Source organism: Rhinoderma darwinii, chromosome 2 (genome assembly GCF_050947455.1).
Source record: "Rhinoderma darwinii isolate aRhiDar2 chromosome 2, aRhiDar2.hap1, whole genome shotgun sequence".
Classification (NCBI taxonomy): Eukaryota; Metazoa; Chordata; class Amphibia; order Anura; family Rhinodermatidae; genus Rhinoderma; species Rhinoderma darwinii.
In genome coordinates this window covers 390,475,584-390,547,672 of record NC_134688.1, presented here as the reverse complement: position 1 = coordinate 390,547,672, position 72,089 = coordinate 390,475,584, and the positions used below count along the sequence as shown (strand labels likewise).

Here is a 72,089-nt window from a genome sequence, read left to right as displayed (position 1 = left end):
TCAAACTTTTGGGTTTTTTATTAGTCAAACCGCCATGGATTTTTCACCTAAAACCGCAGTAGAAATCCAATGGCTTATTTTCAGCTTTTCCATGAGAAATTTGCGATAATATGGCATCATGCATTTGACCGTTTCCATTTTGAGGAACGCAAAACATGAATCCTAGTGGCTTCTGTGTGCTATCCGTTTCTTTTTGCAGACTCATACACTAGATTAGGTGAGACAGATCGCAAATATGGACAGGAATAGGACCTGTTCTATAATTTGGGGAACGGACACCTGGGTCCGCCAAAAAAAATGGATTTGTGCATGGTCCCATAGAAATGAATGGTTCAGTGTGCTATCTGCAAATACGGATAGGACTCTGAAGAAAACCGTGATTATGCCTCAGACCTAATAAACATGCTGGGAATCTTAAAATCTGCAGCTCGTTCATTATTTTGTACAAATTTGTACCAGAGACTAGAAATGGAGTTAAAAAAAACCATTCACTTGCATTGGAAACAAAATGTCAATGAATGTGGTGCGGATTTAGGCGTGAAATTCATGCCTATATACTTTTAAATCCTCAATCTGTGAACATGGCTTTATCCTATCTGCAAGTTGTGGAATGTTTAACCCCTTTAGAACACAGCCAGTTTTGGCCTTGTGGCACAGCCGATTTTTTCTTATTTGACGTGTCACTTTATGTGGTAATAACTCCAGAATGCTTTTACCTATCCAAGCGATTCTGAGACAGTTTTCTCGTGACATATTGTACTTTATGATAGTGTAAAAATTTGGTCAATAAATTCAATATTTATTCGTGAAAAACACCAAAATTTAGAGAAAATTAGCAAAAATGTGCATTTTTCTAAATGTAAATGTATCTGCTTGTAAAATAGATAGTAATAGCACACAAAATAGTCACTAGTTACCATTTCCCATATGTCTACTTTATGTTTGCATTGTTTTTTGAACATCCTTTTATTTTTCTAGGATGTTACAAGGCTTAGAACTTTAGCAGCAATTTCTCACATTTTCAAGAAAATTTCAAAAGGCTATTTTTACAGGGACCAGTTCAGTTCTGAAGTGGTTTTGAGGGCCTTATATATTCGAATCCCCCAATAAATCACCCCATTTTAAAAACTGCACCTCTCAAAGTATTCAAAACAGCATTCAGAAAGTTCTTTAACCCTTTAGGCGTTTCACAGGAAATAAAGCAAAGTAGAGGCGAAATTTACAAATTTCATTTTTTTTTTGCCGAAACTAATATGTAATAAAAAAAATTCTGTAACACAGAAGGTTTTACCAGAGAAACGTAACTCAATATTTATTGCCCAGGTCCTGTAGTTTTTCGGAATATCCCACATGTGGCCCTAGTGTCCTAATGGACCGAAACGCCGGCCTCAGAAGCAAAAGAGCACCTACTGAATTTTGGGGCCTGCTTATTTTTAGATTATATTTTCTGCACCATGTCGGGTTTGAAGAGGTTTTGTGGTGCCAAAACAGTGGAAACTCCGTAAAAGTGACCCCATTTTGGAAACTAGACCCCTCATGGAATTTATCTAGGGGTTTAGTAAGCATTTATACCACACAGGTTTTTTTGCAGAATTTAGTAGAATTAGGCCGTGAATTTTTTCATTTTCACAAGGGATAAAGGAGAAAAAGTCACCCTAAATTTGTAACGCAATCTCTCCCGAGTATGACAATACCCCACATGTGGTAATAATTAATTTTTTTAATAGAAATTAATTAACCTCTGCAGGACTGATCCTTTTTTGCTTTTCCATTTTAGTTTTTCACTCCACACCTTCCAAACGCCATAACTTTTTTATTTTTCCATGAATTGAGCGGTGTGAGGGCTTATTTTTGTCAGGACAAGCTGTAGTTTTTATTGGTACCATTTTTTGGTACATACAACTTTTTGATCACGTTTTATTACATTTTATAGCTTTGGTGACCAAAAACCAGTGATTTTGGCGTTTTGAATTCTTTATTTCTTACGGCGTTCATAATGCGCTATAAATGACAATTTTACTTTATTTTGCGAGTCCATACGATTACGGCGATACCATATGTATATCGTTTTTTTATGTTTTGCAGTGTTTGCACAATAAAATCACTTATTTATAAAATAATTTATTTTCTGTCACCATATTCTGAGAGCCGTAACTTTTTTATTTTTCAGTCAAAAAAGCTGTTTAAGGGCTTGTTTTTTGCAGGACGGGTTCTAGTTTTTGTTGGTACTATTTTGGGGTACATGCGACCTTTTGATCACTTTTTATTCTATATTTTGGGAGGGGTGGTGACCAAAAAATAGTGATTCTGGCATTGTTTTTAGTTTGGTTTTTTTGCGGCGTTCACTGTGCAGTAAAAATAACATTATAGTTTTATAGATTGGGTCGTTACGAACGCGGTGATACCAAATATGTGTACTGTTTTTTAACGTTTTCATTTTTTTTCCTATAATAAGAGACTTATTATAGGAAAAAAAAATCTTTTATTTTTACACTTTTGTAAAACATTTTTATTAACTTTTTTTTACTTTTTTCTTTACTTTTTACACTTTCTTTTCTTACCTGCAGCTCTGATCGCTGCTAGAATACATTACACTACCTAGGTAGTGTAATGAATTCCAATGCTTTTTTTTTCTTATTCTGTTTAGAATATCATCTTTATACGAAGACACATACAGATGTAGCAAAGTTTATCTTGACTCTGATTACTGGCTGCCGCATATCACATAACAGAAGCACTTGAAAAAGCCAAGTTAAATTTTCTTGCCACAGAGTATCTAATGCGTTAAAGGGTAACTAAACATTTAACAAACTTCTGACATGTCATAATGACATGTCAGAAGTTTAGATTGGTGGGGGTCCGAGCACTGAGACGCCCACCAATCGCTAAAACAAACAAAGCAGCTGAAGTGTATCGGTGTACGGGCTCATAGACTTTCTATTGAGTCCGTACTCCGATACATTAATATCCGGAAAAAGCCAAACAGACACGAAGCGGATGAGCGCTTCAGCTGCTTCGTTTTAGCGATTGATAGGGGTCTCAGTGCTCGGACCCCCACCAATCTAAACTTCTGACATGTCACTATGACATGTTAGAAGTTTGTTAAACGTTTAGTTATACTTTAAGAGTCAGGTTAAAGATTGCTACATCTGTATGCACTCACAAGCAAACAGTGTCAGAGTAAGGTTCCTTGGGCCCACCAGGGAAAATAATTCTAAAGGCCCACCCTTCATCAGTACGATATATGTGCAAGTTCACTTTAAATGGCATCATATAATTAGATTGGCAAGATGTTAGCAGCTTCATGGAAATAAAGTTCGCTGCAATACCCCTTCAATAGATGTCAGGCTGTGTTACAACAGACTTTAACCCAATGACGCTCTATAGTTTGTTCATGAGCTCTATTGGCAACTACAGGGAATTTTATTTTTCTGCAGCTGTTCTTCTGTAGCTTGAAATCTATTCTGTTTATAGCAGGAGTGAGTGAATCTGCATGTGAATTTTTTCCAGTAATAAGTTTAAAGGTTTCTCTAGTAACATTAGTCACATGAGCATCTGTGGGAAACTAGAAGCTTCCACCGATGTACCAAACTTTAACGTGTTAAATACACTGTTGCAGGAAACTTTAAGTAAGGCCTCATGCACACGACCGTAAAAACACCCGTTATTACGGGTCGTAATTACGACCCGAAATAACGGGCCCATAGACTTCTGTTGGCCACATGTACCTTCCCGTTTTCTCACGGGAAGGTGCCCGTGCCGTTGAAAAAGATAGAACATGTTCTATTTTTTTTCTTTTACGGGCCGTGCTACTATACTTTATAATGGGAGCACGGCTCGGAAAAACGGCCGGCTGCCCGTGGCCGGCCGTGCCCGGCCATGCTCGTAATTACGAGTCGTAATTACGAGCACGGTCGTGTGCATGAGGCCTAAACACTTAACACAACAAAAGCTATTAAAAAAAAGTAAAGTTAAAGTTTGCTGCATTTAACGCATTGTCGAGCTAAATATTATAAAGCTTTGGAGGGTGACTCACTAATAGCCTTGTGATAGTTGTGTTCAAAAGGAAATCTAGATTAACTAGGAAAAATGAGAACAGTAAGACCGGCACTCAAGCATTACACAATTTTTATATCAGATATAGGATTGTATTAATGCAAAATAGGTATGAGCAAACAGACCAATAGGTACATACAATATAATAAGCTGAACCAGGTGACCTAAGAAACATAATAGACATCCTAAAAAAAATAGCACTGACTATTTGGAAATCTATCTGGAGTACAAGTCAACAGTTAAAAAATAATGGATCCATTGCAGGGCCCTTGCAGGTTGGACTCAGATTTGACCAACAAAATTTGTATATCGGCTTATCTATAACATATGCCTAACGGGGAGAAATAGCCACAAAGTTACAAGTCACGTGACGTGACGTGTAGAAATAGCCGTCAATCGAAATAGTAAATACAAATGTATCTCAAATGTAATACAGCGCAACAATGCTTCTCACCACTCCCGGTACTATGGATTGCAGTCTGTCTGGGGACTCGTTGGTATATGGCTCCATGGTATACACATATTTTAGCCAATTATAGATCCATACCACAAGAGCCCTGCAATGGACCCACTATTGTTAACTGTTGACTTGTACTACAGATGGATCCTGTCTAGTTAATGCTATTCCTTTTAGGATGTATATTATGTTTCTTTGGTCACCTGGTTCAGATTGATCATCAACTATTGTATTATTTATTTATTTATGTTACTTCTACAGCGCCAACATATTCTGCAGCGCTGTACAGAGGTCCTCACTTACTGCCCACATTGGGACTCACAATCTAATCCTTATTGGTATGTTTTTGGGGTGTGGGAGGAAACGGAGTACCCGGAGAAAACCCACACATACAAACTCCATGCAGATGTAGTCCTCGGTTGGATTGGAACCCAGGACTCCAGCGCTGCAAGGCAATAGTGATAACCACTGAGCAGTCTGCAGAACTTTTGTTTCTGTGAAAAAAACTGAAACTTAGCGAACGGAGACAAACGGAAAGCAACTGAAACAAAAGAATTTCCATTGAAATCAATAGTAATTCTAACGGAACCGTTGCTTTCCGTTTCATCCTTCGATCCTCTCTTCCTCTCATGGAAGAGAGGTAAATGTATACTAATGGTAGTGTAAAAGAAGTTTTAGGGCAAAAAGGTGTTCATATGCAATGATTCTAAATCATCTCTATGAGGGAATGAATAGGCGGCGCTGTAGGAGATATTCCAAAGTTTGGCAATTAAATGTACAGCTGAGAGCAATACATGGCAGACCAATTCTAGTATGTGCTGGGCAGTCACCAATACGAAGAGACAAAATTGCCAACACTGGTTTTCTCCATCCAGGAAAGCCTAAAAGTCTACTTAGATTTTCAAAAACAACTTTCCAAAATATCGTTATAATTGGGCACTCCCAAAATATATGGTATATCGCACCTATGTGACCACATTGTCTCAAGTATAGATTAGAGGTGCCTGAGAACAATCGAGCAAGTCTGAAGGAGCTGTAGTACCACCAGGTCACAAACTTATAATAAACCTCCAATACATTTGCACAAAGGGATGACTTAAAGTGTAGCTAAACGTTCAACAAACTTCTGACATGTCATAGTGACATGTCAGTAGTTTGGATTGGTGGGTGTGCGAGCACGGAGACCCCCACCAATCGCTAGAATGAAGCTTCGTGTCTGTTCGTCTATTTCCGGGAAATAAATGTATCGTGTACGGACTCAACACAAAGTCTATGAGCCCGTACACCGATACATCGGCTTTCCGGAAAAAGCCGAACAGACACAAAGCAGCTGAGCGCTCACACAAGGGTTTCAGCGGCTTCGTTCTAGCAATTGGTGGGGGTCTCAGTGCTCGGACCCCCACCAATCCAAACTTATGACATGTTTCTATGACATGTCAGAAGTTTGTTGAACGTTTAGCTACACTTTAAAGTGGTTGACCACTTTACAAGTATAGACTTTAAATATGTGGCTTGAGTCAAAAGAAGCTACTTAGTAATATAATGTCTTCTGGCTTTCTGCCTCTTTCTCCAGTTGTGGTAAGCCACGTCCCCAGGTGAAGAAAATACTATCCCCCACCATCACACCGCCCTCGTCCATGGTAGCGCGCGACATAGAGAGGTGGAAGACTGAGCTCGTCCATGCCTGAACTTCCGGCCCGTCTTCTGCACTTGCGCTGGTTTCCGACTTGTCCAGGAAGAGCACAAGTTCACTGAATACTCACAGGCACCACCCCCTTTCATGTACATAATTGCACATGTGCGATCTTACTGTCAGTTCAGGACAATCTAACATGCTGTAATAATATTGTCAGTGTGAAAGAAAAATATATATGTTTAATAAAAATGTACCTATAAATGGAATTTATATTGTTATACTGGTGAGAGCAATGTAATACTCATATACTAGTCCTTCTCAATGAATTAGAATATCATCAAAAAGTTAATTTATTTCAGTAATTCAAATCAAAAAGTGAAACTCATATATTATATAGATTACACACAGAGTGATCTATTTCCAGCATTTTTTTCTTTTAATGTTGATGATTATGTCTAACAGTTAATGAAAATTTAGTCCTTCAGAAAATTTGAATATTGGGTAAAAGTTGAAGATTGTAGACTCATGGTGTCACACTCTAATCAGCTAATCAACACACAACACCTGCAAAGGTTTCTTAAACCTTTAAAAGGACTGGTCTGTTGCTCAGTGGTCCAAAGTCCTAATTTCAGATAAAAGTAAATTTTGCATTTCATTGGGAAATCAAGGTCCCAGATTCTGGAGGAAGAGTGGAGAGGCATCAATCCAAGTTGCTTGTGGTCCAGTGTGAAGTTTCCACAGTCAGTGATGGTTTGGGGAGCCATGTCATCTGCTGGTGCTGGTCCACTGTGTTATATCAAGTCTAGAGTCAACGCAGGAAATTTTGGAGCACTTCCTGCTTCCCTCTGCTGACAAGCTTTACGGAGATGCTGATTTTATTTTCCAGTAGAACTTGGCACCTGCCCACACTGCCAAAAGTACCAATACCTGGTTTAATAACCACAGTAGCACCGTGCTTGATTGGCCAGCAAACTCGCCTGACCTATACCCCATAGAGGAAGATGAGAAACACCAGACCCAATAATGCAGACTAGATGAAGGCTATCAAAGCAACCTGGCCTTCCATAACACCTCAGCAGTGCCACAGGCTGATCGTCTCCATGCCACGCCGCATTGATGCGGTAATTCATGCAAAAGGAGCCCGACCAAGTATTGAGTGCATATACTGTACATACTTTTCAGTAGGCCTACATTTCGGTATGAAAAATCATTTTTGAAATTGGGCTAATATAATATTCTAATTTTCTGAGACACAAAATTTGGGGTTTTCATTAACTGCTAGCCATAATCATCAACATTAAAATAAAAAAATGCTGGAAATAGATCACTCTGTGTGTAATGAATTTATATAATATAAGTTTCACTTTTTTAATTGAATTACTTCAATAAATTAACTTATTCGTGATATTCTAATTCATTGAGAAGGACAAGTATTTGGTTTTATTGCATTCGTACCAACCTGTATAATAAAGTTAACATGTTATTTTTACTGCACGGTAAACAGTAAAAAAAAATGCCACAAAAATTAGCGGAATTGCTGTTATTTTTGCCTTCCCTTCCAAAAAAAAAACACAGATGCATCCGTATTTGGTTCATATGTCATCTGTATTTCATCCATTCAATTTCCTCCCTAGAAGGCAGCCCATCAGTGATACGAATCTGTAATACTGATGCAAACCACTTCCCCTTCCAAATTGTTAATTTTGGTATGAATCATTCCAGTATTGTTTCATCCGTGATGCATGAACAGAGTGAATTGTCAAATAAATTATTAGTGTACTTTTGGTGTTTTAGACATGCACCATATATATTTTTAATCTGTAACATGAGCAGAGAATAGTGCCAAATAAAATAGTATAATTTCATTGTTTTTTACATGAGCATTCCAATTTTTTTTTAAAGCTCACAGTATTGCAAAGAAATATGTAATTTCAATGCTTCCACATAGATTCTGGAATGACAGGTCTCTGCTTCCTCATTCTCAGTAGACAGCTGGTCACAAATGAGTGTGAGTGAGCTTGACCACCCTCAGGTTACATAAATACATAGTACAGTTGAAAAAACACTTATGTCCATCAAGTTGAAACAAGGGATGGGAGAAAGGGAAGGGGCATGGGTAAATTTAAACAGTAATTCTCTAGGTGAGGGTATGTTCACACGCAGTGTTTTCAGACGTAATTCGGGCATCGCTGTCAAAATACGGCGTGTAAAAAGACGCCCGCGAAAAAGAAGTGCATGTCACTTCTTGGGACGTTTTTGGAGCCGTTTTTCATTGAAAAACAGCTCCTATAATGTCTGTAAAATATGCCTCGAAAAACGCGAGTTGCTACAAAAACGTCTGAAAATCACGAGCTGTTTTTGCCTGAAAACAGCTCCGTATTTTCAGACGTTTTTGGTCAGTGTGTGTGAACATACTCTCAAGAGCAAGATTTTTTTTAAATCCACACATCCCTGGAGTTCTGATTTGTCACACTTTTTCTCCATAACGCTTTGGGAAAGGCTGTCTTCATTCCACAATATGGGATCATATCTTCTTCTTCTCGCTAAATATGTGGCTTCTGCACAGAAACGTACTGCAGTTGTTTAAATCCAGCCTAAACATTTCTAGAGGATTCTCATTATTATTCGTAAAGTTTTACACTTATTGAAGAATTTTTTAGAAGAAATTCTGAGAATTTTTTAACACGCATTAATTGTAGTTTTCTTGTTTGTTCAAATATCAGTTTTAAACTAAGCATATAGAAGAGAAAAAACATAAAATTATGGACATTAAAGGGCATTGTATATTTTTAATAATGTGCGGAATTTAGCATGGGATATATAAGTGGAAATGAGTAATTATACCAAATCCTAAATTTGCTTCATTCCCAGTTAAAAATACCATCAGTATGTATAAGCAAAGTCTTAAACAAACTTTAGTATAATCCATGATGAAAACTTAAACAGAAGAGACAAAATCTCAAAGTATCAAGACGTCTGGGCCGTCTACTGAAAACATAAGTATAACCATCCATTGAAACATGAACCTTTAACAAAATAAACACACTAAAAATGAGCAACATATTTCAGCTGGAATCTGGTATCACTATTGTTTTTTCCAGGTGCTACTCAAAACGTGCTCCTTTTGAAGCTTTAAAGGGTTTAATTTATTAAGATGTGGATATCATCATGTTTGAAGTTTAGATTTTTGGACACCGTGAACATATATACCAAATGTCTCCATGATATATGAGGGCAAGTTCAGATAGGGGCTTTAATAGATCAAAAACTCTAGTGAATGTTCATAGAAATTGGGATTTTTAAAATCTTTTATTCTATCCTTGCTTTCACTGTGACATTAGTGGATATAATATTTCCACTTCGTCCCCCATGACGTCACACTAGGAGGATGATCCCTTGACCTCTGTAGGGACAGGAATTGAGAGAGGTTAAAAGGCCCCCACCAGTGTATTTCCTGTCCCTATAGGATCAGGATTGGGAGAGGATCCCCTCCCCCTGGAGGGGAGGATTGAATAAAAAACTTTTTTTCTCCTAAACCTTACTTGATGAAGATCAGGATCTGGGTTTTTCCTCCTTCCGACCGGTAACCATTTGGGGGGAGAGTGCCTGGCGGTTTCCCTCCCCCTTTTGAAGAACCACCATCCACCTGCGATCCTGTGAGACTAAAGCCGGATGGAGTGTAGTACTTACACCGGCGTCACGACCAATGTGGGGGGCCTTCCAACGTCGGTTAAGTCTATGCGGCCTGGAGTGAAAAAGTTCTGGCGGAAGTGGCATCAGGCGACCTCGCTGATGGAAGGGAGCATGGAGCAGGTAAGCAGCCCGGTGTGTCCAGTGTACTTGCCACATGCATACTGCCCTGAGGTCTGTGTTCCTAACATGTCCCTTCCTGGAGCCGATCCAGTGAGGTCCAAGTTTGTCAAATCTGAGGTCTCCGGCCTATCCACTCTTGTGAGTTTTCCCCCATAGTGGATAATATGTTGGTTTAAACATTGTAAAGTCTGAACTAGATGGGTCTCCCTCTCGCTCTCTCTCTTTCTCTCTCATTTTATCAGGTTGAGAAAGAGGGATCCCAGAAACGTAAGCATAGGGAGCTTAAAAGATGTTAGAAATGTGCTACATGTTTCAGGAAACTTTCAGACGCATACAAAAAACAACTTTGTTCATCATGCACTATTAAATTAATTAAGGCTGAAAAACCCGCCTTTATGGAAGACCTACGTTCTACAGTATGATCAGAGAGGAAGTTCAATCCTTCCTATCATCTACACAGCCTCAGTACGCGACCATTCCTCCCCCGTATAAATAGGCAAAGTAGTAAATCAACCTCCATCTGATTCAGACAATGCGGGTGCCTCTTGTTTATTTAAAGATTCAGAGGAGATGGATGAAATAGGATCCATAAATCCAGAGGAAAAACAAGACGATGATAATAAATACTACTTACTGTCACGATCTGTGGGTATGTGGAACCACTAGGCTGCACCGCTGTAGCAGGGAGGCAGCTGTCCAAACAACAGAGCACCCTAGCAATACAAAATCCCGCACTAGGGTACCTGAATAGTCCAGAGAGTGGCCGAGGCTTCGGCACGGATGGAGGTAGGTGCAGCAGGTTAAGCGAGGCGTCGCAGATGACAGCTGGTGCAGCACGTTGCGCCAGACGTGGCAGGTCACACTGGAAGTGGAAGATGGCACTGGACGGGGCAGGTGACAGCAGGTGCAGCACATTGCGCCAGACGTGGCGGATCACACTGGACGTGGAAGATGGCACTTGATGTGGCAGACGACATAAGACGTGGCAGATGACACAGGATGTGGCAAACGAAGCAGGTGCAGTAGACACGACTCCAACACTAGTAGGCACAGGAACAAGAACACAGCACGGGATATAGGAAAAGGTAACAGGGCACGGGTAACAACTGGAACCGGAAAACACTAAGGGACCATTTGCAAGACAGACATACACTGCATACACTAACAATGCTCAGGCAAGGATCAGAAGGACAGGGCCCTTCTTATAGTCCAGGAAATCATTGCAGTTGATTATGATGATTGTCCACATGTGCGCGCTCCCTACGGGACACAGCGGACCGGTGCGCAAGTGCGCGCTGGCGTCTCCTAGGAAGGAGATGAGAGCCAGCTCTCACTGATTCATGGCTGCGGGCGGGCGTCGGGAGGTCAGTAAACCCCACGGCCATGGACGCTACACTTTTTTCCTGAGGACTTGGATGATTTACTAAAAAGTGATCACGGGTCACAATGAATATTGAGGAGGTTAAAAGACAGAAAACCATTCAGCATGAAATGTTTCATGGTCTAAAATCAAATAAAAAATTTGTTTTTCCAATTAATGAAAACCTGATTGAATTAATAAATGATAAATGGAAGGACACAGAAAAAAGGTTAGGGGTCTCCCGCGAATTTACAAATCAGGAACAAGTTAGTAGAATCAAATCCTCTCCTAAAAGCAGCAACAGGGTTTCTAGCAGATGCCTCGGCGGAATGTATCAGATTCACGGCCAAGGAGGGGGCTCTTACCAATGCCACATGAGGGTCCTTCTGGTTAAGATACTAGTGGAAGAGGGAAACTGAATCCAGGGGCAATATGTTTTTGGCCAAGATCTAGACAATATTCCAGAGTAAACGTCAGATAGGAAAAGGGATTTCCAGAAGACAAACCGACCAAAAGAAAATATTCCTTTAGTTCCCAAAGACCTCAGAGTGAAAACTATAGAGGGAAAGGTAAAACATTTAGTTGGAGTTACCCCAAAGGAGGGAGAGGTAGAGGTTTCTTTCTCAACCCAAATAATTATGGACCAGAGAACAGACCATAACGCCAGTGTCGGAGGAGGGTTGTTAAAATTCTACAATCCCTGAAACGGTTACAGAATAGAATTTTCAACTCTTCCTCCAAAGGGATTTATTTTTACCACACAGCCCTCACATTTCCTAAAAATTAAGATGTTGGACAACATCCGAGGCTTACACCAAAGGGGGGTAATATCTTAAGTACCACAGGCTCAGGGGGGAGAAGGTCACTACTCCTCTTCATTTCTGGTAAAAAAGCCAAACAATTTCTACAGGCTAATAATAAACCTGAAATCTCCCAACAGTTGGATAACTTACATGTGCACCCTAGATCTAAATGACGCTTACTACCATGTCCCCATTCATCCCTCCACTCAGAAGTTCCTGAGATTTGTAGTAAAAATCTCGTCAGCCAAGGTTTTCCACTATCAGTTTACAGCTCTCCCTTTCGGAATATCATCTGCCCCGTAGGTATCTACAAAAATAATGATAGAAGTGATAGCATAATTTCGCAGACAGGGAATTATTATAATCTTCCTAATTACAGCAAACACTAAAGAGTTCCTTTCCACTCAGGTGAAACTAGTAACATGTCAGAAATCACTGAACAGGCCAATACTTACTCATGAAGGCAGGTACACACACAACCTCCAACAGGACGCAGACAGACCAAAATGCTACATAGAGGGAGATAGCCCAGGTGCAATATATACTAATGAACAGACACCAACACACCTCATTCATGAGGGGGGTTGTCTGCTTAGCATTAACATTGCACACAGATAAAGCTTTTACAAGTGCGCCAGTCACATGGTTAATGTAGTGTACCATACTGGCATGCAGCCTATTGGTTACTCCCGTACTATTAGACTATTTGTGTGGTGTCTGTTCATTAGTATACAGTGAAGGAAATAAGTATTTGATCCCTTGCTGATTTTGTAAGTTTGCCCACTGTCAAAGACATGAGCAGTCTAGAATTTTTAGGCTAGGTTAATTTTACCAGTGAGAGATAGATTATGTATAAAAAAAAAAAAACAGAAAATCACATAGTCAAAATTATATATATTTATTTGCATTGTGCACAGAGAAATAAGTATTTGATCCCTTTGGCAAACAAGACTTAATACTTGGTGGCAAAACCCTTGTTGGCAAGCACAGTAGTCAGACATTTTTTGTAGTTGATGATGAGGTTTGCACACATGTTAGATGGAATTTTGGCCCACTCTTCTTTGCAGATCATCTGTAAATCATTAAGATTTCGAGGCTGACGCTTGGCAACTCGGATCTTCAGCTCCCTCCATAAGTTTTCGATGGGATTAAGGTCTGGAGACTGGCTAGGCCACTCCATGACCTTAATGTGCTTCTTTTTGAGCCACTCCTTTGTTGCCTTGGCTGTATGTTTCGGGTCATTGTCGTGCTGCAAGACCCAGCCACGAACCATTTTTAATGTCCTGGTGGAGGGAAGGAGGTTGTCACTCAGGATTTGACGGTACATGGCTCCATCCATTCTCCCATTGATGCGGTGAAGTAGTCCTGTGCCCTTAGCAGAGAAACACCCCCAAAACATAATGTTTCCACCTCCATGCTTGACAGTGGGGACAGTGTTCTTTGGGTCATAGGCAGCATTTTTCTTCCTCCAAACACGGCGAGTTGAGTTAATGCCAAAGAGCTCAATTTTAGTCTTATCTGACCACAGCACCTTCTCCCAATCACTCTCAGAATCATCCAGATGTTCATTCGCAAACTTCAGACGGGCCTGTACATGTGCCTTCTTGAGCAGGGGGACCTTGCGGGCACTGCAGGATTTTAATCCATTACGGCGTAATGTGTTACCAATGGTTTTCTTGGTGACTGTGGTCCCAGCTGCCTTGAGATCATTAACAAGTTCCCCCCGTGTAGTTTTCGGCTGAGCTCTCACCTTCCTCAGGATCAATGATACCCCACGAGGTGAGATTTTGCATGGAGCCCCAGATCGATGTCGATTGACAGTCATTTTGTATGTCTTCCATTTTCTTACTATTGCACCAACAGTTGTCTCCTTCTCACCCAGCGTCTTACTTATGGTTTTGTAGCCCATTCCAGCCTTGTGCAGGACTATGACCTTGTCCCTGACATCCTTAGAAAGCTCTTTGGTCTTGCCCATGTTGTAGAGGTTAGAGTCAGACTGATTAATTGAGTCTGTGGACAGGAGTCTTTTATACAGGTGACCATTTAAGACAGCTGTCTTTAATGCAGGCACCAAGTTGATTTGGAGCGTGTAACTGGTCTGGAGGAGGCTGAACTCTTAATGGTTGGTAGGGGATCAAATACTTATTTCTCTGTGCACAATGCAAATAAATATATATAATTTTGACCATGTGATTTTCTGTTTTTTTTATTTTTATATAATCTATCTCTCACTGGTAAAATTAACCTAGCCTAAAAATTCTAAACTGTTCATGACTTTGACAGTGGGCAAACTTAGAAAATCAGCAAGGGATCAAATACTTATTTCCTTCACTGTATATTGCACCTGGGCTATCTCCCTCTATGTAGCATTTTGGTCTGCCTGCGTTCTGTTGGAGGTTGTGTGTGTACCTGCCTTCATGAGTAACTAACGGCCTGTTCTGTGATTTTAAATAATATTAATATAGTTGTTTTTCAGTTGTTAGTTAGTAAGATGTCAGCTAGCAGATCTGGGCTGGATTTTACATTTTTAGAAGTCACTTCTGATTCCGCTCACTCGGACAAAACTTCTAGGTGTTCTACTGGACTCTACTTTCCAAATATCTTTGCTAGTTTCTAGTTTCCAATATCAAAAAATGTCAAAAAGACACCTCTTACAAAATAAGAGCAGTCATGAGTATGCTGGGCTAGATGACGGTTTGCATTCGGTCAGTCGCCTGGAGTCAGAACCATTTGCGTCCACTTCAAAAGTGGATACTCTCTTCATGGGACAGAAAACAATCGTCCCTGGATCAGAAGATAAAAATACTCCAGAAAGTAAAAACATTTCTGTATTGGTGGACAGAACACTCAAATCTCGGGAGGGTGTAACTTGGCATCAGTTCCTGACAATAACACTTCTAACAGATACAAGCAAACAGGGTTGGGGAGCCAGACTCTCAGACAAATATATTCAGGGGACTTGGCCATCTTCCATCAGTGCTCGATCTTCAAATTACAGAGAACTCAGAGCAGTCTGGGAGACACTGAAGACAGCTTCCTTTGTTCTTCAGCCATATCAAAATACTGTCAGACAATATGACGACTGCGACACCAGGGGGGGTACCAGGACGGCCACCCTGCTCGCCGAAAATATTTTGTTGGGCAGAAAATAATCTACTTTCTCTATCAGCCATGCAACCGTTCAATTATCAGCATGGATCCTGAGGGGCCACTGCTCAGGGCAAATGGTTTATCCCAGAAATTAATAACAACCTTAAAAGCTAGTCATAAACCAGTTGCTTCAGCTATTTACCTAAAAATTTGGGGAAAAAAATGTCCTCTTGGTGGGGAGACAAACCCCCAGATCAGAATCATCTGGTCATCCAACAAATGATGGACTTTTTCCAACAGGGACCTAGACCAAGCACCCTGAAAGTACAAGTCTCAGCCCTGAGTACATTCTTTGACACCCAACTAGCAGAACACAGGTGGGTGAAAAGATTCATGTCTGCATCCTCAAGACTAAGGCCAACTATAAGACAAACCTCTCCACAGTGGGAGCTTGGTACTGTCCTCAGGGCTCTAACCAGACCTCCCTTTGAACCAACAGATATCATAAACATCAAACACTTATCTTTTAAAGTAGCCTTTTTAATAACCATAACCACAGCAAGGAGACTTTGTGAAATACAAGCGCTATCTAAAAATGAAACATATCTTAGGATAATAGATGATAGAATTGTATTAAGACTAGATCCTAATTTTCTCCCGAAAGTTGTCTCAGACTTTCAAAGAAACCAGGAAATTGTTCTTCCATCCTTTTTTGGCAGAATCCAAATACACAAAAAAGAAAAATGTCATTGTCTCAATGTTAGAAGAGCAGTTTTACAATATTTACAGGTTATTGCAGATTGGCAGAAAGACTCCAAATTCCTGGTCCAATTTGGGGAAAAAAATAAAGGCTAGAAGACCTCAAAAGTTACCATTGCTAGATGGATTAAAACAACAACTAAAGACTGTTATTCTCTTGAGGGAAAATCAGTTCCTATAAACATCAAAGCCCACTCCATCAGATCCACAGCTTCATCATGGGCAGAAAGGGGGAGCCTCCTTAGACCACATTTGTACTGCAGCTACGTGGGCTTGCTCCCTTACCTTTGCAAAACATTATAGGCTGGACCATTCATCCAGCAGAGACTCAGCCTCTGGCCGCAAAGTACTCCAGGCGGTCGTCCCACCCTAAACCATCTCATTTGGTATTCTCCTAGTTTGACGTCATGGGGGACGAAGTGGAAAATAAGAATTATTCTTACCGGTAATTTGGTTTCCATGAGTCCACCATGGCGACATACCTTTACCCACGCTACCTCGTTAGTCGTATGTGATGTTAACGTACATATAAAAATAGCTGGTTCCTTTTGGTGTAGTGATATGGTACACACTGGTGGGAGGCTGAGGGTGGGGCCTTTTAACCTCTCTCAGTTCCTGTCCCTACATTGGTCAAGGGATCATCCTTCTAGTGTGCCGTCATGGTGGACTCCTGGAAACCGAATTACCGGTAAGACTAATTCTTATTTTTAGGAATGTCTATAAGTTCAAGGAACAATCTCTATTGTTTAACTATAATTTTATGTTGCTAAAGAGTTTAAATAATGGGCCTGATGATAAAAATGCCATTTCATATATTTGCCAAATTCTAAGCAAGACAGAGACTCTATGGTATATCAAGTGTGTCATAGGTGAACATCATGTTTTTGGAGCAATATTGTGACTTCCATAGTTATTAGGCTTAAGCCTCATGCACATGGCACAGAGGCTATAGGGCAGTGTACAGGACTTCATGTGCCAAGGTACAATGCTCCACTGGGTGTCATATGTTTGGAGCTATTCTCCCCTAAAAGCAAAGGGAGTAAAGCCGCATACATACGGCATCTCATGGTGCATGCCACAATTTCTCTTGGGTTTTCGCTGAATCTGACGGTAAAAAACCTCTATATGAAATGGGAGGCATATGGACGTATTGTATGGCACGTCTATGAGTGCCCCACTACCATTACCCCTAAACTGGACCTTAATACGTGCATGAGACCTTTCTTGAATTGATATTTTTTGTTGTAAAAAGATTAAACTAATACATAAATACTTGCTTAGGATAGTTTACTGTTAAAATGAGTTCAACAAACAAAGTGGATAGATTTATAAAGCAAAATGCTCCAGAATTCTGTCTCAAACTGTGCCAAAAATCATGCTGTGCACTTTTTTATACACTCCTTGACTGTTTTAAAGAGTGTCTCGATAATGGGTATATCAAATTTCAGGAAGATTTACTACTGTGTCTGGGTCCAGAAAGTGTTTAAAAATGCACCAATGGCTCAATTTTGCACCGTTTTTGATGTTTGCACCACACTACACCTCTCTAAAAGTGTTCTTAAAAGAGTTGTGGTTTAGCAGAAAGGGACATATATTGTCAAAAAGGGGGCGTGGGTTACAATGCCCTAATGTGTGTCAAAAAAGACAATTGACTAACAATAGGGTCTGTCTAGGTTCCATCAAGGATTTCTGTAGTTTTGATGGCAAGAATATAAATTCATGTGCCATGGAACCCTGAATGGCAGTCTGAACATAGTCTTGAAGTGTATATATCTGTCATGGGGGCCAAGTCAATGTTAAGGTTATTGTGCCGGCACAGTAGCTGTTTCCACTATGGCTATGATCCCAGTAATTTAACCCCTTAGATGCTGTGATCAAAACTAATCAATACCAATCCGCTATTGGGTGTAAATGAAGTTAAGAGGGGGCTCGCGTTGATAGGACTCTGTCAGCCCCGGCAATACTATTGCCGAGGCTCAGGGACTAGCAGTACTTGAGGTGAAGTGCACCCCTGAGACTAATGACAATATAATAGAGTGTTACAAACGAGAGATCTACCTGAAACTGCTATGTAGTGCTTAAAATATAGTGAACATTTCAGTTTTAGAAGAAAACAAACAAAGTATTATTCTAAATATTGAAAGTTTTAATAAACTTTTTTCAACATCCAGTAATAATTGGTATAATGGACCCAGCAGATAATCTTTTTGGGAAACTTACAACCCATTAAAACCTTTTGACTTGTCTTTAGCATTTTAACATCAATCGAGCTTTATATGTACATACAGGCTGTATACATTCTGTATATTTATCTTGAATCCCATCACATTTAGCATATTTGTAGCTCTCAAGGAAACCTTGTCATCACTCTGGGTGGCTTTCCTTGTAATAGTTTTTTAATTTGTTCTCTTAATAACCACACTAAGTGCATGTTTTGCCTTCTTTCCTTTACTTAAGTGGCAAAATCAGTTAGTTCTTCTCTTAAATAAACTTTTTTTGTTCACTTTTATTTTCTACTTAACTTTGGCAAGACGAAGACATCTCTCAAAGGCGGTCAAATTACATAGGCATGTTTTATAAAAGAAAACCTGCATCGACTGCAGCCATAGATGCAACTGCTCACTGAGGTTATACCTTTTATTAAAAATAATAATAGTATTGGTATATAATAGTAAAATATTGGTATTTCAATTATATTGTCCCCTACAGCGCATTGCAGGAGTAATTTAAACACTATCATAACCTACAACACTAGTCCCTCTTTTTGGGTTCATGAATGTAACACCAAAATAACAGTGAAGACTGACACACGCAGACCAAAAGGAGAGAGGAATCAACGTAACTCTATACAGCAATGCTAAATTTCATACTATTAAGTATGTGATGAGCAAATGTTTTAAGCTTGATCACAACACCTATAAGCACCGTAGATCAATACATTTTATTTATTGTATAATATAATGAAGTCATCGGCCTGGAGCTTACATATAGATGTTTATCAAATGTAATTAAGTCATTTGAGTGTTCAATTTTACATTCTCAGTGCATGCCCTGGTACCTGAACCCCAAGTCAAGGTTATTAGTTAGTTCTGTTAGTTCAGTTAGTTCAGCTATTAGTTCAGGCCCCATGCACACAACCGTAGATTTTGTCAGTAATTACAGGCCCATTCATTTCTATTGACCACGGACACCATCACGTATATTTGTGGGAAGGTGTCCGAGCTATAGAAAGCCTCCGCAAAAGATAGGACATTTCCTATTTTGTGCTTTTTACGGACCGTGCTCTAATACTTTATATGGGAGCAAGGGCCAAAAATGTGGGTGGCTCTCCATGGGTGCCAGAGGCCCACCTTGCCTGTAATCACGGCCATGTGGATGAGCCCTCAGTCTGCAGAATTTATGAGTTTCCCTTTAATTTAGTTTTTTTTCTATTGACTTGCGTAGGACTGAAAGAGAGGAGCAGAATAAAAAGTACTGGAGAGAGGGATAATGCCTTTCGAATGGACTGTTAGGGACTGGGGATTCTTGTAATGGTTGTGGGACAGTAAATGGTTGGGTATGTCGCTGACACAATTCAATTCTATGTTTATAAGAAGAGGATTGCAGTATTACTCGCTGTTCACAGAAAAATGGGACATACATATATTGAAAATAAACACAAAGAAAGGCCATACAGCCAAACCTTCAAAAAATGTGAATAGTGGGAGTGGATATCACTAGTATATTGCACCTGAGCACTCTCCCTATGTAGTATTTATGACTGGTCTGAATCCTGCTGGGAACTCTGGTGTTAACCTGCCCGTTTGGTAAGTATGGCCTTTCTTTGTGTTTATTTTCAGTATATGTATGTCCTATTTTTCTGTGCATTGCTTTAGTATAGGGAACGAAAAGTTCTAGCGTAAGGACTCGCAAGACGATGAGGACCATTGACGTGGGTTGCGAGCTTGCGTATTTTGGCCAAAATATAAATTAATACCTTATGTTTATCATGGATATATTTTTAAGGATGCAGCCAGGTCTCGTAATGCTGGGGGAGACTAGTGTGCCAGTGTCTGGTGTGGCGTGCAGGACAGCCCGCCTGATCTAATAGTATGGGCGTGACTAATAGGCTGTGATTCGGCAAGATACGCCCCGCCGTGCGACCGGCAATTTTTTTGAAGCTTTGGTTGTGTGCGGTGATAACACTGACAAACACTCCCCTCATGAATAGTGGGAGTGGAAGTCACTAGTATATTGCACCTGGGTTCTCTCCCTCTATGTAGCATTTGTGACTTCCTGCTGGGAACTGGTGTTAACCTGCCCATTTGGTAAGTATGGCCTTTGTTTGTGTTTATTTTTAGAATTACAGGCTGGACATGTTTTTGTTTTTTCTACCACCCACATCTGATGCCTCTTTATATTGTATTTCTCCTAGAAACTACAAATTTTAGTATGATTGTAGTATGGCACCAAATGATCCAGCTTTAAAGTGAATATTCACCCTTTTTCTTTTAATATAAATAAGATCAAAATTCTGCATTGATAAATTTCTTAAAATATCTTTCTATCCAGTTTTTTTTTATACAGTGCTTCAAATCCCCTGCATAGACTTAAAGAGGTTGTCCAGTACTAAACAACAGATGACCTACCCACTGGATAGGTCATCAGTATATCATCGGTGTGGTTCCGACACCCGAACCCCACAACGTTAAGCCACTCCGGTTGCCTCCGGGCCCCGGATGTTATGACCCATTATGCAGTTGGCTCCATACATAGCACAGCGGCCATGCTGCTGCACTGCAGCTCTGCTCCTATTCATTTAAACAGGAGCAGAGCTGCAGTACTGCAGCTCGGCTGCTATTTAGTGGCCAGAGCCAACTGCTTCCGGCATGTACTTCCGGTGGTTGGAGGCAGCCAGAGCGGCTTAACAGACCCCACTGATCATGTGTGTCCGACCCCACTGATCATGTACTGATGACCTATCCGCTGGATAGGTCATCAGTTGTTCAGTAGTGGACAACCCCTTTAAATTTAAAACATGATTTGTTGTCTGCCTGCAATCACTACTACATGGAGCATGGGAGCTAACTGCATACTGTTATACATTGAACAAAATAATAAGACAGTATGCAGTAAGCTCCCATACTGCCTCTAGTGGTGGGTACTGGCAGCCAGAATATTATCTTTTACATCTTTGTCTATGGCAGGGGATTTGTATCAGATCATGGGAGCTCCGACCACTTTAAAGAAATTAATTAGCACTTATAAACGACATGATGGAGATTTACTTTAACCCCTTCCCGACATTTGACGTACATGTACGTCATGGAAAGCATTGACTTCCCGCAAAATGCCGTACATGTACGTCAAACGTTTGGCACCGGCTCAGAAGCTGAGTCGGTGCCATCATCGTCGGATCTCAGCTGTATCTTACAGCTGACATCCGACTGTAACGGCGGGGACCGAAATTAGCTTCGATCCCCGCCATTAACCCCTTAAGTGCAGCGCTCAAACGCGATCGCTGCACTTAAGGTGTTTGCAGCTCATCGGAGCCCCAGCAATGAAATTGCCGGGGTTCCGGTGGCTGCAATGGCAACCGGAGGCCTAATACTGGCCTCCCGGTCTGCCTAGCACCGAAGCCGGTCAAGATCCGCCCGGCGGCGGAGCCTGATCGGCTTCCGTAGCTGCCGGCAAGATGGCGCCGGGTCAGGAGCTGATCCGGCGTCATCAGCGGTGGAGGTCAGCTGTACTGTACAGCTGACATCCACCTGTAACGGCAGGAACCGGAGCTAGCTCCGATCCCTGCCATTAACCCCTTCGATGCAGCAATCGAAAGCGATTGCTGCATCGTAGCGGTTACTAGCAGATCGCCAGCCCTGACAGGCAATCGGGACTGGCGACTGCTGTTATGGCAACAGGAGACACAATGGTCTCCTGCTCTGCCATTACGGAAGCCGATTTAGGCCCCGCCGGGAGGCGAAGCCTAAACGGCTTGCTGTCAGTGAATGACTGACAGATCTAATACATTGCACTACATAGGTAGTGCAATGTATTAGAAAAAAAAATATCTGACCGTTGGACCTTCAAGTCCCCTAGTGGGACTTGAGAAAAAGTGTAAAAAAAGTATAAAAAAGTGTAAAAAAAAGTGCAAAAAATAAAAGTTTGAAAACAATAAAAGTTTCAAGTAATCAAATAAAACACAATCCCCCTTTTACTCTTATCAAGTCCTTTATTATTGAAAAATAATAATAAACCATATGTATTTGGTATCGCCACGACCGTAACGACCGGAGGTATCAAAATATTATATTATTTATTGCACGTGGTGAACAGCGTAAAAAAACCCCGTAAAAAACGTTACCAGAGTTTCTGTTTTTTGGTCACTTTGCCCTACAAATATTACAATAAAAAGTGATCAAAAAGTCGCACGTATCCAAAAATGGTACCTATAAAAACTATAGCTCGTCCCGCAAAACACAAGCCCTCATACACGTCCGTCGACAAAAAAATTAAAAAGTTATGGTTCTCACAACTTGGCGACAGAAAAAATACATTCTTTTTACAAAAGTAATTTTATTGTGCAAAAAGTTGTAAAACATAAAAAAGTGCTATAAATTAGGTATCGCCGGAATCGTACTGACCCGCAGAATAAAGTTAACATGTAATTTATAACGCATGGTGAACGCTGTATAAAAAAAACAAAAAAAGCTGTGCCAGAATTGCGTTTTTTTGTTTACCTGGCATCCCAAAAAATAGGATAAAAGGTGATCAAAAAGTCGCATGTACCCCAAAATGGTACCAATAATAACTACAGATATTCCCACAAAAAAACAGCCCTCATACCGCTACGTCTATGAAAAATTAAAATGAGTTATGGCTCCAATAAGTCAGGAAATAAAAAAAATATGCAGTTGTGCCCGAGGGGAACATTTCTTCAGTTTCAAGAGGCGATTTATCAAGGACCTAAAATTAGGGAACCAGGAAGGGGAGAGCCCAAACATTTCCGCTGGAAGCGACGGTGCCCGTATTATACCAGGATAATACTTTCCCAGCAAAATTCCCCAAACTACAAAGGCGCGGAGTGTGGACCAAAAGGGGGATAAGAAATGACACCATTTATCAGTGCGACACTGGCCTGTGCGGAAAGGATTGCTTCACAGCGTAACACACATCTATGGATTATTTTTATTTTTTTATACCACCTGACTATGCCCCTTATATACTCCTCCCCGCTTACATGTACCCCCACATTATAAAACACCAGCAATACTCAAACAAATATAGTACCAAGCAAAATCCGCTCTCCAAAAGCCAAATGGTGCTCCCTCGGCCCAGAACCCTGCAGCGTCCCCAAACAGCAGTTTCCTTCAACATATATGGCATCGTCATACCCGGGAGAACCCTTTTAACAATTTTTGGGGTGTGTGTCTCCAGCGTCATAAGCTGGGCATGACATATTTGCCACTGAATGGCATATCTAGGGAAAAATATAAATTTTTAATTTGCACCATCCACAGCGCATTCATTTATGGAAAAGACCTGTGGGGTGAAAATGCTCACTACACCCCTTAATAAATACCTTGAGGGGTGCAGTTCCATAGTGGGGGTCACTTATCAGGGGTTTCTTTTTATTATTTCACATCTGAGCCTCTGCAGTTGTGAACCAATACTTTGTAAATCGCCAAATTAGGCCTCCACTCCGCATGGTACTCTTCACTTCTGAGCCCTGTCATATGTCCAGACAAAAGATTAGTGGCCCATGTAGGGTGTTTCTAAAACCGGGAAACACCGCATAATAATTAGAGAGCTGTCTTGTTATGGTGGCACAAGCCAGGCACCACATATTGGCATATCTATGGAAAAAAATCCCATTTTCACTCTGCAACATTGAGCGCACACTAATTTCTACAAAACACCTGCAGGGTTAAAATGCTTACTACACCCCTTGGTAAATGCATTGAGGGGTGTAGTTTCCAAAATGGGGTCACTTCTGGGGGGTTTCCACTGTTTTGGGCCCACAGGTGCCCAGAAACCAATCCAGCAACATCTGCACTCCAAATGGCGGTCCTTCCCATCTGAGCCCTGCGGTTTGCCCAAACAGCAGTTTATGACCACATATGGGGTATTGCCGTACTCGGGAGAAATAGCTTTACAAATGTTGGGTTCTTTTTTTCCTTTATTTGTTGAGAAAATGAAAAAATTTGCGCTAAAGCTACGTCTTATTGAAGAAAAAGGACTGTTTTTATTTTCACTGCCTAATTCTAATAAATTCTATGAAACATCTGTGGGGTCAAAATGCTCACTACACCCCTAGATGCATTCCTCAAGAGGTGTAGTTTCCTAAATGGAGTCCCTTTTTGGGCGTTTTCATTGTTTTGTCCCCTCAGGGGCTTTGCAAATGTGACCTGGCCTCCGCAAATCATTCCTGCTAAATGTGATCTCAAAAAGCCAAATAGTGCTCTTTCCCTTCTAAGCCCTGCCGTGTGTCTAAACAGCCGTTTATTACCACATGTGGGGTATTGTTTTACTCGGGAGAAATTGCTTTACAAATTTTGTGGTGCTTTTTCTCCTTCAGTCCTTCTGGAAATGAGAAAAAATTAGCTAAACCTACATTTTCTTTGAAAAAATGTAGATTATTATTTTCAGGGCCTACTTCCAATAATTTCTGCAAAAAAACTGTGGTGTCAAATCGCTCACTATACCCCTAGATAATTTCCTCAATGGGTGTAGTTTCCAAAATGGGGTCACTTGTGGGGGGTTTCCACTGTTTTATCCCCTCAGGGGCTTTGTAAATGTGACATGGCCTCCGCAAACCATTCCTGCTAAATGTGAACTCCAAAAGCCAAATAGCGCTCTTTCCCTTCTAAGCCCTGCCGTGTGTCCAAACAGCCGTTTATTACCACATGTGGGGTATTGTTTTACTCGGGAGAAATTTCTTTACAAATTTTATGGTGCTTTTTCTCCTTTAGTCCTTGTGGAAATGAAAAAAAATTAGCTAAACCTACATTTTATTTGAAAAAATGTAGATTTGAATTTTCACAGCCTACTTGCAAAAATTTCTGCAAAAAACCTGTGGGGTCAAAATGCTCACTATACCCCTAGATAATTTCCTCAAGGGGTATAGTTTCCAAAATGGAGTCACTTGTTTGGGGTTTCCACTGTTTTGTCACCTCAGGGGCTTTGTAAATGTGACATGGCCTCCGCAAACCATTCCTGCTAAATGTGAACTCCAAAAGCCAAATAGCGCTTTTTCCCTTCTCAGCCACGCCGTGTCTCCAAAAAACAGTTTATTACCGCATGTGAGGTATTGTTTTAATCGGGAAAAATTGCTTTACAAATTTTGCGGTGCTTTTTCTCCTTTAGTCCTTGTGGAAATGAGAAAAAAAATCGCTAAACCTACATTTTCTTTGAAGAAATGTTGATTTTAATTTTCACGGCCTACTTCCAATAATTTCTGTAAAAAACCTGTGCGGTCAAAATGCTCACTACACCCCTAGATAATTTCCTTGAGGTGTCTAGTTTCCCAGATGGGGTCACTTTTGGTTGATTTTGACTGTTTTGGCACCGCAAGAGCCCTTCAAACCTGACATGGTGCCTAAAATATATTCTAACAAAAATAAGGCCCCAAAATCCACTAGGTGCTCCTTTGCTTCTGAGGCCGGTGCTTCAGTCCAGTAGCACGCTACGGCCACATGTGGGATATTTCCTAAAACTGCAGAAACTGGGCAACAAATATTGAGCTGCATTTCTCTGGTAAAACCTTCTGTTTTATAAAAAAAATTGTATTAAAAATGTATTTCTGCAGAAAAATATGAAATTTGTAAATTTCACCTCTACTTTGCTTTAATTCCTGTGAAACGCCTAAAGGGTTAAGACATTTTCTAAATGCTGTTTTGAATACTTTGAGGGGTGAAGTTTTTAAAATGGGGTGACTTTTTTGTGGTTTCTAATATATAAGGCCCTCAAAACCACTTCACAACTGAACTGGCCCCTGTAAAAATAGCCTTTTGACATTTTCTTGAAAATGTGAGAAATTGCTGCTAAAGTTCTAAGCCTTGTGAGGTCATAGAAAAATAAAAGGATGTTCAAAAAACGATGCCAATCTAAAGTAGACATATGGGTGATGTTAATTAGCAACAATTTGGTGTGGTATAACTGCCTGTCTTACAAGCAGATACATTTAAATTGAGAAAAATGCTAATTTTTGCAATTTTTCGCTAATTTTTGGTGTTTTTCACAATTAAATACTGAACATATCGAGCAAATTTTGCCAGTAACATAAAGTCCAATGTGTCACGAGAAAACAATCTCAGAATCGCTTGGATAGGTGAAAGCATTCCGGAGTTATTACCACATAAAGTGACACATGTCAGATTTGAAAAATGAGGCTCTGTCAGGAAGGTCAAAAGTGGCTAAAGAGGGAAGGGGTTAAGAAAAGTGTGCTCTTTAATACTGATATACCAAGATAACAACGCTGGAAATGTCAATCCAACGTGATGTGTATTAGCAGATTTACAGGAAAGTGTGAAGGCATATTACAACCTATACATTTTCTGTATAGACCTAAATAAATTACAGATTTTTTTTTACTGTTCATGTTGTTTTATTTGGTCGAGGGAATTTAAGATTTGGAATGCAGCAACTTTAAGAAGCATCTGTTTACCCTCGAATCCCCAGATCACAGGTGTTTCATATTGGAGTACATTGCCAGGCTATCACTGGCATCAGCCTCACACACACCACAGATTAGTCAGCAACTGGGTGTGAAGTTTAGCACTGCGGGATCCATTTACTAGGGAGGCATTACATTACACTTCAGAGACAGGCGCCTACTGGGGATAATAAACATCTAGAAATAGACTCGAAATACTCCAAACACTTCCCCCATTAATGGGACTAGTCTGTTTTTGTCAGACAATGGTTTTTTTAATTGTATAAAAAGAAATACACCATGTACACAAACAATGAATGAATTGCCCTCTCTGAGCTCCCACTGGTTTAGGACCTTATGGCACAGAACATACAACTTTATTTTTGCATCTATATCTATGTAATAATAAGCAAGGGTTCCCACTTTTTGCTAATGGGCAAATTTCCTGTTATGAACCCACATTTCCCACATATAAGGCAAGAAAGGCTTAAATGCTGAAAATCTAATTTGTATTTTAGCCTCCATAGTTTATGTGGGGAAAATATGGTTCATAATAAAAAAAATTCACCCTTTGCAGGCACACCAGCAAAGTGACTTTTCACAAATTTGAACAGAATGCAGACTTGTCAACTCTCGCAGTTTTTCCGGGAGTCACCCTATCTTTAGTTTTCCTCATCCTTTTGGGCGTGTTTTATAGTTTTCACCCAGTACCCGGAGTGGGAGGCCAAAATTATGGCACATATGCAGCAAAAAAATTAAGAAAAACGGCCCGTATAGTTACCCTCCTTACTCCCAGCTCTTTTTCTGTGAAGGGCTTTCCAGGTTGACATTGAAAAAAGGGAAAGAACTAGAACCGGAATCCAGCGCTTGGAATAGTTAAAAGGAAACGGCGTTCCACTTTTATTGATGTAACAAATAAATCAAAGTGCAAATGAGTAGAGGGGGGAAGGTTGAATTTGCTTCAGTTAATTTCGCCACAATCTGAAGCAAATTCAACCTTCCCCCCTCTACTCATTTGCACTTTGATTTATTAACTACTACTCATTTTAACTATTTGTTACATCAATAAAAGTGGAACGCCGTTTCCTATTAACTATTCCAAGCGCTGGATTCTGGTTCTAGTTTTTTTTCTATTGTTTGCCACTGGCCGTGCAGGACTCCGGGCGCTGTCTGTCCATAGGCACAACTAATGCTGAGCTGGAGGATTCCCTCCCCCCTTTTCCTATACTTGTTTCTTGATTGAAAAAATGGAAAATATATCCTAGGAAACAACAAGAACTTATCAAGGTTTAGAGAATTTATTATTATGGTTACTTTTAAAACCAATATATTAAGGAAATTCCCATCCTTATCTATCTGCAGTATATATAATCAATATATGAATAAAATAGAGTGATATAAAAGTACAAAAAAACAAAAATACCCCGATGCCCTTTCCAGGGTGATTCTAACTAGTGGTGGAAACAGCAATAATGAGAACATGGAATCAATATTCCCCATACATTTAATCTGCTAAAAGAGACTAATAAAATCTCTCTTTAATATAATGCAAACGGAGTAGACGACTACGCTGTTGATTCCGTCAAAACGTCGGAACCCTTGCACAACTGAGACAAACGGAAACCATAGGTTTCCTATGGTTTCCGTTTTTGTCAGTCAGAGTTCCGTTCCGATGGAAAGTTCAGACAGGATGTTGGAACGGGCGCAGATGTGAACGAGGCCTAATACAGGTTTGTTATGCATCTATTAGATTTGTGTAAAGCAATGATAGTTTGTCTCTACACTATTGTGTTAAATGTTTGTACAGATATAGTGCATGAGTAGCTCTATGTAATAGAAATCATGGGCTGTTACTTATCTGAGCAGTGTTGCTCGACATCTTCCCCATACTGTTTGTCCTTTATTCGTTTCCCATTTAGGTTAATGGTAAAGTCTTTTCCCTCCTCTCTATTACTCCCGGATTATACAGCAAGCATCCCGGTGTTTTTCCAGCGTGTCGTGGAGTCACATTCGGTTCAAGCGTGGCGTGATGATACCAATCACATCCATGAATTGCTCTTTGATTGGCTGACAGGTTTCATCCCATTTGGGATTTCCTTCAGAGCCATTGTAAGATAGGATTATGCTTACCTTTATAGTGTACGTAAATGCCGCTTGTTCCAATCAATAGCTTCATTGGTATTGCCAGTATAGTCCTCCATAATGACTGCATAATGTGACTATTTTCATTTCTCTACTGTTCTTTACATCTATTATAGTTCAGGCTAGATACTTTTGCATGAAAAAATCAAGTAATTCTACTATTCACACTCATAAATCCGAGTCTGGCATATTACATACCACATATTACTTATAAATTGCATATAATAAGTACTGTATAGTAAACTGATGACCACTATTTTCATTCATGAGTTAATATATAATACATTTTATGTGATATTATACTCCAACATAGAGTTGGAATACAGGTCCTCACCAAGGGGTACTAAAAAAGAGGGGAGAGGGGAAAAGAAGGACAAAGTAAGTGACAGATAAGAATGGCAGAAAAGATCTGGACCAAAAAGTATTTTCTTAATGTACGCAATCGCAGATGGTGCATATTGTGTTCCGAGTTGGCAGGGAGTCAGTTGAAGATGCTGGTAAACAGCCATCCTAATCAGGTCCCTACCCACAGGAGACACAATACACCCAATGCAAAACAGATAGTCCCCATCATCAAGTTACCAAAAAGAAGAATGTGGAGCGGTTACTCTTAGTACACAGATATAAAATTGGATAAGGGTATGGGTATAGATACAGAGGGAAAAAAAAGTGATTCCTGGTCCCCCATGGTAGGACATCCGTTGAGAATGCCAAATGTTTAGCCCTATCCCCAAAGTCCCCAGCAAGGCTGAGCCAGGGGATATCTCCTCCCACTCCTCCTCAATTGATCTCTATTTGGAGAAACTTATTAAATTGAATCCCAATATTTAACCTCTTCGAAAACAGAATGTCCAATGTTCAAATCCACAAAGTTTATTTTTGTTTAATTTCTGTCACAACTCCTTCTGTCCTCTGGTATCTGATAAATTCTCAGAAACCTCAAATCAGTAACAGATTGTACATGATGATTTTTGTAGTGGGCTGCCAAAGGGGTTTTTATTTCTCCTTACCTTATATCCCCAATGGGTTCACTTATGCGTACCTGTGGTTCTCGTTTAGTTTTCCCAATATTTATCCTTACCACAAGGACGTACAATCTGATATACAACCATTCTAGATCGACAATTGATAAAAGCTTTTCACATTGTATTCCTTCATATGTCTTGAATCGATAAAAGTATAGGATTTCAGTGCATATCTACATGATGTGGAGAATCCACATTTAAACATACCCCTTGGGTGATTTTTCAGCTAAGATTCATTACACTCTGTTTGTCTTTTAAGTTAAGAGTTAAACAATAGATCTTTCAGCGTAGGTGTCCTTCTTTGGACCATACTGGGTACCACACTCCCATAGGACCGAATTCTATTATCCAATGTTATATGAGGCCACTTCTTTACCACAATTGTAATGTCGGGGTAGGGAGACAGACAGGTGAGCCCTAATCTACCCGCCACTCAGTCCCTGCCTACTTGCACGGCCCGTCCTAGGCGATGGCGTACAACTGGGCGACGGTCCCTACGCTCAATATGTGCATGACAGACAAACAGACAAGGGTACACAGAAGCTAAGGGAAATGGGGCAGTTGCCCACGGCAACACCGTGAGCAACAGGGGTAGTGAACGAGCCGAGTCAAACCAGGTGTGTACGAGGTACCAAATGCAGAGCAGGAGCGTAGTCAGTAAAGCCAGGGTCAATATGAAGCAGAGGACAAATAGTACAAGCAGTAGCAGCAGAGCCAGGAAACAGGAAACAATCACAGGCAGAGACAAGCAGGAAATGAAGGTATAAATAGACCGAGGGCGAGAGCTAGAACCGTCTGGCCAGGCTGTGATAGGTTCTCCCACTCCTGAGCCTACCAGCCTGAGTGGTAGCAGATCGAGTCACTCTATCAGACCTAGGAGCAGGTGCAGACTGATTAACCACGGGCATCGACACAGAAGCTGTGTCTGGCAGATCCTTTACAGCAATATTACATAAAACCTCCCAATGCGAGCAGTATCAGAGAAAGAAACAATCCCTTTCATTAGGTTGCTTTGTCTTTAATTTTTCTAGAATCTCACTTTTATCACAACTCAACGCTCTATTGCAAGGGTGGGGAACCTTTTTTCTGCCAAGGGCCATTTGGATATTTATAACATCATTCGCGGGCCATACAAAATTATCAACTTAAAAATGACCCTGCTATATTTGGTCAAACATTTAATTAACTCACCACTAATGTGATGGCTGGAACTGCTTTCATTTGGGGCAGCATGTGATGTGAGCCGGTATTGATGATGTTGCGTCGGTCAGCCTGGAGCGCAGTTGACTCTTTGGTAAGTTTTGAAAATAACTCACAGCTGTAAGTTTTCCGACTTACTTAAAGGGGTTTTCCCATGAGAGACATTTATGACATATCCACAGGATATTTCATAATTGTCAGATAGATGCGGGTCCCACCTCTAGGACCTGCACCTATCTCTAGAACGGGGCCCCCAAGCCCCCTTTCTACCTCTCTGTGTTCTGGGTGATTTACAACCATGAAGAAGAAAACAGCGTAGCTCAATGAGCTACGATGTTTCCGTAACTCCCATAGTAGTGAATGGCAGTCATGAAAGCAGCGTAGAATGCGAGTTATGCTGTTTCCATAACTGCTATTCAGTTATATGGGACTTACGGAAACAGCGTAGCTCAGCGAGCTACACTGTTTTCTTCTTCATGGTCGGAAATCACAAGCTTCAGCCACAACCCAAATAGGTAGAACAGTGTTTAGGGGCCCCATTCTAGAGATAGATCTGGGACCCAGGGGTGGGACCCACATCTATCGGACATTTATAACATATCCTGTGGATAGATCATAAATGTCCTTGATGAAAAAAGCCTCTTTAAGTCACCTGGCCCTCACTTCGAGTAAGTAGGGCGGGCATTGAAAAAATAAAAAAGTTATAGCTTTCAGAAAATGGCGACAAAAACTTTTTTTTTTTAACAAATAGTCTTTTTTTGTAAAAGTAGCAAAACATAAAAAAAACTATATACATTTGGTATCACCGTAATCGAATTGACCAGGGGAATCAAGTTCTTAAGTTGTTGTTTTTATCGCACGGTTAAAGAGGTAAAATGAATCCCCCAATTTGCATTTTTTTTACACCCCACAAATGTATTTTTTTCCGTTTCCCAGTACATTATATGGTATTTTAAATAGATAATGGCTCTTGAAAGGCGGGGAGTGAAAAACGAAAAAAATAAATAAATGGCTTGGACTTCAAGAGGTTAACAAGTTAAGAGGACAATGTCTTATATTTACTGGTGTTTTTTGATTACTTTATTTGAGGAAGACTTGTTCTCTAAAAACTTTAAAAAAACAGTTAAAGAACTCTAATTTTGTATTCTAATACACATTTGCCCCAAAATCTGTGTTTTATGAAAATAAACTCTGTGTATAGACCTTCTCCTTCAGAACATATACTTCAGCATGTAATTGAATTATTGCCTCTTAGTTGTTATAAAGAAGAATAAAAAAATTTAATCCGCCTCTATCTTTGCCAGTGTATCTGGTAAGTTCCTTTAAAAATCAAAGTTTAGAAAAGCTCTTTGATAAAACATCCATAAAACATTATGAACTTTATTGCAACAGATCATCCATCAATGTTTTCAAAGACTAGGTTAGAATAAATGAGGTTTTCAAAGAAAGAGGTAACGTAAATGAAGAAAATATGTAGCTTTCCATTTATCTCCCAACAAACTGCTAGATCCTCAATCACACTAAGCCATACAATGGAAACAGTATGATATTCATGGAAATATGTGATATGCTGGCAGCAATACGGGGGATTTAATTGACTACAAAGGAAAAAACAGGACAGGCACTACATTTTATTTTAACTAATTTTCCAGCAGGAAGACAAAAATCCTCCTGCAGGAAGATATTGGGGCAAATGTACCAACGTATTTAAACCAGTTTTTAGCGTAAATGCCATCTTTTCCTATGCCTGTGAGAACGAAGCTTCAGTTACATATTGCCTTTTATATATGTTGAGGAATATGGTGCATGCTACACTAACGTAATAGACTGGCATATCACTCGGACGTGTTGTAGCTATGTTATTAAATAACTGATGGCCTGGTATGTTCTTATTATATGTCCACAAGGCCAGATTAGAAGGAAATTTCCCAGTGACCTCCACCATAATGACCCCTGCACCCCTCAATTCCCTCTAGTTCTTCTCAGCAAACATGACAGGGTTTTGAAAAGGGTGCTTCCAATATTAGAAACATTTTTATATGTTACAGAAGTAGTGATAATTAGACACGAACAAATCAATTCTACAAGAATCAAACTCAGTCTGAATTTACCAAAAGTTTCAGATTCAGCGAATTTTAAAACTCTTGGAGAAAAAGGATCACATGACCTCGGGCAGGCTGTTCCATAATGCCTTGAAGGCAGCCTTCCCAAAATGCACTGCGGTTATCCCTTCCTCTACCCGTATATTTTGCTGTCACTAGACTATGGGTGATGGATACATTAAATGGATGCCTAATCGTGGCATCCATCACCCATGGACTATAATGGTATCCGATAAATGGATATGTCATGAACCAGGGTCATGAGATTTCATGACGTATCCGTTAAATAGATACCATTATAGACTAGGGGTGGTGGATAAGCTAAACAGATGCCTAATAGTGGCATCCGTCACTCATAGTATATAATGGTATCCACTTAAGGATAGCTTCATGAACTCTCAAGACCCCAGTTCATGGCGTATCCATTTAACGTTTACCATTACAGTCTTTGGTGCTGGATGCCACTGATAGGGTATCCATCAAAGCCTAAGTTTAAAGTTTTATACATTTTTGGAAATTTACTCTTCTCTAGTGATTATGGATCTTTTGCCAATATAAATTACTAAGGGCCAGATTTCCAATATCCTGACTGCTAATTAAAAGTAATCTAGTGGTTGGTGAGGCAAGTTTTTTTTCCATAGGGAGAGGGGGGATAAGCAGCTGCCAGATACATCTGAGGCTGTCAAATCTTTTTTTCCTAGAGACCAAGGGACATTTGGGATGCCCCATAGACATTAGATTGCTGTGCTATCCTATTAACATTAACAGGTTCTGACAAGTTATCTAATGCTTAGGTCTAATGTAAGTTTACCCAGGCATCTTCACTAACCTTGATCAAGCTATGTATGTTTATAACTGGAACTTTTTAGAGGCAGCAAAGCGTTTACCTAGCTTAGTTCCTTCTGCAGCAATGTCTACTTGCATGTAAAGTGAGAAGGGGAAGGTTATCTGGCCCATTCTACATAATGAGCAATGGTTAGAAATATACAGAAGTGACAGTACTCAAACCAAATGACGAACAATTTATGTTAGTACTTTTTATTCTTCATTCTAATATCTATATTTATAAAGAAGAAATGTGATAATGCACTAGCAAAAATACTGACCATATCAGGAAAAAACTGTCTAAAAGGTTATTAGTGTTGAATAACCTATGAAGGTGCTTTAACCCCTTCCCGACATTTTTCGTCAGTGCACGTCATGGGAAGCCAGTGCTTCCCTGGTATAAGGAAAGATATAGATAGACCTAATTTCACATATGGGTGTAGGCGTGCAGGAAAGACGCTTACAAAGTCTTTCTATGGCCAAAAATTTAAAGACGCACGCAAGTAAGGATGACAACCGTATTTAAGATAGAAAAAATAAAAATATTTTTCTTCAGATAAAACTTGTGATATACATAGCATACACACATATATGCATTAGTGTGTAGTAGAAAAAAATCACCCAATATGCTGGAGTCCTCATGTGTACGATCGTCCGGTAGATGTTTCCTTATTCCGGCTAGATCTGTGGAGAGGAATCCTGCAGAGGTTCACGTGAGAAGACAGGTGAGGCGTCTGGTTGCGCCAAGTGCTGATGCAATGTTTCGGGGTCCGCCCCCTTTTTCTAAAACGATCGCTGCATTTAAGGTGTTTGCAGCTCATCACCACCCAGGCAACTAAATTGACGGGGTGCTAGTGGCTGCAATGGCAACCAGAGGCCTAATACTGGCTTCCCGGTCTGCCTAGTATGGAAGCCTTCCAGGTCTCGCCCGGAGGAAGGACCTAAAATGCTTCTGTAGCCAACGGCAAGATGGCGCCGGCGCAGGAGGTGAGCCAGCGTCATCAGCGGTGGATGCCATATGCATGTTACAGTTGACAGCTGGCTCCGATCCCTGCCATTAACCCCTTAGATGCATCGATCGAAAGCGATCGCTGCATCTTAGTGGTTGTCAGCAAATCGGCAGCCCTGCCATGCGATCGCAGGGCTGCCGACTGCTGCTATGGCGACAGGAATCCTTACAATGGCCTACTGCTCTGCCATTACAGAAGCCAATTAGGCCTGGCCCGGAGGCGAAGCCTAATCGGCTTGCTGTCATTAAACGACTGATGTTTCTAATACATTGTGCTACATAGGTAGTGCAATATATTAGAAAATAAATCAGACAGTTGGACCTTCAAGTCCCCTAGTGGGACTAAAACAAAGCGTAAAAAAAAGTGAAAAAAGAGTGAAAAATAAGTTGAAAAGAAAATAATAAAAGTTTCAAGTAATAAAATAAAACACAATCGCCCTTTTTCCCTTATCAAGTCCTTTATTATTGAAAAATAAAAATAAACCACACATATTTAGTATCGCCGCGATCATAACCGTCTGAACTATAAAAATATTATGTTATTTATTCCATGCGGTGAACGGCGTAAAAAAAAACCATAAAAAACAATGCCAGAATTTCTGTTATTTGGTCACTTTGCCCTACAAAAATTGGAATAAAAAGTGATCAAAAAGCTGCATGTATCCAAAATTGGTACCTATAGAAACGATAGCTTGTCTCACAAAAAACAAGCCCTCATACCGCTCCGTCAACGAAAAACTTAAAACCTTTTGGTTCTCACAAAATGGCGACACAAAAAATACATTCTTTTTACAAAAGTAATTTTATTGTGCACAAAGTTGTAAAAGATAAAAAAAGTGCTATAAATTAGGTATCGCCGGAATCGTACTGACCTGTAGAGTAAAGTTAACATGTAATTTATAATGCATGGTGAACTGTGTATAAAAAAAATAATGAAAAACACAATGCCAGAATTGCAGCTTTTTGGTCACTTGGCCTCCCAAAAAAAAGGATAAAAAGTGATCAATAAGTTGCATGTACCCCAAAATGGTACTAAGAGTAACTACAGATCTTCCCACAAAAACACAGCCCTCATACCACTACGTCTATAAAAAAAATACAAATTAGTTAAGGCTCCAATAAGTCAGGAAATAAAAATATGCAGTTGTGCAGGCTCGAAGGGGAACATTTGTTCTGTTTTAAAAGGCAATTTATCAAGGCCCTAAAATACCAGGAAGGATAGGGCCCAAACATATCTGCTGGAAGCGAGGGTGCCCATATTATACCAGAACAACACTTTCCCAGCAAAATTCCCCAAACTACAAAGGTGCAGAGTGTGGACCAAAAGGGGGATAAGAAAGGACACCATTTATCAGTGCGACACCGACCTGTGCAGAAAGGATTGCTTCACAGTGTAACACACATCTATGGATCATTTTATTGTTTTTTTTTACCCCATTATTATACCACCTGACTATGCCCCTGATGTGCTCTGGCCAGCTTACATATGCCCCCACATTGCAATTGAAAACCCCAGCAATACTCAAACAAATCTACTACCAAGCAAAATCCACGCTCCAAAAGCCAAATGGCGCTCCCTCCCTTCTGAGCCATACACTGTGCCAAAACAGCTGTTTACTTCCACATATATGGCATCGCCATACCCGGGAGAACCCTTTTAAAAATATTTGGTTTGTATGTTTCCAGTGACACAAGCTGGGCACGACATATTTGCCACTGAAATGGCATATCTAGGGAAAAATGTTAATTTTTACTTTGCACCCTCCGCAGCTCATTAATTTATGGAAAAGACCTGTGGGGTGAAAATGCTCACAACACCCCTTAATAAATGCCTTGAGGGGTGTAGTTTCCAAAATGGGGTCAATTCTCGGGTTTCTTCTATTATTTCACATGAGAGCCCTGTCATTGTGAGGGAATACTTTGTAAATCGCCAAATTAGACCTTAATTTCGCATGGTACTCTTTCACTCCTGAGCCTGGTCGAATATCTAGACAAAAGATTAGCGTCACATGTAGGGTGTTTCTAAAACCGGGAAACACAGCATAATAATTAGAGAGCTGTCTTTTCATGGTGGTACAAGCTGGACACCACATATAGGCATATCTATGGAAAAATTCCCATTTTCACTCTGCAACATCAAGTGCACACTAAGTTCTGGAAAACACCTGCTGGGTTAACATGCTCACTACATCCCTAGGTGAATACCATGAGGGGTGTAGTTTCAAAAATGGAGTCACTTCTGAGGGGTTTCCACTGTTTTGGCCCCACGGGGGCTTTGCAAATGCGACATATAGCGCCCAGAAACCAATCCAGCAAAATCTGCACTCCAAAAGCCACACCTTCCCTTCTACTATGTGCCCAAACAGCAGTTTATGACCACATATGGGGTATTTCCATACTCGGGAGAAATTGCTTTACAGATGTTGGGGTTCTATTTCTCTTTTATTTGTTGAGAAAATGAAAAATTTTGAACTAAAGCTACATCTTATTGAAGAAAAATTATTTTTTTCATTTTCACTGCCCAATTCTAATAAAATCTATGAAAAACCTGTGGGTGAAAATCCTCACTCCACTACTAGATTAATTCCTCAAGGGGTTTAGTTTTGTAAATGGAGTCACTTTTGGGTAGTTTCCACTGTACTGGTACGTTAGGGGCTTTGCAAAAGCGACATTGTGCCAAAAAATCAATCCAGCAAAATCTGTGCTCCAAAAGCCAAATGGTGCTCTGTCCGTTCTGAGCCCTGCTGTTTGCCCAAACAGCAGTTTATGACTACATATGGGGTATATTTGTACTCCAGAGAAGTTGCTTTACAAATGTTGGGATGCTTTTTTTCCTTTATTTGTTGATAAACTTAAAAATCTTGAGCTAAAGCTACGTCTTATTGAAGAAAAATGATTTTGTTTTATTTTCACTGCCCAATTCTAATAAAATGTATGAAACACCTGTGGGGTCCAAATGCTCACTACACCCTTAGATGAATTTCTTGTGGGATTTAGTTTCCAAAATAGTGTCTTTTTTGGGGTGTTTCCTTTGTTTTAGCATTACAAGACCTCTTCAAACCTGACATGGTGCCTAAAATATATTCTAATAAAAAGAAGGCCCCAAAATCCACTTGGTGCTCGTTTGCTTCTGAGGCCTGTGCTTCAGTCCATTAGCACACTAGGACCACATGTGGAATATTTCTAAAAACTGCAGGATATGGGCAATAAATACTGAGTTGCGTTTCTCTGGTAAAATCTTCTGTGTTACAGAAAGAAATTGATTAAATGTGAATCTCTGCAAAAAAAAATAATTTGTTAATTTCACCTCTACTTTGCTTTAATTCTTGTGAATCGCCTAAAGGGTTAAGAAACCTTCTAAATGCTGTTTTGAATAATTTGAGGGTGCAGTTTTTAAAATGGGGTGACTTATGGGGATTTGTATTGTATAGGCCCCTCAAAGCCACTTCACAACGGAACTGGTCCCTTTAAAAATAGCCTTTTCAAATTTTCTTGAAAATGTGAGAAATCTCTGCTAAAGTTCTAAGCCTTACAATATAGATGTTAGGCCCTGTTTATGCCCCCATATAGAAGTTAGGCCCCCAGTTTGTACCCCCATAAATGTATTGCCCTCTGTAGATAGTGCCACACAGCCCCCTCCCAGGTAGTGCAACACAACCCCCCTCCCATGTAATGCAACACAGCCCCCCTCTCTGTTAGTGCCACAAAGCCACCCCCCTGGTAGTGCCACACAGCCCCCCAAGGTAGTGCCACACAGCCACCCTCCTGGTAGTGAGACACAGCCCCCTCTCTGTATGTATTGCCTTTGGGGTTCCCTCTAAGAGTGGAATCCACAGCCAGAGCATTGCTGACACTCTGGCTCTGGATTCTGCTTCAGGAGAAGCCTGTGACGTCACTGTCCATATATGGACAGTATTGTCAGGGGCAACCCCAGAGGCATAGTCCTGGGCAGAGCACTACTAGCACTCTGCCTGGGACCAGGGGCGTAGCTAAAGGCACATGGGCCCTGGTGCAAGAATTCAGCATGGCCCCCTACCCCTCCCCAACACCACCAGACCCCTGCACACGCCTATGCGCAGCTGCCTTGCCCGACAGACCCCATAAATGCCCCCACAGTATATTGCCCCTGATAGCTGCCCCCACAGTATAATGCCACCACTCAGTATAATGCCCCCCATAGCTGCCCCCACACAGTATACTGCCCACCATAGCTGACCAACATGGTATAATGCTCCCCATAGCTGCCCCCACACAGTACAATGCATCTCATAGCTGACCACCACATTATAATGCCCCCATAGCTTCCCCCACAGTATAATGCCCCCATAGCTGCACCCCACACAGTATAATGTTCCCCATAGCTGCCCCCACAGTATATTGCCACCCATAGCTGCCAGATACAGTATACTGCCCATAGCTGCCCCATACACTATAATGCCTCATACAGTATAATGCCCCCCATAGCTGCCCCATACAGTATAATGCCCCCATAGCTGCCCCATACAGTATAATGCCCCCATAGCTGCCCCGTACAGTATAATGCCCCCATATAGTATAATACTCTCCATAGCTGCCACATACAGTATAATGCACCCATACAGTATAATGCCCCCATAGCTGCCTTATACAGTATAATGCCCCCATAGCTGCCCTGTACAGTATAATGCCCCCATATAGTATAATACTCTCCATAGCTGCCACATACAGTATAATGCACCACACAGTATAATGCCCCCATAGCTGCCCCATACAGTATAATGTCCCCATACAGTATAATGCCCTTCTTAGCTGTCCCATACAGTTTAATGCCTCCATACAGTATAATGCCCCCTCAGCAGCTACCATATGAGCCCCCCTCCCATACCTGGTATAATGTTCCCATATGTATGTACCTAATAGAAAAATAATAACATAATTAATTACCTATCTCCGTTCCCACGACGGGTGGGGGAGATCATTTTCCTCCTCTGCACTGTGCTGTGAGTGATTTGGCACAGACAGGCGCGATTACACCACTACATCGTGCCTGCCTGCGCCGAGCCGCTCGTGGCACATTGAATGCTGGAGCCTTGCGAATTCAGATTAAGTTGGAAGCGGGACCAGCACAGTCAGCGCTGTGTAACTCAGGGGCCTGGTCGCAGTTGCGACTGTTGGGACCACTATAGCTACGCTAATACATTGGACACTGGTCTGCTCCTGACAACACTGACCACATATGGACCATGATGTCAGGGGCTTTCCCAGAGTCCCGAGCAGAGCTGCTTCTAGCGCTCTGCTGGGGACTCCTCTTCTCCTGACATCACTGTCCATATATGGACAGTGAAGTCTGGGGCTTTTCCAGAGACGGAGTCCCGGAACAGAGCCGCTTCTAGCGCTCTGCCTGGGACTCCTTCTCTCCTCCTTACATCACTGTCCATATATGGGCAGTTATGCCGTGACAACGGTAGCATGAGCACCTGGCGGCTGAGTGGGCCCCCTCGAGTGTAGTGGGCCCCGACACTTGCCCGGGTTCGCCGGGTGCTGACACCAGCCCTCAGTAAAAGCATTCCTAAGTTATTACCACATAAAGTGACACATGTCAGATTTGAAGAATAAGGCTCTGTCAGGAAGGTCAAAGTGGCTGCAGCGGGAAGGAGTTAAAGAAATACTAAACCTACAAGTCAATAAGAAAAAAAGATATATTCAGAAGGCAAATACCTGTCTATTTGTCAGTCTGCAAGGGGTCCTGAAAGCTCCTGAAACAAAAAGTCTATTAGAAATCTACTCGATGTTTCAGCTGGTGTGTTGGAAGAGGCTTGGAGCTTAACTGAAGAAGTGTAGTTTGGTGTCAATTGCCGTCAAAACAGTAGGAATAGACATCCCAGCCAGAAGTAAAACAATGAGTGTGGCTGTGTCTCGCGCAGGAAGTTTAAGGGTCAGTTTACACGTTGTGTAAATACTGCGGATTTTATGCAACAGAAATAGTTACAGAAAATCTGCAGCATAATACAGTAGCAGAAAACTGTATGACAGAACAAATCTCAGAAATTAACATGCGGTGCGTTTTTTTTTAATCCACAATATGTCAATTGTATTTGCGTAAACGCTGCCTGTTTTTTGCAGGTTTTCCCCATTGAATTCAATGGGGAGGTAAGACCTGCAACAAATAGCAGATGCTGTGTGTTATTTGTGGCGGAAATCATGCAATTCCGCCGCGAAACACACAACTCTGGAAAAAAGTCTGTGTATCTTCCCCAGGCCGGCCTCCTGGGATGACGTTTCATCCCATGTGACCGATGCAGCCAAACACAGGCTGTAGCGGCAGTCACATGGGATGAAACGTCATCCCAGGGGGCTGGCCTGGATTACATCAGAGGGCTGGCTTCCAGGGATGACGTTTCATCCCATGTGACCGCCGCTGCAGCCAATCACAGGCAGTGAAACCACATCCCAGGAGGCTGGCCTTCTAGCAGGCCGGCTAAATGCTGCAGTTTTTCCGCAGCGGACACATGGGATGGCGCACAGGGGGCGGATAGGCTGCAAGCTTTTATGCAGCGTATCCGCCCCATGTGAACTCAGTCTAAAAGTGAAGGCAGGAGACGCAGTTGAGAAAGTGGGCAGTTTGGTTGCCTAGGCCACCATGCAATACTGGAAACTATGGAAACCTCTCTGGGAAACTCTGGGTCCAACTCGGTCCGAATTCCTGTCCGATTATATTTGGTCCAAATATACTCATTGCAAATCAAAAATGCCCCGACTGCTCCGAAAACTCATGTCTAACTCTCATGTCTTCTAAGTTCTTTAACGTCATCCAGCATGTAATGTGAAAGTGACACCAAAATATATGGGTAGAGGGAGGGATAACCACATTTAACCACACATGTATTTTGGGAAGGCTGTCTGCAAGGCATTATGGGAAAGCCTCGTGATCTCATGTAATCCTTTTTCTAATCTGTAAAATGGTGGCTGGTCCTCGCCGACAAATGCAATTCTAGATGGGCAGTCTGTGGCATTATCTACAAAGGGAAGTGTGTGGCAAAAAATTTACAAATGAAATTCATCCGTTTTTAAAACGGACAGGGAAAAAACTGATGCAAAACGGGTCATAGTCGGCCATTAAAAACGGAAACACGGCCCGGAACGGAAACGGATGCAAAACGGATGCCAACACCTGGACCCTGTCGTGTAAATAAAGCCTTATATGCTTAAATTGGTTGCCCCCACTATTTACACATTGCTTTTGTCTCGTTTTTTCATTCACACTTTGGCATAAAGTTCTGTAGTTCTTTATTGCTATTAATTTCTTGGCATGCTTCTTTTATTAACTGAATCATGTAATCAACCGTGCGTGGTTTTCTTGAATGTAACTTAACTTTGATAACTCTCGATAAGAAAAAGTCCATCGGGGTAAAGTCTGGTGGCAATTCAACAGGGTCTCATCTACTTATCCACCTATTGTGTAATTTTTCATCAAGAAAATGACGCACCGGTAAAGCATAGTGAGGAGGGCTCCATCTTGCTGAAAATGGAAGTCTTAATTTTCATGCTCCATCTACAATTGCGGTATTACATTTTCTTGGAGCATGTTACAGGTCTGAGGTAACCGTTGTATTGCAGAAGAAAGGTCCAATTACCCCTTTACATGAAAGGGCCGCCCAAACTGTAACCCCAGGTTAATTTAACTATTCTTGAAATGTTGCAAGGGGGTTTTCTATCGAGTAATAAACACAGTTCATCGGACCAAGTTTTTTTCTAATAATGCCATCTCCTTGTGTTTCTTCATTCTAAAATGACCCCAGAATTGTAATTAGAATGTTTGAAAAATCTCCCCCTCTATACCTACTTATGAACCCCCCTGTATGTATATATATATATATATATATATATATATATATATATATATATATATATACGTATGTATATATATATACACACGTATGTATACATATATATATATATATATATATATATATATATATATAATATTGTGACAGATAAGCAGAAGACATAATAGCAGTTAGATCCACACGTCAAGGAGTTAGCAGTTGGCACTATCTCGCACCGTGGCAATATACTGTGGAATGTTGTGCTTCTGGGATCTATGGTTCTATAGCTACTGCTTGTTGGTGCTCTGTGCATATAATAAGTCAGGTCCAAGCATATAATAAAGCAAAGAAAAAAGATGCACACCACTCACCCTTCCAGATTATCAAAATGCAGCCTTTTATTTCATATGGAGACAGGTTATGAACAGGAGACTAACGCATGATAGTCGGACTACAGCCGTTTCGCATCCTCCAGACACTTTCTCAAGGTGAAATGTTTCGCTTCCTCCAGATGCTTTCTCAAGGCGAAAGGCTGACTGTCATATGCTAGTCTCTTGTTCGTAACCTGCCTCTATACGAAATTAAAAAAACTGCGTTTTGATCATCTGGAAAGGTGAGTGTTGTGCATCTTTCTTCTTCGTTTTATTATAATAGCAGTTAGACTCAACTCACTAGCTGAGAAAAATGAGAATTAGAGATATAGCCTGCAGAGGAGAAAACTGCTAAAAATACAGAATACAAGTCATATAATGGCCACACATATGACAACTTATGAAAAGTCATCTCAAAGTGTAGGTACGTTTTAGTTACTCTTTAGTCACGTGACTAACTCATGGAAGACAGATATGCTTTATATAGAGCAATCTTTCGAATAATTTACATCTTAAATCTGACCCCAATATGAAGTGACCCCAATAAAGTACTACAGCTGGAAAATAATATTTATTATAAAATGTACAGTACAATGATCATAATAATATAAACACAGTTTTTCGGCAAAGTCTTTTAAAGACCAAATAATTTATAAAAATGAGACAGGGTTTGCAGTAATTTTTGTCTCATGGTTAGATTACTAATATAAAACATATGCAAAAAGCATTAACCACAGTCATATTTTTCTGTTGCATATTCATAAGTTCATATTTCTCAAAGCCCATTTAGGAACTGAGATGGGTGACTTTCATCATGGCGGAACATTAGTTATCGAGTATGTGAGTGCACACATTTACAATCGTAAAGACAAACTATAACAAAAATGCAAATTGCTCCTACAGCGAAACATTATGTGATGGATTACTGTTAACATGGGTATATTTAATAGAAACAACTTGTATTTTGGCTATAATTTTCCTTTAAAATAGTGGTATTGAATCACTAAAGAGGTAAAGGAAAAGAAAACATCATCAAACAAAGAGCAAAACACATATAACTGTAGTATGTGTATAGTATTAATACTTCTTTGGTAGTAAGGTGCAGATCAAGTGAATGTGATACTGTATCATTCAGAAATATTAATGGTAAATGATATGATTGAGTTTCAAAAGCCTTAAAATCTGATATATTGTACATCTATGCCTTTGGTCTCATTGGTTATGTCATTTTTTTCTTTCTGTATTGTATGCAGATTGGTATAACGGTTTCTGCAAACAATATAATAAGCTAATTGGGGAATGTCCATAATAATTGATACAGTATACCTCGCACTTGTATGGCAGTCATGGGCTTTTACCTGGATATGTGACCTCTTTTGTCTCAATACACATGTATATAGGTGGTTTTTGTGTCACTGCCTAATATATTTTTAGCTGTGCATTTATAATAACCTGTATCTTTCTTTGAAGAATGTTGAATAACTAATGTCCCCTGAGGATGAAGAAACTTGTTCCCATATAAACGAGACTGAGCGCCTGCGGTCAAGTGAGATTTATCCGGAAGCTCCCAGGTTATTTCAGCTTTTGGTATTCCAATTGACATGCAGTTTAACTGAACAGAGCTTCCTGGTCGAGCATAAATAACAGGTGCAGGGCTAGTAGTTATACGGGGAGGATAAGCTATAACTATCACTGGGACGTTCATTGTTGATGAACCATATTGAGTTTTTGCTTTACATTGATAACTTCCTCGGTCATATACAGTACTGTCTCTTACAACAAGGGAGCCATTTTGTAACAGAGAAATGCGACCTTTGACTTGTGGACCATCGATAACCATTCCATTGGGTAATGTCCATGAGATATGAGGTTTAGTTTCTCCTTGTGTGATGCAGTGAAGTTGCAAAGTCTCTCCATTGATGATACTAACTAAGTTGTTGTAATTGTTACTTATTTTGGGTTTTTGGACAATTTGCAAAGTGACCATTCTGTCAGCGGATCCAGCTACGTTTACAGCTCTGCAATGATAGGTCCCTCCATCTACGGCTGTTGTAGAACCAATGTGTAATGTACCATCCTGTCTATGGAACATTCTGTGGAGGTGATTGCCATTATTAATCTGTGTTCCATTTGGGAGAATCCATATTATGTCCGGTTGTGGAACGCCTAATGCTGAGCAGTTAAGTTTAGCAGACTGGCCCTCGGCTACCACAACATTTTCATCTTCATTGTTAAAGTGAGGTTTCACTGCTGGCTCTGTCACAGTCAGTTGTACAATTAACTTGGCCTCCCCACCTTCATTCCTTCCAATGCATAATAACTGTACTGAATCCGTTTTTCGTAAAACTTTAATTTCAAGGGTTCCATTGCGATGAACTGTGATTCTGTTACCATAGTAAGGAGCAGGAAGGATTACTCCTTCTGGAAAAGCCCACATAACACGAGGTGTTGGAATGCCTTCAGCTTTGCAGTCTATAAATAACCGGGTATCTTTCATGGCAGATTCTTTTATTGTCATTATAGTATTGGAATGACCATTAATTTTGGGTGGAAGAACATTAACATGAATATGAACCACTTTTCTATCCTCGCCACCTTTGTTCTGTGCCAGACATGTGTAGTTTCCACTATCAGATCGTTGAGCCTTTTGGATAAGAAGAGTCCCATCTTGAAAGATTTGATATTTTTCAGATGAAGCAGGTATGGGCCGATTTGCTGGGGAGAGCCATGTTACTTTAGGAACAGGCTCACCTTTGGCTTCACATGAAACAGTGACAACATCCCCATAGGGCACATTAATAACTGAATAGGTTTTATTCTTAATAATGGCTTTTTCTGCCACTACTTTGACACTTACGCGCATCTCATCTTGTCCAACTTGGTTGACAGCATAGCAGGTGTAGTCACCTTCCTCTTTCATTCCTACCTCATTGAAGTACAGGGTTCCATTATTAAATACAACATATCTTCTTGAGCGGACCCCACTGTCATCTGACTGCATGATGTTATTGACCATACTTCCATCTGGAAGACTCCATGAAATATCAGGATTGGGAACACCGGTTGCAACACAATCAACCTTCAGATCTCCACCATATATAACTTTATGGTCAACATCATTTTTATGCTGAATTTTAGCAGGTTTCATCATCACGTTTACTTTTAGCACCAAATAGTCATCTCCAAGCTTGTTTCGTGCCATACACAAATAGTCCCCTGCATCTTTTTCAGTAACTGAATAGATGATCAGCGTTCCATTTGAAAATGTCTTGATTCTTGAGTCAAAGCTATTCAAGATAAAAAAAAAATGTATGATATTAGTACATGCAAGAAATACAACATACCTTTCCATAGCAAAAACTGTGACAATATAGCTTTTCATGCAAATAAGCTTATATTTGTAAGACTGTAACATGCACACTGCATAGTAAGGCTGAGTTCACACGGGCGGATACGCTGTTTAATAGCACGGAACCAGGGAATTCTGGGCGAAAAACCACACCAAACTGGTGCAGTTTTTTGTCTGGAATGTTTGCTGTGGAAAACTGCAGCACTTAGCCGACCTGCTAGCAGACCGGCCTCCTGGGATGACGTGTCATTCCAGGAGACCACTGCAGCCTGTAATTGGCTGCAGCAGCGGACACACGGATGAAGAGTCATCCCGGGAGGCCCTCTGATGTCATCCAGGCCGGTCTCTTGGGATGACTGCAGCAGTCACATGGGATGAAACATCATCCCAGGAGGCCGGCCTGGAGGAAGAAACAGACTCCTGTGTAAGTATAAGATTTATTATTTTTTTTTATAAGTTGCGTTTTTTGCGGCGGAATCGCTGTGAATCCACAACTGCTATTTGTTACGGGTTTTACCTCCCCGATTAATTCAATGGGGAAAGCCCGCAACAAATAAGTAGCGTTTGCGCAGATACAATTGACATGCTGCAGAATAAAATTCTGCACCGCAGGTCAAAATTTGAGTGTTGTATCTATAGGCTCCCATTATACCGACAGAGGTCAAAAGAGTGTTCTTTTGGCCTCCATCGGGCAGTATACATCGGATATAGCGTTTTTTGCTGGATAGAATAGCATAGCATAGTTGACTGCGCTATTCTATCCAGAGGCATTAAGTAACAAAAGTATACATTAAACGTATATGATTTTTTTCCCATGGTAGCCTATTGGTGATGAATGCTGCTGCATGACATACGTCACAGGCATTCATTTAATGTATAAGTCTTGGGCTTTTCAATAGCTTTTCATGATGTATCCGTTAAACGGATGCCATTATAGTCTATAGGTGACAGATGCGTTAGACAGATACTTAACATCACCTATAGACTATAATGATATCCTCTAAACAATGTAAGGCTGCCGTCACAGCCTCCATTTAATGTATACGTTCTGAGCTTTTCCCGGTGTATACATTAAATGGAGACCAATAAACGCAGTGTGTAAAGAGCCTTCATTTATGGAAGTTCTCCCAAATGTGAAAATATATTCTCTATGTTTTTACACAGCCCTTGAAATGACTTCTCTAATAATTACAAGTGGGGATGCATTATCTATATCTATCACGAATACTATATTATTTGAATTTATTGAGATCACCATTGTATATAGTGTCATTACTAGTCATTACTGCAATACACTTTTTTGGTATTTGGGAATGGCTTGTGACATGACTAGCATCTTTGTTGAAAAAAATAATAATAAAATACCTGAAGAAGGAATCCACCAGACGTTTAGAAGGAAGCCTCCACATAATTCTCGGCCATGGATCCCCTGCTGCACTACAGTCTAACCGTAGAGTCCCACCATAGGATACATCTGTTTTCTGGGGAGAACTTGCCGTGATTTTTGCATTTGATGTAAATTTCCGTACATCTAGATGTACTATTCTCCTGGCAGCACCTACAATGTTTGCTGCTATACACTCATACTTCCCAATGTCTCTTGGTGAGCTGTTCCGTATGTAGAGTGTACCGTTGGGAAATACAAATAAATTACCATTTGCATACTGTGAAGGACGGACCTGTGTACCATCTAAGAGCACCCAACGAATGGTTGGCGGCGGAGCACCTTTTGCTGAACAATGAATGTAAATGCTATGGCTCTGCGGTAGTGAAATATTTTCCACTTTTTCCTGTTGTATTAAAGGAGGCAACGGTGATACCTGAAGCTTTACAGTCAAACTGTCTGCTCCTGCCACATTGCTAGCAACACACTTGTAGCCCCCTCGGTCAGGAAATGTCACATCTTTCATGAATAAACTTCCATTAGCAAACAGCATTATGCGAGTTTCTGTAGTAGAAACAGTGCGTAGTATTCTCCTGTCTGGCAGTATCCAAGAAATATGGGGAGGTGGTACACCACTAGCGTTACAGTCCATTGTAATTGTATCTCCAAGATATACTAAAATATCCTTGAAACGAGGTAGTATTATTTTTGGTTGCTGAGCCACAACTGACAAAGTAACAGTCATCTTATCAATACCATGTACGTTCTGTGCAGTACACATATATTGCCCACGGTCCTGAAGCTGAAGATTCTGTATATGCAATGTTCCATTATCTAAGACTTCAAAACGCTGTATTTTGTTTTTTGGCGACATTACTGCACCTGAAAAAAAATCAGAGAAACATATCATATAATTCCTGTGTAATACTTCTGATAAAGCTTCAACTGATGGATGACATGTAGGCGTAGAATTTCCCTGAAGCAGCCAATACAGGGGAAAAGTCCGGCCGCATTCAGCTTTCCCCAACTACATCAGTTTATTGCTGGAGAGTTCAGCCCCCTTGGTGACAGCGTCGGCCATTACTAAGTTGTACATTCCCTTTGTAAGATTATGGCACAAACAGTAACTATGAATTTTTTTTTTCTTATGCCTATCCTTTGGCAAAGATAGTGGTTTTGCTTGTATAGTAAGCTGTTTTTACTTATTTTTTCTATTTTGGCTCAGTTCTGGTGAACAAAAAAAACCCTGTTGCTACCAAGGGGATTGTCAACATGTAGAGCAGCTTTTCTTTTTTTCTAATTATGGCTTTTGTAGACAGCCTGGTCTATTAATACATACAAATACATGCTCATCTTGCTCCAAAGCTTATAATGGTTAGTCCTGGGCCCCTCATTATCAGTGACCATGGGGAGTCACACAGGTGGGATTCCTACCTAACTGGTCATAAAATTTAAAAAGGGGTTGTTTTTGAACAACCATTTTAATTAAAGTTATTACTGTAACAAAAATGTGTGGAAATTTAGATAAGAATAGCCGTAGTCACAGAGATGTAAGCTGGTCATAAAAAAAGTAGGACTCCCGCCTAAAGGTCATAAAAGAAAAAAAGGGGTTGTTTTGGGATAACCCTTTTAATTAGTATTATCATTTCAACAAAAACTTTATGCACATTTGGATAAGAATAGTCAAAATGTAAATATTAAACTATGATTTCTTGGTTTCATTCTAGTCTGCGTAAATTGTAGAAAATATTTATATGGATTACCTGTTGCAAGCTTTGTCCAAGTAATGGAAGGTTTTGGTTCCCCAGTGGTTTCACATGGAAAAACAGCATCCATTTCAAATGGTAGAGATACAAACTGGTAACCGGTGGTCTCAATCTTGGGTTTTCTTTCTTGGAATTTGTTGATAAAGGAAGGCTGCTGTGCCGAATCTACTTTATTTTCCGTAAGACGAGGTCTTTGATTAACATTAAAGTAATGCCACAATGGCTGGACGGTAGAACTTGTCTGAGATGTACGACTTTGCACGAAGTAAGCAGGGGTTGTAGTAGATGTGGTAAAAATGCGGGTTACTAATTGAGCAGGGGAAGTAGTCGTTTTTATAGCACTTGATGCTGTCGTCCAAGCTTTGTTATTTGCAGTACTGACTGGGGCTAAAATAGTTGGAGGATTAGGCTTAGCAGTTACAGTAAACTGAAAAAGTCTTGTTCTGTTAAAACGATATGGAATTCTTGGGTTGATGTAATATGGATTTACATGATAAGGGATACGTATTGAAGTACCTTTATTATCAGTTATAACGTTATTTCCAAATGGTCTGTAATAGGGCGTAATTCTTTGGCCCTGAGTAAACTTATTTGGTGTCACTGGTCTTGGTCTGTATAATGGAATAATTGTTGTAGTGGTTGTAGCAGGAGTAGTTGTTGACATCTGTGTAGTGTATACATTCTTTTCCTGGGCATTTTGCATGGTATGTGCAGTATAAGCTGTTATTTCTGGTTTATTGGTTATTGCAATAGGCTGATTAGTAACATAGTACCGTAGCGGTCCATGGGTTCCGATGTGAGGGGGTCTAATATTTCCTCTGACTGGATTATAGTGTGGTGGTACGATTCTATGATGATAGTTGTTCACCACTCGAGGTTGATGACGATATTTTGGGTTATAGGGCAGACTGTTGTTTGATTTTGAACCATAGGTGTCTTTAACCTGTTCTTGTTTAGACTGCACAAACACTTTATTCTGGTTGGAAGAATCTGCATCTAGCTCATTTATCCTTGAAAAAATAGTACTTGCTTGCAATAACTTAGTACCCTGTGTTGGCGCAACTGGATTTATATGTTCTTTGTTTTTAATCTTCGGAACTGAAGGTTGTGTTGGCAAATGTGGTGTGCTCGAAGTCAGGTAGAAATGTGTGGTAGGGACAACAATTTTTTTTGTAACAGGAGAAGCTGTTATATACTTGCCAGGATTGGGTGTTACATTCTGCTTAAATGGGTGGCTAATGGTTGCTGTATTTGAGTAGTAATTGTGGATGGTTCTTTGATTATTTTTGTTTTTAGTAACAATGGTTGAAGTTTTTGGAGTTGATTGTACGGTTGTTGACTGCCTATATGTATCTTTAGGGGTATAAATTGCATATTTCATGGGACTGTGAGTTGTAGTAGCACGGGTGGTTAATGCGGAAGGTTCTGTTGTAAGATGCACTGGGGAAGATTCTGTCCCAAATGCATGTCCAGATTCTGTATACATTTTTACTTCGGTATCTTCTGAAATATCAGCGTTACCTGTTGAAGACTGCCAATATTGATATGGGCTGGTTGTGGGCGATTCTGTTGTGGTGCTCTTTGTGTTCTGGACAGCAATAGTTTGAATGTAATTCTTTTGCATATTTACTGCCTCGTCAACAGATTTTAACATATGTAATTCTTTAGCAATGTTCCTATTTACAGTGTCCAAAATCTCTGCTGCTGTAACTGGAGGAGCAAGTGGTACTTTCAACATTGTGGCAGGTGTTTGTGTTGCGTATAATACTTCTGTTGTGGTAGTTGCAGATAGAGTTGATTCATGCTTTTCTAAAGATGGAAGGATTGCACGATAAGTTGATGGCGGGATATGTGTTGGGTAAGTAGTTACCCTTGGCTGATGCACAATATTATCTTGCTTTGACAAAACTCTTGTGGTCTTTTCTTCTTCTTCAAATATTGGTCTTTTTATAGTTACTATATTTAAATAACTTTGTGTAGAAGACACTGTAGAATTAATTTGATTTTGACGGTGTCGGAAACGGTTGGGTCGGAACTTACGTCTTCCATTGTTTCTTCGCCTAGGATATTGAATAGAGGCTTGTGTTGGAACAGAAGTTGTTGTAGTTGGAAATTGTGTAGTAATCTGCATGATTCTGGTAGTTGTTCCTGGGCTTGTTAAAATAGTATGTGGACTTGTATTAATCCATAAATGTTGCTCTGTTTCCATTGAAGTTCCTGGATAATTCCTACTGTCTACAATAATTATATCGTCACTTTTAGTGGTAGACACTTTTTCTGTTGTGCGTTTATAATTCTCAGTGTATACATCTTCAACAGTATCTTTTACAAGAGAATCAGTGACAACTGGAACAAATAACATGACATCTAAATCAGTACTAGTTTCAAGAGTAGGCAATATTGTAGAAGAAATGCCAGTTGATTTAGGTATAATGCCATCTATAACTTTAGAGACTATTTGATCATGTTCTGGAATAGTAATACCAGTTGGAGATGGAGAAGACGGGTCTGTGTTCACTTGTGAATAAACATTATGTCTGTATTTGATCATTTCTGGTACTGTGGAATATTTATAAGTCGATACTGTAGCATGTTGCGTAGTATCCATTTCACCATTTTCTGTATCATCTGTTTCGGTATTGTGCACAGTAGTAATGATATTAACTGACATTGAAGTTGGGTCTTCATCGACAAGGCTTTCTTGTTCTGGAATGTATTCAGTTTGATATGTTTCAGTTTCAATATCATCTGTTGGATCGGTACTTTCAATACCTGCATCTTCTTCCGTAAATGACTTAAAATCTTCCTCACCTGTAGAATAAATGGAATCTTCTATATCTAGATTTTCAATCGTTGCAGGGTTTGTTGCACTTAAGGTGTTAAATACAACAGATGATTCTGTTGTTTCTTCCTCTGGGATCTCCTCTATAAATGGAACTTCACTATAATCATCTGCCTCTTCATTAGTTGCTACCAAAATGTTGTGGTCTACCTGTGTTGTTAGGTCCTGATATTGTGCTATAGTTACATTTGGTGAAGATGTTATATGTAATATATCATCATAATCATCTGCTGATGCTTCCTCCACATTACTTGCCATTTCTGTAATTGTATTGATTGGTTCCGATATCAAAGATGGAGTTGTGGCTTCATTCTCATAGGTTGGGATAGTTATGGCTCTTGGGGTGGTCAGAAGTGGAACATCAGTAGTTCTTAGATTATTTCTCCCTCTAACTTTAGCCAAAATGCTGGCCCATTTCTTGGGATCAATCTGCTTATTACCCCCTATTATTCTCCTTCTGGATTCAAATTTTCTTCGCCCTTCTGCTATATTGCTATCGTCATCTTTTTCTGTATTTTTCCATGAATTGATTTTCTTCCTCTCTTTTCTGGTATTTTTGCCTTGAACTCTAGAACTTTTTTCTTTGCCAGATTGTATTATTTCCTTGACATTGTATTTGTCTTTTTCCTCTTCTATATCCCTTTCACCAGATCCCCTGTCATCATCTATCAGATCATATGTTGGCTTTGAAGATACCTTTACCATAGGGTGCTTTTTGATTATTGTTACTTTATTTAACTGTTCGGAGTACTTTCTTAGAATTGCTACCTGCACGCTATAGTCATCTGCTCCATATTGATTGATAGCTATACACCTGTAAAGGCCGCTATCGGTAAGCTTCGTAGTTGGAATTAGTAATGACCCATCATTTAATAAGAATGTGCCTGTTTTATTTGTGGCTGAATTTATAATATTGTTGTTTGGTAAAATCCAATTCACATCAGCATTGGGATTTGCCAATGAACTACATGGTATAGTTACAGTTTCTCCAACAGTTTTAGTGACCACTTTATTCTTGCTTTCAGATATCTCATTTGATGAAGGCTGCACCATCACTCTTACAGCTAAGATGTCAACCTCATGCTTTACTTGTGCAATACAGTGGTAGATTCCAGAATCTTGGAAATCTGCTTCTTTTATTACTAACTGTCCACTTGCAGATATAGAATATTTACTATCCTTATTAATGTATGGGGCTTTTAATGTGGTACCATCTGGGAAACTCCATTCTATAGTAGGTGTTTCGGAAGACTTTACATGGCAGGTCATTTGGCAAACACTTCCTTTAATAACACTATATGATGTTTTAGTGTTTTCATTCCTATTTATCATGACCCAACTATTCTTTGGATACTGAATATCTTTTGTATGAATCGATTGGGAGACATGTGTGGAGAAAGACAAGGTAACTTTCTTCGCTGTACTCATTCTTCTATTCAGCTGAAGCTTGATGACTGTTTGCATAACCCATTCAGGTTCTGCGGATATTACAGCTCGAACGCCTGTGTAATAATACGAATCATGATCCAGATTCTGCTTATATCTGTAAGTTACTTTAGAGCTATCTGTAAACAGCAGTTCCCTTTCCAACTTCACAGGTACCTCGCTGTAGTAAGCTATTAGTTTCCATAATTTTTCATAGTTATCCCGAGTCATGGGACATTCAAAATCTAAAGCAAATGTTGCATTAATGTCAAATTCTTCTTGATGAAGTTGGTTCCACTGAATTTTGCTGTAGTCTTTGGTATTTTTCATCTGACAATCCAAATTAACTTTATTTCCATGTTCATCTGTCATATTTAAAATAATATGCCCAAGAAAATCTTTATTGAACTCTAACATTTGAAGCTCAGTGTCATCATCTTCAGAGTTAATGTCACTGCTGTTTATCCTTAGCGGTGAGGAAATAGTAGGCCGTGAACAGGACATATCTTTCAAACTCTGAATTTCTTGGTTTCGTAGATGTCTTGGGCTGGAACACATTGCGCACAGCTGTCCGTTTTCATATGATCTGTCTTTCTTGCATTTTAACACACCTATATGAAACGTAAAAAAGTTACTTTAATATAAAACACTGTGAGCTGCTACAATATGTCTTACATTGAGATAAATTGACATCAAGGCAAGCTTGATTCTCAAGTTACTTCCTTTAAGTCTGAAAACACTGGCTGTACATTACTATAGATGACTACAGATGTATTTAGTTTCAAAGAATGACAACATTAAGAACTTCTTACAGATAATTCAATCAAGGTATCAGTTGCCTTCATGAAAGAATATTTTTTGCTCTCATCTCTTGGCTCTCCATAAAAAGCAATGTGATGTTTGTAAATTAATCTCTTGTGATTAAAGAAGATTAACTAGTTTATTTTAAGTTTTGCATATTAAAATTGGTAAAAAAAAAATCCCTATTTAGGGCCAGATTCAAGTTAGGACAAAAGGGTGATTGACCCTTAGTTCCCTTCAGCATTTCTAGACACTCTCAGCAGCAAGACATGGCCGTTTGAAAAGATTTAAAGCAAATCTTAAAGAGGCTCTGTCACCACATTATAAGTGGCCTATATTGTACATGATGTGATTGGCGCTGTAATGTAGATTACAGTAGTGTTTTTTTATTTAGAAAAATGATCATTTTTGACAGAGTTATGACCTATTTTAGCTTTATGCTAATGAGTTTCTTAATAGGCAACTGGGCGTGTTTTACTTTTTGACCTGGTGGGCGTTGTGGAGAGAAGTGTATGACGCTGACCAATCAGCGTCATACAATTCCCTCTATTCATTTACACAGCACATAGTGATCTTGCTAGATCACTATGTGCAGTCACTTACCGTATTTTTCGGACTATAAGACACATAAGAATAAATCTTGCTAAAAAGTCCCTGCGTCTTATAGTCCGCAGTCAAGGGACCCGGCATCGCCGGGCGCCATGACCGCTTTATTACTTAACCCCTTCCCGGCCCATGACGTGCCGGCACATCATGGAGCGGGGGGGTGGATGATGTATGGAACGGGCTGAGCCCACTCCATACACTTCAGGTGTCAGCAGCTGACAGCAATTACGCTGTTCTTGGCCGTTTAATGGAGTTGTGCCATAAAACACATGTATTCCCTATCCACAGGATAGGGGCAGTGGCGTAACTACCGCTATAGCAGCCGTAGGGCTGCTACGGGGCCCGCAGTATGAGGGGGCCCATGCCACCCGCCGGAGGCTCCGCTAGCAGCTGCTATGGCTTCTACAGCGCGACGCCACTGAAGGGGTTGTTCCTACAAAAGACATGCATCCCCTATCCACAGGATAGGGGATACATGTGTGATCGCTGGGACGCCCAGCGATAAGGAGAACGGGACCGAAAGTCCCCCGAAATTCTCCATGACAAACCTCAGACTTCCGGGCTCTATCTGCAGCTCCATAAAAATGACTTGCGCACCGGTCGCGCTTGTGCGCATGCGTGACCAGCGCTCCTTTCATTTTTATTGAACTGCACAGACGCCGGAAGTCCGAGGTTTGTGATGGAGAACTTCGAGGGACTTTCGGTCCCCCTGTTCTCCTTATCGCTGCCAGCGATCACACATGTATCCCCTATCCTGTGGATGCATGTCTTTTGTAGGACAAACTATAGGCCATTTTTTTTGGGGTGGGCTATATGGCGTTATCTACAGGAGGGTGGGGGTCTGTATGGCGTTATCTACAGGGTGGGTTCTGTATAGCGTTATCTACAGGGGGTTGGGGGTCTGTATGGTGTTATCTATGGGGGGGTTCTGTATGGTGTTATCTACAGGGGGGTCTGTATGGTGTTATCTACAGGGGGGGTCTGTATGGCGTTATCTACAGGGGGACTCTGTATGGCGTTATCTACAGGGGGACTCTGTATTGGGTTATCTACAGGGGGGATTTGGGGCTGTAAGACGTTATCTACAGGGAGGCTGTAAGACGTTATCTACAGGGGGCTGTAAGGCACGTTATCTACAGGGAGCTGTGTATGGCACTTTCTACATGGTGGATTTGGGGCTGTAAGACGTTATCTACCAGGGGGGCTGTAAGGCGTTATCTACAGGGGGCTGTGTATGGCGCTATCTACAGGGGCTGTGTATGGTGCTATCTATAGGGGGCGCTGTGTGGTGGAATCTATAGGGAGGCACTATCTACAAGGTGGGGGGTTGTGTGATACCCAGCGGAGGGGGGCCTAAGTCAAAAGTTTGCTATGGGGCCCAGTCTTTCCTAGTTACACCCCTGGATAGGGGATACATGTGATCGATAAGGAGAACGGGGACCGAAATTCACCAAGAGCGCTGCATGAGAAGCTGTGACTTTCCGCGTTCTGTGTCTGGCAGCTTCATAAAGATGAATGGGATTCTTCTGCACATGCGCGAGTGGCTCTCCATTGATCTCTATGGAGCTGCGGAACAGATAAGACAGACACAGAACCCGGAAGTCCAGGCTTCTCATGTAGCACTTTGGGTGACTTTCCGTCCCGATTTTCTTCTTATCGCTGGGGGTCCCTGTGGATAGGGGATACATGTGTTTTATGGCAAACCCCTTTAACTAGTTAAATGTCGTGGTCAATAGCAACCACGGCATTTATAGGGGTTTTTCTATGACGGACATTTATGACATAAATGTCAGATAGATGCATGTCCCACCTTTGGGACCGCACCTAGCTCTAGAACGGGGCCCACTAAACCCCGTTCTAGCTTTCTGTGCTCTCCCGGCCACTTGATTACATGTGGAGTTTCTGAAGCTGAGATACGCTGTTTCCGTAACTCCCATAGAACTAAACAGTAGTTACGGAAACAGCGTAGCTCGCATGCTACGCTGCTTCCGTAACTGCCATTAACTACTATGGGAGTTAGGGAAGTAGCATAGTTAAAGTACAAAAAAAAACCTCATTATGTCACCACATTATAAGTGGCCTATATTGTACATGATGTGATTGGCGCTGTAATGTAGATTACAGTAGTGTTTTTTTATTTAGAAAAATGATCATTTTTGACAGAGTTATGACCTATTTTAGCTTTATGCTAATGAGTTTCTTAATAGGCAACTGGGCGTGTTTTACTTTTTGACCTGGTGGGCGTTGTGGAGAGAAGTGTATGACGCTGACCAATCAGCGTCATACAATTCCCTCTATTCATTTACACAGCACATAGTGATCTTGCTAGATCACTATGTGCAGTCACTTACCGTATTTTTCGGACTATAAGACACATAAGAATAAATCTTGCTAAAAAGTCCCTGCGTCTTATAGTCCGCAGTCAAGGGACCCGGCATCGCCGGGCGCCATGACCGCTTTATTACTTAACCCCTTCCCGGCCCATGACGTGCCGGCACATCATGGAGCGGGGGGGTGGATGATGTATGGAACGGGCTGAGCCCACTCCATACACTTCAGGTGTCAGCAGCTGACAGCAATTACGCTGTTCTTGGCCGTTTAATGGAGTTGTGCCATAAAACACATGTATTCCCTATCCACAGGATAGGGGCAGTGGCGTAACTACCGCTATAGCAGCCGTAGGGCTGCTACGGGGCCCGCAGTATGAGGGGGCCCATGCCACCCGCCGGAGGCTCCGCTAGCAGCTGCTATGGCTTCTACAGCGCGACGCCACTGAAGGGGTTGTTCCTACAAAAGACATGCATCCCCTATCCACAGGATAGGGGATACATGTGTGATCGCTGGGACGCCCAGCGATAAGGAGAACGGGACCGAAAGTCCCCCGAAATTCTCCATGACAAACCTCAGACTTCCGGGCTCTATCTGCAGCTCCATAAAAATGACTTGCGCACCGGTCGCGCTTGTGCGCATGCGTGACCAGCGCTCCTTTCATTTTTATTGAACTGCACAGACGCCGGAAGTCCGAGGTTTGTGATGGAGAACTTCGAGGGACTTTCGGTCCCCCTGTTCTCCTTATCGCTGCCAGCGATCACACATGTATCCCCTATCCTGTGGATGCATGTCTTTTGTAGGACAAACTATAGGCCATTTTTTTTGGGGTGGGCTATATGGCGTTATCTACAGGAGGGTGGGGGTCTGTATGGCGTTATCTACAGGGTGGGTTCTGTATAGCGTTATCTACAGGGGGTTGGGGGTCTGTATGGTGTTATCTATGGGGGGGTTCTGTATGGTGTTATCTACAGGGGGGTCTGTATGGTGTTATCTACAGGGGGGGTCTGTATGGCGTTATCTACAGGGGGACTCTGTATGGCGTTATCTACAGGGGGACTCTGTATTGGGTTATCTACAGGGGGGATTTGGGGCTGTAAGACGTTATCTACAGGGAGGCTGTAAGACGTTATCTACAGGGGGCTGTAAGGCACGTTATCTACAGGGAGCTGTGTATGGCACTTTCTACATGGTGGATTTGGGGCTGTAAGACGTTATCTACCAGGGGGGCTGTAAGGCGTTATCTACAGGGGGCTGTGTATGGCGCTATCTACAGGGGCTGTGTATGGTGCTATCTATAGGGGGCGCTGTGTGGTGGAATCTATAGGGAGGCACTATCTACAAGGTGGGGGGTTGTGTGATACCCAGCGGAAGGGGGCCTAAGTCAAAAGTTTGCTATGGGGCCCAGTCTTTCCTAGTTACACCCCTGGATAGGGGATACATGTGATCGATAAGGAGAACGGGGACCGAAATTCACCAAGAGCGCTGCATGAGAAGCTGTGACTTTCCGCGTTCTGTGTCTAGCAGCTTCATAAAGATGAATGGGATTCTTCTGCACATGCGCGAGTGGCTCTCCATTGATCTCTATGGAGCTGCGGAACAGATAAGACAGACACAGAACCCGGAAGTCCAGGCTTCTCATGTAGCACTTTGGGTGACTTTCCGTCCCGATTTTCTTCTTATCGCTGGGGGTCCCTGTGGATAGGGGATACATGTGTTTTATGGCAAACCCCTTTAACTAGTTAAATGTCGTGGTCAATAGCAACCACGGCATTTATAGGGGTTTTTCTATGACGGACATTTATGACATAAATGTCAGATAGATGCATGTCCCACCTTTGGGACCGCACCTAGCTCTAGAACGGGGCCCACTAAACCCCGTTCTAGCTTTCTGTGCTCTCCCGGCCACTTGATTACATGTGGAGTTTCTGAAGCTGAGATACGCTGTTTCCGTAACTCCCATAGAACTAAACAGTAGTTACGGAAACAGCGTAGCTCGCATGCTACGCTGCTTCCGTAACTGCCATTAACTACTATGGGAGTTAGGGAAGTAGCATAGTTAAAGTACAAAAAAAAACCTTTTCCGATTTTTCCCCAAGCACAATGTAAAAAATAAAATAATTTGGTATTGATGTGTCCGTAAAACTCAGATCTATTACAATATACCATTATTTAACTCGCATGGTGAGTTTAAAAATGTAAAACATCAAAATAGTTTTTTGGTCACCCAAAATATGAAATAAAAAAAAAAGTGATCAAAAAAATCGTATGTACCAAAGAATGGTGCCAATAAAACTACAGCTAGTCCCGCAAAAAATAAGCCCTCACACCGCTCAATCGATGAAAAAAAAATAAAAAAAAATTTGGCTCTCAGAATGTGGTGAAACAGAATAAATTATTTTTTAACAAATCATTTTTTTCCTATTTTCTGTTGTCTAAAACCTGGGTGCGTCTTATGGTCAGGTGCGTCTTATAGTCCAAAAAATATGGTACTCACATAATAACATTACTGAAGTGTCTTGACAGTGAATAGACATCACTACCAGCCATGATGCAATGTCTATTCAGAATCCTGACACTTCGGTAACGTTTGTGTGAAATTTACAGCACAGCAAGCGTAATCTCGCGAGATTACACTGTAAACTGTCATTTAAAACGAGATTACGCTTGCGGTGCTGTAAATTTCACACAAACGTTACCGAAGTGTCAGGATTCTGAATAGACATAGCATCCTGGCTGGTAGTGATCTCTATTCACATTCAGGACACTTCAGTAACATTAATATGTGAGTAAGTGACTGCACATAGTGATCTAGTAAAATCACTATGTGCTGTGTAAATGAATGGAGAGAAGTGTATGGTGATTGGTCACTGATTGGTCAGCATCATACACTTCTCTCCACAGCGCCCACTTGGACAAAAAGTAAAACACACCCAGTTGTTCATTAAGAAACTCATTAGCATAAAGCTAATATAGGTCATAACTCCGTAAAAAATTATTGTTTTTCTAAATAAAAAACACTGCTGCAATCTACATTACAGCGCCGATCACATTATGTACAATATAGGCCACTTATAATGTGGTGACAGAGCCTCTTTAAACCAGTTTTTCTCCTTGCACGGAGCTAGTTTTCTCTAACATCAGTCATTGGGGTAAAGTAGAGCTGCTTCTATACACATTAGCTTGCCATTGGGTCGTGTCAACATTGACAGGATTTGCTGACAATAATCTTATTATTATATCCAGATTTTATTTATAGGTGGCGCTAGAGACATTTGTATTCCTACCAGAGGAGAGCTATTTTGCATACTTTTCCCAGAGTGCATTGCTTTAAAAGACTCCCTACCGCCAAGAGAATCAGTAACTTCCAATAGCTTAAGTTAGTGATGAATCATACTTATACTGCATGGTATACAAATTATTTTTTTACAATAGTAGTCTATGGGTAATGTTTGCAACTGTATATTCACACTGCGTTTTGGGCATCCGTTGGAAATATATGTCGGGAAATACTTCCAATGTATGCAACTTTATGCCATACATTTGCATATGTCACCCATAGACTACTATTGAAAAAAACTTATACTATGCATTATACATTTTATTGTGGTGTCTGGCTGAATAGGAATGCCCAGAAGGATGCATTTTCCTATACAATAAAAACAAAGCTATATGGACATATTAATTCTTGGCATCCGTCAGGCCCATAGGCCATGTCCCGGTGCATATGTCAAATGTACACTATAAATGCTGTGCAAATAGACTCTTACTGGTAATTAATAAGCCTATCGCATTCAAAAACAGTTTAAAGGTGACTTTCTTGGAATGGGAGTATTAAAACAATTATTTTCTGTACAATTTACTGATATTTCGTTGATCAGTTATTTTGTAAGTCAATAATATGATGTTTATATCAGGTTCTGGAGCAACTTGTTTATCTACCTATGCCCTACAGCCCAGTGTCCTAGTTATACTGAATAATGTTATTTACACAAATATTAATACATATTACCACAGTTATTTAAGAAATCACTCACCATTGGACTGTTCATCCCATTTGAGTAGCCATTTTAATTGACAATCACAGGCCCAGGGGTTCCCATGAAGATATAAGTTCTCCAGTAATGGCATTGTTTGGATCATGCCAGCGGGGAGTGTCTGAATCATGTTGTCTGATAAGTAAAGATGCTTCAATGTAGATTGTCTGAAATAGTCCAAAAAATTAAAAGTGCAGAAGGTGTTGGCATGGAGTTGCTGAAGTGAGTTCCCTTCTAAATGAAGTAGTCTTAAGGCCGTCAAACCATTAAACGCATTGGGATGTATGAATTCAATTTTATTATGGTCAACATGTAATCTGGTTAAACCAGAAAGTCCATGAAATGTGTGGCTGGTAACCACTTTCAGCTTGTTGTAGCTCATTTTGAAAACCTTTAGAGAAAAGAAAACAAGAAAATGCAATTATGTAAGAAAACAAATTAAATCACAATATGAACCAAAGACAGAATTATGTAATGAGGCCTCATGCACACGACCGTATTTTTTCCCACCCGTAAATACTGGCGTAAATATGGGTCCGGTGTCACACGTGTTCGACCCGTTTTGCACCAGTATTTACGAACCCGTGCCCGTAAATATGGGTCCGGTGTCACCCGTATTCCACCCGTATTTACGGGCACGTTTTTGGCGTTAAAATAGCACTGCACTAATCGGCAGCCCCTTCTCTCTATCAGTGCAGGATAGAGAGAAGGGACAGCCCTTTCTGTAATAAAAGTTAAAGAAATTCATACTTACCCGGCCGTTGTCTTGGTGACGCGTCCCTCTCTTCACATCCAGCCCGACATCCCTGGATGACGCGGCAGTCCATGTGACCGCTGCAGCCTGTGATTGACCTGTGATTGGCTGCAGCGGTCACATGGCCTGAAACGTCATCCAGGACGTCGGGCCGGATGTCGAGAGGGACGCGTCACCAAGGCAACGGGCGGGAGACCGGACTGGAGGAAGCAGGAAGACCGGACTGGAGGAAGTTCTCGGTAAGTATGAACGTCTTTTATTTTTATTTTTTACAGGTTTATTCTGATCGGTAGTCACTGTCCAGGGTGCTGAAAGAGTTACTGCCGATCAGTTAACTCTTTCAGCTCCATGGACAGTGACTATTTACTGACGTCGCTTAGCAACGCTGCCGTTATGACAGGTGCACACATGTAGCCACCCGTCATTACGAGAGCTCCATAGACTTCTATGGACTGTCCGTGCCGTTATTACGGCCTGAAATAGGACATGTTCTATCTTTTTCAACGGCACGGGCACCTTCCCGTGAGAAAACGGGAAGGCACCCGTCGCCAATAGAAATCTATGAGCCCGTTATTACGGGTCGTAATTACGACCCGTAATAACGGGAGTTTTTACGGTCGTGTGCATGAGGCCTGAATGTCAATTAAGTTAGTTATTGAGAACAAATAATTATTAGAAATCCATACAGATTAACCCCTTCCTGTACCATATTATGTACTAGCACACTTGAAAATATTTTTGTGGGGTGGAATGGGAAAAAAATAGTGATTCGGATATCTTTTTGTTTCGTTTTTATAGATTTTACCGTGCGTTAAAAATGATGTGTTAACTTTATTCTGCGGGTCAATACGATTACGGCGATACCAAATTTCTATAGTATTTTTTAGTATAGTGAAGTTTAACATACAGCTGACATCCACAACTTATGGAATGGGCTCAGCCCCTGAGCCCACTCCATACTTTTCCTTCCGGTTTCCACCGTATAAATACGCCGGACACCAGGAACGGTTAAAGGGATTGTCTGGCTAAGAAAATACCCTATTAGTGTATTCTAAATTAAAGAAAGGTTTCTTTTTGCAGACCTCCATCAATTATTCTTAACAGAGAACAGCTATAAAGATTACCCCCCCCCCCCGGAGGACTCGGTATGTCCGTGCATTATATGGACAGCCCGTTGATTTCAATTGGTTCCATGTCATGTTTAATTTCCCCTGTGATGGCATAGGTTAAAGTTAAATATAGAATAGGTTTTCTATGCAGAACTTCCACTCAATGCTAACAGTAATTCATAACAATGGACATTTGCTGGTAACACTATTGTATGGCACCTATGGTCTATGTTTGCTAGTTCCACATTCAGTGGTTTATGTTATTTATTTTCTGTTGGTTATATTTCAGCAACATATTCCACAGCACTGTACAGCAATTCTTACCATTTACATCAGTCTACGTCTACAATAGGGCTCATAACTTATCAATAGCTTTTTGGAATATAGGCAGAAACTGGAGAACCCAGAGTAAAAACATAAAAACTTCATGCAGAAGTTGCCCTTGGACAGATTCAAACCCAGGACTCCAGTGCTGCAAGGCAACAGTATTAACCCCTGAACCAACATGCTCAGTGGAAGATGTTTGAATTAGGCACTTTTTAGAAAAATATCACTATCCAATTCAATCCATATCCATTAAAAAAGCATTAGGGATGACTTTATTTCAGTGGTCACATGGGATGATAGAGGAACACATAGTAACACGATTTATATGTAGTACTCATGACCCAGTACATTACATTATCTTGAACATTGCATATGAAATATATTAAGTATATTACCTGTAGGGAACTCAAGTCTTTGAAAGCCCCATTAGGAATGTTTTGAACATCATTGCTATGAATCAAAAGCATCTCTAGTTTTGATAATCCAGAAAATGAATGCTCAGGAATGGACTGAATGCTGTTGAACCTGAAGACAAACAACATTATTCCGCAAATGAGAATATTCTGTTTTTATTATAACTGGAAAAAAATATAATGATAAATGAACTTTAAGGGCATGTTCAGACGTGGCATAATTTTGCAGACACTGTCCGCATCAATGCCGCATATAATCCGCATTGCAGATTCCGTTGCGGATTTGGCTAAAATGTTAAGTATAATGCTGCGGATTAGTCGTTGCGGATTCAGCAGAAGACTACATCCTGCTCTCTTTCAAACATTCCATCTCAGTCTGGCTATAGACCCCGACACACATAGGTCCAGCCAGAATGATGAAATATCCTGTTCCTAAAAGCAATCCGCAACGCAACACACATAACATGTGCGGATTTCATTGTGTAATTTTGAAACTCCATTGAAGTCAAAGGAGAAATTCCGCAACAAGTACGCATCAAGTCCGCAACAGACAGTGCATGCTGCGGACAGAAAATTTCGCACTGCAGCCTGTGGTCCGCAGCGGAGTTGTCCACAACGTCTGCACGAAGATAACTAAAAAGGTGTGGAAACCAATGGACAGACTGTCCGCAGCGGAATTCCACAGCAATTCCGCCACGTCTGAACACTGAACGCTGTATAATAGGCATCCAATAAGTGATGTATGTGTAGGAACATCGGTCACACATCTCTTCTCATCTATATACTTACGTTGAATTTGCAAGAAATTACAGTACATATATATATATATAATCTTGTAATAACTAATATGAAAGAATCTGAGCGATTACTTACTCATAGTTGTTAATTAATGGTAATTTTCTGTTGTCAAAAGACTAACATTTGATTAAATTAAATTTTGGTTATTCATTGTATAATGAAAAGTTATATAATTTCCCATATATTTTCTGTATCAATTCCTCACAGTTTTCAAGATCTCTGCTTGCAGTCATTCTATAAGAACCATCATTATTTACTTCCAGGGGCTAACAATCTGTCCCAGACATGTGGTGGTCCTACAGATTCCGAGCTTATTACAGTACAGTTATCAAAGCTTTCTCTTGTAAAGTCAGCCGCTATGTGATCATCATATGACTAGGACAGATTTGTATCCGCTAGAAGTAAACAACAACTGCAGGTAGAGATCTTGAAAAATGTAAAGAATTGATACAAAAAATATATTGAAAAATTTATTAACTTTTCATTATACAATAAGAAACCCTTATTCGCTGAATTCGTAGTATCCATTTAATTGAAATTTTATTAATCTGTTATTAATAAATCTAAAAAGCAATGATAGAAGATAACATTTATAGGCAGTTTTAAAAGTTTAGTGCTCATAATGAAGCATGCCAAACGCAAGCCAAATGCCTGCATCCCATCCATTATAAATACAGAAGGCATCCTTATAGTACCTTGGCAGGGAATCAAGTGTTGATTTTTAGACATACAAAGTGCCATATAAATTTCACACTAGAATGAAAGAAAGTGCATACAAACCCTAAATTAATTCTTTCCACATGTTTTGGAATTTTTGTTGGTACTGTGACTAGAGATCGGAAAGTGCAGTGAACTTCAGAATTGACATAGCAGGCACATGGACGAGGACAGGAAAAAGCACTGCGTGGAAACCTCAGGGATACAATCATTAATGGAAACAGCCATAAATGTATCCCATGGTACATTCTGGTTACTGTCTTCATTTTTGCTCCTATAGATATAAAACAACAAAAATATGTTATTACCTATTTAAAAAAAAAAACGAACATATCAAGTTCACAGTAGAGCACAAAATACTGAGCACATTTGTTTAAATATGAAATCATAAAATTGCCATATGGGATAAAGCGGAAACAGGGCATATACTGTACAATGCAAAAAAAAAAAAAAATTAAAAATATCTTCAAATATGTTGCCGGACTAGCCAAATCACATTCAAGACCTCATGCAAATTACCCATTTGTGGCTGGAGCTTAAACAGTTTTGGAATAACAAACAATTGCAGTGTCCGCATGTGCAAAGCTGATAGATGAATATCTTATGAAAGTTGCAAAACCTGCCGTCAGCTGCTTGTAAATGTGGGCCATTGTGTAGTCACAACTTTAAAGGGTTATTATTTCCATTCTGTAAAGTGATGGCATACCCCTAGGATATGCTATAACGTTGTAATTGGTGGGGATCCGACCTCTGTGTTGCTACAGATCTTGAGAATGGAGGGGCTGCAGCGTCCACCCGCCGGTGCAGGGAACTTCAGCCAGCCCCATTCACTTAAATTGCTGTTCTCTTCACATCAGCGCTGCGGCCCCTTAATTATCACAAGTGGTGGGAGTCCCAGAGGATGGCCCCCTACTGATCTTAATGTGATGACATATCCTTGCCCTAGTCTATACAGGTTCTCATATTAAAACAAGAATGTTGTCATTCACTGACATCAAACAGGAATTCAAATACAGAGTGGGAGATTTACTAAGCAAAATGGACCAGAATTCTTACACAAATTGCTCCAACAAAATGTGCCACACATGGCGTGTGCCAAATTTATTATGTGTTTGAGACACTTTATACATCTACCTCGAAAAATTTTGAGAAAGTGTCTAGAAAAAAAGCCATGGCTAAAAAGAATCCCAAAATAAGCCAGATTTAGTAACGGAGTGCACCATTTTGGTGCAAAACATTTGTAACAGCATTTAACATATCTAGCGAATGGTGCCAAATTTATCATACAGCGTGTGCCATTGGGAGAAATTGTGCACAATTTCTGCCTGTCTGGTTTTGTTTTATCCAGTCTAGGACTATATTAATAAATCTGTCCTCAAGTCCAAATGGAAAACCTTTCATTAGATAAGGAATAAGCCGTAGTTACATAAGACTGGAGAACCCTGTAGCATTCTCCCTTAAAATTAATCAAATAAATAAATTGTCCAGAATTAGAAAACATGATGGCTCTCTTCTAAAACAGCGCCTCACCTGTCCATAGCTTGTGTGTGGTAATGCAGCTCATGTCCATTGAAGTGAATGAGGTTGAGCTGCAATACCACACACAACCTATGGACATGTGTGGTGCTATTTTAGGAAGAAAGCAGCCATCTTTTTCCAATCTGAACAACCCCTTTAGATATATGTTTGAGTTGACCACTTAAGTTGTGAAAAATTATTTGCAGCTCTGGTCAGCTGGGTGACAAAAAAAATGGCAACCACTTGAGCTCCCAGTCTGATACCTGAATGTGAAACCTGCCTAGTTATGCAGCGATACACTCCCTGCTCCTATATTGCTGGACAGCAAGCAAACGACCACTCATCTATTTGCAGGCATTTCTATTCCTTCATAAGAAAATATTTGCTAATTTTTTTTATACATAAAAACATTAAAGTGTACCCATCATTTCTAAATGCTCGACTTCTACATTATTGTTCATTCAAGTAAAATCTGAGCACATGTATAAATCTGAATGCAGATTACTGATTTATGAGAAATTTCATACATTATTAGGCACAGTCATATGATACATCAGTCAGCCAATGCAGTAAACTATTAGATTAACTATTACCATTTAGATATTGAAGAGCAATATTAAGCTGCCATGTTGAAACTTACATTTTATATCAATGTATGACATGGAAATCTCTACCCATAAGAAATAATAGGTAAAATGATAACATCAAGTACTTAGTGTAGAGTAATATTGCCAATAGGGTAAAAACATGAAGCTTTACATTTGGAAAGAATAATTACATTTGTAAGTCATAGTATTTATTCCAGATGTTTGAAAATAAATTCACTTACCATTACGTTTATAGTATTATTATGACAGGCGGTTGACTGGATCGAATTATATTTTTACAATAGAAAAAAAATCTTGACAATAAAATGATGAAAGGAGTTTTCAGAAATTTGGACAAATCACAGAGTGGCTGCCGATCACTTCCCGTCACAGTGGACACAAGATCACTGCAACATGCTGTGATTGGTGGCCATGATCATGTCACGATATGTCACGATATATGTCACGATATGTCACTGTAGCATTGGACCAGCAGCAGGATACTGAAGAGGCATTATACTAGGGCATTGTTAATACAGAAAGTATATTAGAAACCTTTTTTTGCTTGGTTTTGTGGCCACAATACAGACATTTTCTGGAATTTGTCTACATTTTTGAAAATTCCTTTAAGCATTAAAATAATAAATAAAGAGGTAATTAACACATTATTTAACAAAGAATCTACTAGTCCAGAAATAAAGAAAGGCACATTACAGCTTAGATGCACTTCAACTTTGTTGTTGGAGAACAAGAGGATCATTCATTAATCAAGAAAAAGGAATAAATGCATCACTGAAAGGTCCGAGGACTCAAATGGAAACATAAGATTTATAAGTGATAGCCATCAACTTTTCAAATAATTAAGAACTCAACGGGAAAAATAAATACTTCTAAAGGGGTGGTCTGACTATTAGAGCCTATTTTACAAATGATGCTGGCCTGATGAATAGCTGATCATTACCATTGATATGGCTTCTGGAACCCCTGGAGATATCTGTTATTCCTGGGGTTTCAGAATATCTGCAGTACCTGGCTGTCCATATATTTCCCTCATTCAAATGTAGTATTACATGCCAGCCATTTAAACAAATTGTTGATCATGTAATACATGGACGGGCTGGGTCTGCCAGAGCTGCTCTTTGTTAGCGGGTCTCCAGTCTGACTACTACAGGAGTGTCCCAAGTATGTCAAAACAGACTTAACAGCACATAAAAATAATAATAATATTTTGTTTAGTTCTTGATATGAAGATTACATTTTAAATAAACTTACAAAAGTTCAAGTCATAATTGTCCAAAAATGCATGCACTTTTATAATACTATTAGGAGTTATAGGGGGATTCCAAAAAGAAACATCTATGGCTTAACCATAGCATATGATATAAATGTCTGATAGGTGGGGTTCCACCTACGAGATCCTGCCATATGGGAAAATGGCGGTCCAGGAGCGAAATTCCTGGCCAGAGCATTGCCGATGCTCTGGCCAGGGTTTCCGGCATCTCAAAGCCCCGAAGGTCTCTGTCCAAACATGGCCTCAGGCCTAATGCACAAGACAATGGTGATTTTTCGGTCTGCAAAGCCACGGATCCGTTGTCTGTATTTGTGGTTAATTTTGTTCGCCAAAAAACCTTTCGTAGTGCATCCATGTGTGATCAGTACTCACGGATCCACAAAAAAAAAGGAAGGGTGGAATATGTCCCAACCACCTGAGTTGGTCACATGATCCGCAAATACGGACTGTAAAATGACATGCCCTGAATTTTTGCGGCCCAGACTCGCAGTGTCCACAGAGATCCGTCGCGGTCGTGTGCATGGGGCCTCATAAATGAATGGGTCCGTGTGCCGTAAACTTTGCATCGTGTGCATGGGGCCTCATAAATTAGTGTGTCCGTGTGCTATCTGCAATATTGCAGATAGCACATGGAGAAAAAAAAACACGGTCGTGTGCATTAGGCCTTATTGTTACTATTGGTAGTTGTCTAAGTGTAGTAATGGTATTACAAGTAGCAGTAGTATTGATGGAACAGCCAGGTGATATGAATTTCACATGTATAAGCTATATTGCTTTCAATGACAGTTGTATATCCATTCATGTCATACGTTTGGAATGCTGAATGAGGATAATAGGAGCCTGCTGTCAAATTAGAGATGATGTTTTTATTCTACATAAATACACAGATGAAATGGAGCCACTTACTGTGAAATCTTGAAATCTAGAAACAATTGTCATCTAACAATTACATATTTTGGAATTGTAATTCCAATTAACTTTATCTCAGGAAGCGGCATTATCCAAAACAAACTGTTGCCAGGAGACAATAATGAAGAGTTAATTTTCCAAAATATTGTGTCACCAAGAGGTAATAGGAGATCCCTTGGCAGAACACAATATAATACTGACGGGCATATAAAACACATTTCACCCAATGCAGATTTGACAGGAGAGACTTTAATGTACTACACGTTAATCCAAATCTGGAATTCATTTCTCTGTTAACTTAATGTCCTAATTAAATTTTTTATGGTTGTATGGAATAAATATCTAACAAATAGGTTTCCAAAATATGTGTCTTAATGGATTCTATTTCTGTTTATGATATGTATATAATGTATACCAATTATAAAAAAAAAGTAACAAGGGTTATTGTGGCAGCATAATAAGATGAGATGCTTCATTCATATGACATATTAGTTCAACATGAAATTTAATTTTCTTCGATATTTATAGTATGTAATATTTTGGCCATAACCAGATCCAGCACTGGATAACAAAGACGATAGGACAATTGGTCCTCCTGCTAAAGAAGAAGCAAGCATACAGATCTGTACTAGACCACGTAGACCATGGGTGTCACGATCTGTGAATATGTGAACCCACTGGGTCGCACCGCCGTAGCGGAGTAGCAGCTGGCCCAACAGCAGTGTACCAAGTCAATATACAGTCCAAGCACAAGGCTACCTGTAATAGTCCAGACAGTAGCAACGGCTTAGGCACAGTTGGTACCATGGTGGCAGGAGATGCCAAACGTGACGGATGACACCAGACAAGCTGTAAGTCAGCAGGCGAAGTAGATGGCACAACACGACTCCAACACTAGAGATGGCACAGGAACAAATACAGCACGGGACACAGGATACATGTAGTAGAGCACGGGAACAGTGGGAACAGGATACAACTAAGGAACCATTTGCAAGACTAACATAGGAATACAAACAATGCTCATGCAAGGAGTGAAAGGGCAGAGCCCCTTTTATAGTCCAGAGTGATTAGGGCTAATTTGTAACATTATTAATGTGTGAGCGCTGTCCCTTTAAGGCCGGGCACGAGCGTGCGCGCGCACCCTATGGAACACTGCGGAGCGGAAGTGAGTGCTGGCGTCTCCTGGGGAGGGGATGCGGGCCAGCACTCACAGATCCATGGACGCGGCCTTCAAGGTGTGAGTCAGAACGACGGTCCGCAGCCATGGACATTACAGTATCCCCCACTTACGCCCCCTCTTCTTGGGACCAGAATGAGAGTGGAATTTCTTAATGAGGGCAGGGGCATTGAGGTTCTCTTCTGGCTCCCAGGACCTCTCCTCTGGACCAAACTCCTTCTGATCCACCAAATAAAAAGTTCTTCTTCCTACTCTCTTGAAGTCCAGGATCTCCTTTACTTCGAACACATCGGAAGAACTGCTGGGAGCAACTGCAGGGCTAGGAGTTTTAGTGTAATGGTGCAGGACCACAGGCTTCAGGAGGGACACATGAAAAGAGTTGGGGATTCTAAGGGTAGGAGGCAACCGAAGATTATAGGAGACAGGATTAATCTGTTCCAGGATCTCAAAAGGTCCGAGGAACCTGGGAGCAAATTTGTATGAAGGCACCTTCAGACGAATATTCCTAGAGGACTGTCAGACTTTGGCACCGGTAAGGCTCTCTTCTTCTTATATCCACCTTTCGCTTCATGCGATCGACTGCCAGCAAAATAGAGGACCGAGTCCATGTCCAGATTTGCAGAAAGTCCCCAAATGCAGTCAGCTGTGGGTACCTGAGATGTAGCCGACACAGGAAGAGGGATTCTTGGATGTTGACCGTACACAACGTAGAATGGTGTGGAAGTAGTGGAAGAAGCTGTACCCAGTCATCATGCTGCATGGAGATGAAGTGGCAGAGATAATTCTCCATGATCTGGTTAATCCTCTCGGCTTCACCATTGGACTGGGGGTGAAAGGCTGAGGAAAAGTCCAATTTCACATCCAAGAG

General features: G+C 40.6%; 1 protein-coding gene across 1 annotated transcript; it reads right to left on the bottom strand.

Moving 5' to 3' along the window:
* Positions 1-44,298: 44,298 nt before the first annotated feature.
* MXRA5 (matrix remodeling associated 5) lies at positions 44,299-66,011 on the bottom strand. The gene is made up of 6 exons (XM_075850771.1): positions 65,803-66,011; positions 64,207-64,336; positions 61,622-62,012; positions 49,580-54,460; positions 47,798-48,698; positions 44,299-46,370 (listed from the first exon to the last, which is right to left on the bottom strand). Exons 1-6 carry the CDS (start codon positions 66,003-66,005, stop codon positions 44,465-44,467), a joined length of 8,412 nt encoding a protein of 2,803 aa, XP_075706886.1. The 5' UTR covers positions 66,006-66,011; the 3' UTR covers positions 44,299-44,464.
* Between the last annotated feature and the right edge of the window lie 6,078 nt (positions 66,012-72,089).

Coding starts and splice junctions, on each gene's coding strand:
- MXRA5 (XM_075850771.1), bottom strand. CDS start 66,005: ATGAAGACAGTAACCAGAATGTACCATGGGATACATTTATGGCTGTTT. Junction 54,461..61,621: donor ATGGGATGAACAGTCCAATG/GTGAGTGATTTC, acceptor CGTTTCATATAG/GTGTGTTAAAATGCAAGAAA. Junction 48,699..49,579: donor TTGGACAAAGCTTGCAACAG/GTAATCCATATA, acceptor ATTTTTTTTCAG/GTGCAGTAATGTCGCCAAAA.